Source organism: Pseudophryne corroboree, chromosome 1 (assembly GCF_028390025.1).
Source record: "Pseudophryne corroboree isolate aPseCor3 chromosome 1, aPseCor3.hap2, whole genome shotgun sequence".
Lineage (NCBI taxonomy): Eukaryota > Metazoa > Chordata > Amphibia > Anura > Myobatrachidae > Pseudophryne > Pseudophryne corroboree.
In genome coordinates, this window is record NC_086444.1 from 3,222,799 (window position 1) to 3,294,887 (window position 72,089).

At 47.5% G+C, this 72,089-nt stretch overlaps 1 non-coding gene across 1 annotated transcript; it reads right to left on the minus strand.

The window, feature by feature from the left end:
- Positions 1-11,164: 11,164 nt before the first annotated feature.
- LOC134960533 (U2 spliceosomal RNA) lies at positions 11,165-11,349 on the minus strand. The gene has a single exon (XR_010187775.1). It is a non-coding gene; the product is annotated as a U2 spliceosomal RNA (small nuclear RNA).
- Between the last annotated feature and the right edge of the window lie 60,740 nt (positions 11,350-72,089).

Here is a 72,089-nt window from a genome sequence, read left to right on the forward strand (position 1 = left end):
AGTGGGGGAAAGAAAGGCAGTATGGTGGTTGTAGACAAATGGCGTGATTAAAATGTGGTTAAAATGCAGGTGGAAGAGCATTTGTAATCCCATAGAAGCGGTGGGATAGGCGGCGGTGCCTGTGCGATTGGGGTGATCGAACAATAGAGGAATGTTAGTGGTCCAGTGAAACAGACGACCCAGAATGTTATCTTTCCTGTAATATACTGCATAGATTTGCCTTCCAAAAGTCCGGTGAGCTCCAGTAACACATTCTGGCTTAAACTACTTGCCTATGGGCCTAATTCAGACCTGATCGTTCTCTAGCTACTTTTTGCAGCGCTGTGAACAGATAGTCGCCGCCCACTGGGGAGTGTATTTTTGCTTTGCAAGTGTGCGATCGCATGTGCAGCCGAGCGGTACAAAAACATTTTGTGCAGTTTCTGAGTTGCCCAGAACTTACTCAGCCGCTGCGATCACTTCAGCCTGTCCAATCCCGGAATTGACGTCAGACACCCACCCTGCAAACGCTTGGACATGCCTGCGGTTTTCCAACCACTCCCAGAAAACGGTCAGTTGACACCCACAAACCTTCCTGTCAATCTCCTTGCGATTGGCTGTGCGAATGGATTCTTCGTTAAATCCATCGCTCAGCAATGATCCGCTTTGTACCCATACGACGCGACTGCGCATTGTGGTGCATACGCATGCGCAGTTCTGACCTCAGCGCCGTGAAAAAACCTAGCGTGCGATCAGGTCTGAATGACCCCCCTATGTGCGGACTACAAGTGCTTTAAAGAGAAGCTTTTTATGGAACTTTTTATCATTCATAAAATTTACTTTTTATTATATCTCTTGTTAACGAATGGTTATTGGGAGGATCCCTTACTGAAACTGGTTCTAGGTCTTTGTATTGGAATGGAAAAGAGACATCTTATGCCTAATAAGGATACTTGTGTTTTTCTAACATGTATACTGTAAGTGTGTGATTGGGACGGAGCTAATTGTCATTGGAGTCATTTCTGCGTCTTTGGACTTCCAATGTCTGAATATATTTTCTCAAGAGAATATCCACAAGCATAGTGCGGTGAGTGGAAAGATAAGGAGCAGGACAATCCCCCGTTACATATTGTGTTATGTGTTTCCAGAGTGGAATCTGAGGTATCAGCGCCGTTTAAACTCTCAGCTCACTTTACTATAAATCCCCTCAAGGAGTTATGAGACAAATGAGTGGATAAAGATGGGGCGAGAATGGGGGAGACAATAACATGCTTGAATGCAGAGGGGACAGTTTCCAATGAAAGGGAGAAATTAAAAAAAGATTGATAAGATGGGCAATGGCAATAGGAGAAAGGTAATGGAGGAGGCCAGTGCTCCTTGATGCTGGTATGGTATGGCTCCGCCAGCGCGAGGTACAGATGCAGGCTCCAAAAGGTGGTCAGAACCGCAGAGAAGATCATCGGGGCCGACCTTCCCCTCAGTCCAGGACCTGTACCTCTCCAGAGCTAAAAAGCGGGCAACGAAGATAGTAAAAGACCAGCTACACCCCGGCCACAGCATGTTTAACCTGCTTCCTTCAGGCAGGCGTTACAGGGCCGTCCCCGCCAGGTCCACCAGAAGCCTCAAAAGTTTCTGTCCCCAAGCAGTCCGCCTGCTGAACTCCTGAACATTGACTGACTAGACGTACATGTAACTTGTGTCCCTATGGTATACCTATCTGTATGACTTTAATTGCCCCCCTTCCCACCCACCTGCTTATCTCTTACCTACTTGGCTGTTGTATAGCAAACCGAAGACATATTCCTAGTATACGCAAGTATACCTGGCCAATTAAGCTGATTCTGAGAAAATGACTTGGTCAAAGGGGAGGACTGGATTAGGGCCATGACATCTACACATTCTGGGAAGAAAGACTATATGGATGGGGAGAGGCAGACTGGGAGAGATGGGTGCGGGGTGTTGAGGGCCTGGTGGGATATGTTATCCTGATGTATGGATTAAATTTAAGATGTGAAGTGGTTGGCAAAGCCAAGGCCACAGAGTGAGGGTGGGCAGATGAGGGAGAGATGATGGGGGCTAGAAGCCTGGGAGGAGAGAAGTGGTTACAAATAAGATTGTTTAAAACAGGAGAATGCAGCACTGTAGGTCGTCAGCATAAATGTGAAATTGTCACGCTTGGCTGGATTTGAGGATTCGACAGCTGAGTCTCGCCCAAGGAAGTAGTTGACTGCGGATGAAGAAGACGTGGAGGCTGGATATAGTTCCTTCTCATGGAACGAGGGATCAAAGGATAACGTAGGCGGAGCTATGAGTCAGTGAGTAGTAGTTCTTGAGAGCGAGGTTGAGGTTTTAAAAAGAGAAATATGAAATGCATTAGGATTCTTAAATGCGGAGGCAACTTCACCTTGTAAGCCACAGGATTTAATACTTTCTCGATTGGGTAGGGCCCAATAAACCTGGGAGCAAACTTTTTAGTAGGTACCTTCAGCCTCCGGTTACGTGTGGAGACCCAAACTTGATCTCCCATCTTAAGACTTGGTACAGCCTTCCGCTTTAAATCTGCATAGGTCTTATACCTTTTGGATGTCTTAAGCAAAGCCTCGTGAACTTGTCTCCAAGTTTTGGTGAATTGTCGAAGTGCTGACTCTGTGGCAGGAACCTCAAGCGTAGGTAGAAGTTGAAAGTCAGGAACTCTTGGATGAAAACCATAGTTTATGTAGAATGGAGAAGATTTTGTAGCAGAATGGTAGAGATTGTTATGGGCAAATTCTGCGAATGGGAGAAAGTCCAGCCAGTCGTTCTGAGAGGAAGACATAAATAAACGTAAAAATGTCTCCAGGTCCTGGTTCACTCTTTCTGTCTGACCATCTGTTTGGGGATGATACCCTGAGGAGAAATTCAGTTTTACACCAAGAGCAGAACATAGGGATCTCCAAAACTTGGCCACAAACTGAGGACCTCTATCTGATACAATATCCTGTGGCAGACCATGGAGTCGGAAGATTTCTGCTATGAACAATTTTGCCAACTGGGATGCTGATGGGAGACCAGACAGAGGAACAAAGTGTGCCATTTTAGAGAACCGGTCAACCACGACCCACACAGTATTTTGTCCGCCAGAAACAGGTAAATCGGTAATCAAGTCCATAGAGATATGCGTCCATGGTTTTTGCAGCACAGGTAATGGGTGGAGTAAACCAGATGGATGACCTTTCGGGCTTTTATGTTGGGCACACTTCGGACAAGCAGTTATAAACTCTTGAACATCTGTCCTGAGTCAAGGCCACCAGTAAGAACGCTGAATGAATTTGAACGTTTTTTGACCACCTGCATGGCCCATAAAGGAGGAGGAGTGAGCCCATGTAAGGAGTCTCTTACGAAGATTCGGGGTGACGAATATTCTCCCGGGAGGAGGAAGCGGAGAAGTATGAGTTGCTGAGAAACAGGTGGATTCCAAGATAAACTGCTCCTTTAAATGATCAGTGGGTTCTTCAGAACTTAGTGAACGAGATAGTGCGTCTGCTTTTCTATTGAGAGACCCTGGTCGGTAACTAAGTTTGCAGTCGAAACGGGTAACGAAGAGTGCCCATCTTGCTTGGGGTGGGTTCAGACATCGAGCAGATTGTAGATATAGGAGGTTCTTGTGATCCATGGTTACCAAGATTGGATGCTGAGCTCCCTCCAACAGATACCTCCACTCCTCAAAGGCTAATTTCATCACCAGTAATTCTTGTTCTCCAATAGCGTAGTTCTGTTCAGCGGGAGAGAATCTTCGCGAGAAGAACGCACAGGGATGGACCTTCTTGTCCTCAAAGAGTTGGGACAACACTACTCCTACAGTGGAGGCATCCACCTCAACCAGGAACGGACGGCTGAGATCGTGTTGTCAAAGGACAGAAGCGGTCATGAAGGCTTCTTTTAAAGATGAGAAAGCTTCTAAAGCCTCTGGAGGCCACTTGGCAGGATCTGCTCCTTTTATGGTTAATGTGGTAATGGGAGCTATGACAGAAGAATAGTTCTTAATGAATCTTCGGTAAAAGTTAACGAATCCCAGAAAACGTTGAACCCCCTTAAGGGTTGCGGGAAGCGACCAATCCTGGATCACCTGGACTTTAGCAGGATCCATTTGTAACTTCTGTCCCGAGAGGATGTAACCAAGGAATGGGATCGTGGGTACTTCGAAGGTACACTTCTCTAATTTGTAGAACAACCGATTCCTCCTTAATCGGGTTAGAACCTCTTTGACTTGTTCTCGATGGGTCTTCAGAGCCCTAGAAAAGATAAGGATGTCGTCCAAATATACCACCAAGCAGTCATAGAGGAGATCCCTGAAAATTTTGTTGACAAATTCCTGAAAGACAGCTAGGGCGTTACACAGGCCGAAAGGCATTACCAGGTATTCGTAATGCCCATCACGGGTAATAAACGCTGTTTTCCATCCATCACCTGGGCGAATACATATAAGATTGTAGGCCCCCCGTAAGTCAAATTTGGAAAACACAGTAGCTCCTTTAACTCGGTCGAATAGATCTGGAATCAGAAGCAACGGATATCTGTTCTTAATTGTTATCTCGTTGAGACCTCTATAGTCAATACAAGGTCGCAGACCCCCATCCTTCTTGACAAAAAAAAACTCTGCCCCGGCCGGAGAGGACCTGATGAACCCCTTGTTCAAATTCTCTCAGATATACTCCGACATTGCTTGTGTCTCAGGGAGTGAGAGAGGGTAAGTTCGACCCTGGGGAGGAGTTTTGCCTGGTACCAGATCAATGGGACAGTCCCAAGTGCGATGCAGAGGTAAGGTGTCCGTCCTGTGTTTACTGAAAACATCTTGGAAGGCCTGGTATTCCACAGGAAGGCTGGAGGAACAGAGAGGTCTTACTGAGGGCAACCAGTTCTGGAAGCAATTTTGTCCCCAAGAGAGAACATCCATGGTTTGCCAATCTATGTGGGGATTGTGTTTTATTAACCACGGGAACCCTAGGATCAGTTTGTGAGAGGCTTTTGGAATTAAAAGGAAAGAGATGTTTTCTGAATGAAGAAGTCTGACCTTCATCTTTAGAGGAATAGTATGAAAGGGTATAATTCCCTCAGGAATATAACTTCCATCCACTGCAGTAATTTAAATAGTATGATCCAAACGGACCGTTTGAATTCCAGATCGTTTAGCCAGAGCTGAAGAAATGAAGCTTTCGGCAGCTCCGGAATCAAGCAGTGCAAGGATGAGAAGGGTGGAAAAAGAGAGCTCCAGGTGGGTTAACAAAACAGACTCTTTCTTGGCAGAATTCCGGGGATTCTCCTAACTTAACCTCTCCAGCACAAGTTAGGAGCTGGCGTTTCCCGGACATTGACTACAGGATCTAACAAAGTGATCGGATGCACTGCAATACATGCATAAGTTCCCTTGTCGCCGTCTCTGACGTTCTTCGTTGGAGAAACGGAAACGATTGATCTGCATGGGTTCTTCAGTAGTCGGGATGGCTGTCTCGGTGGTGGAACAACTCAGGGCCTGGGTCGATCTGACCGTGATCTCTCCAGACAGCATTCTCTGTACCTCAGGTCTAATTTATTACACAAGGAAATTAACTTGTCTAATTTGTCCGGTACATCCTGTGTTGCTAGATCATCCTTGATCTTCTCGGAGAGGCCATTCCAGAAAGCCGCAATGAGGGCTTCTTCATTCCAGTTCAATTCTGAGGAGAGGGTCCGGAACTGGATTACGTACTGACTGACTGTACGTGTGCCCTGACGTAGGCGCATGATCTCCAAAGAAGCGGCAGATGTCCTGCCAGGTTCATCGAAGATTCTTCGAAAAGTGGCCATGAAGTCTGAATAGTTTGAAAGGATGGGATCTGTTCTCTCCCACAAAGGTGAAGCCCAGTCCAACGCTTGCCCAGAGAGCACAGAAATTATGTAGGCTATTTTGGTTCATGCTGAAGGGAAATTGGCCGACTGTAGTTCAAACTGAATTTCGCACTGGTTAAGAAAGCCGCGACATAGTTTTGGATTCCCATCGAACTTACTGGGTGATGGCAAATGCAAGCGTGGAAGTGGTACTGGCGCAGGAGGGAGTGGGGCCGGAGGCGCTATTGTGGGAGCAGCCGAAACAACTTGAGGAGCCGTCATGGCAACACAGAGAGAGTCGAGGTGGTCAGACATATTCTGCATAAACTGCACAATTTGAGATTGTGTAGCCTCCTGCTTACTCAAACGGGATAAAATATCTGCGGTAGAATCAGCTCCTGAGGCCTGATCACCCGTCTGATCCATGGGGCCAGTGCTTACTGTCACGCTTGGCTGGATTTGAGGATTCGACAGCTGAGTCTTGCCCAAGGAAGTAGTTGACTGCAGATGAAGAAGACGTGGAGGCTGGATATAGTTCCTTCTCATGGAACGAGGGATCAAAGGATAACGTAGGCGGAGCTATGAGTCAGTGATTAGTAGTTCTTGAGAGCGAGGTTGAGGGAAAAGAACTGTGGCTTGTGAATGATGACTTAAAGACGAAGTTTGAAGACAAAGAACTGCAGACTGTGGCTTGAAAAACGAGGCTGTAGATGATGAACTGTGGACTGTGAATGGTGGTTTAAAGACGTGGCTGTAGATAAGGAACTGCGGACTGTGGCTTGAAGAGCAAGGCTGTAGCCCGGTACCGTCCGTGCCCAAGGGCTCTTACTGAACCGGGGTTTCCAGGAGTGCTTCCACAGGCAGCAGTAGGTTAGAAGCGGCAGGACTGCAGCAGCAAATAAGAAACGGCTAAGCAAAGTCAGGAGTAACCAGGACCCGGCAAGAATCCTGGGAGCACAGGCTGAAGCACCTACAACTGGGTTGTAATTTGAAGCACTGGTGTCCCTGTCATAAACCAGCCCCCTTTTATAAGGAGAACTCTCCCTGGATTGGCTGGAAAAAACAGGAAGCCTGCACTATGCTTCAGAATCTGGTCTCCAACATGGCGGATCCCAGTAATCCAGACCTTTCCGTATACACCACACAGCTTCCTGCCCCTGGTCTCCTAGCAATCGCCTAAGTGAGAGAGACTGCTGCAGCGGCATCCCGCCACCATGAGCGGACCCCCCACCGCCGCACGCAGACCCTGTGCGGCAGCCCTCCTCCGCCGCTGCCCACAAGCCGCCTGCACAGCAAACCCCGCGGCCCCGACGTGCCGGTAAGACCTCGGACGCTGACAAAAATGGAGGCAGTCTCTACTGGAGCGCGCTTTCCTCCACTGTTGCTGGGCAGTACATGAGGGTACTTGGTGCTTTTGGAATAGGGTTTAGGTGTAGATCTGTGAGGGGGAGTAGTGACCGCTGGAGCAACAGTCAAGGGCAGAACTAAGGGAGACATTGTATAGGGAAATTACTTGGCTAGGGCAGGAGAGAGAGACAATGGGGGACAGATGTGGGTCCAGCAGGGAGAGTAAGGATACAGTGTCAATAGCTTCAAGGTTATGCTTAGTGATGGCAGGAGGAGGAGAAGGAGTGAGGGATAAAAGAGAGGAGATGGTGGTAAGAAAGAAGGACTTTAAATCCAAAACATCACAACATTGAGTAAAGACCAGATCGAGTGAGTGTCCACTTATATGGGAAGGTGTGGTGAGGAAGCCCATTGAGCAAGACCAAATGATGTAGTGATGGAACTGGGTGTAGAGGCAGAAGGGTCAGTGAGGGCATCAGTAGGGATATTGAAGTTACCTCAGATTAGGTAGGGAAGGTCTATAGAGAGGAAGTTGTTATGTCAGTGTTGAACTCATGTTGGTCTTGCAGATCCTGGGAGCTAGGCCAGTTATTATTATTATTATTATTATTATTATTATTATTATTCTTTATATGGTGCCCGAAGGGATCCACAGTGCCTAACAAAGTACACCAACAAATGTGCAAAACAAAAAAAAATAGGATTTTAAATACCTACTGGTAAATCCTTTTCTCGTAGTCCATAAGGGATATAGGGGACAGATTAGTACGATGGGGTATAGACAGGTCCAAAGCAGCCAGTGCACTTTAAATTTCTTCCACTGGGTGTGCTGGCTCCTCCCCTCTATGCCCCTCCCACAGCTCAGTTATAGGTAATACAGTGCCTGAAGGAGAATTACATACTTGAGAGAAGGAACATAACAATAAATGTGGTGAGATTTATACACCAGCACACCAAAACATAACCGGCCAGCAACAGCTGGCAACATTAACAGCAACAGCTGAACAGGAACACATAACAGAGAACCTGCAGAAAGTCACCGCACAGAGGCGGGCGCCCAATATCCCTTATGGACTACAAGAAAAGGATTTACCAGTAGGTATCAAAATCCTATTTTCTCTTATGTCCTAGAGGATGCTGGGGTTTCATTTAGTACCATGGAGTATAGGAGCCATGGAGTCCTCTAGGAGCCATGGGCACTTTAAGAGTTTAATAGTGTGGGCTGGCTCCTCCCTCTAAGCCCCTCCTACCAGACTCAGTTTAGAAAATGTCCCTGGAGAAGCCGGTCACAGCTAGAGGAGCTCCTAGGAGTTTTCTTAGTTTTTTTGTTTTCATGAGTTAGTTAGGTTACAGGGAGGCTACTGGCAACAGCCTCTCTGCTTCGTGGGACTTAGAGGGGAGTAGGAACCAACTTCCTGTAGAGTTAATGGTTCTCTACTCCGCTGACAGGACACTGAGCTCCTGAGGGTGCTGATCGCAAGCCCACGAGGTGACCGCCCACTCCCGCAGCACGGCCGCCACCCCCTAACAGAGCCAGAAGATAGAAGAATGGTGAGTACAGCGCCGGCATCCCGGTTAGCGGGTCGCCGGCGGGTATGGCAGCACAAGGGTTGGAGTGCAGCTCTGGCAGTCTGCTCTCCTGAAAGGCTCAGCTACATTGCACATGTAGACGCTGGAGGGGCGTCCTGCACCAGCACGTTAACCCTACACTGGTCACATCGTTAACAAGGGCTAATCCCTCTGTTAACACATAAAATCCTCAGGCCAGTATAAAGAATAAGTGTGCGAAGCCGCGCGCCATTACAGGGGGCGGGGCTTCCTCTCAGAGCAGATCCAGCACTCACTAGCGCCATTTTCTCCCTGCAGTTACGTAGGAAGAGACGCTGACAGGGATCGCTGCCCTCCACATAACTCCACCTATCCTCTGCGGTACCAGGGTGTTATAGACAGGGGGAGTGTGGTAACAGTACTAACTACCCTATTAAGGTTAGCTAGTTAGCGCCTTTCATCATAACAGCCTACAGAGGTGCAGCGTGGCTGGCTCCTTTTACTCTGTGTCTCTCTGAAGGTAGTCTGTGGGAAACTGTGTCTGACATTTTCCTGTGTGTGTATATCCCACATTACCATGTCTAAGGACTCTTGGACAGATGTATTAACCTGGAAAAGGCATAAGGAAGTGATAAACCAGTGATAAGTGCAAGGTGATAATGCACCAGCCAATCAGATCCTAACTGTTAATTTATATATGGGAGCTGATTGGCTGATGTGTTTATCACCTTGCACATATCACTGGTTTATCACTTCCTTATGCCTTCTCCAGGTTAATACATCTGTCCCTCTGTGCCCTGTGCTGCAGAGTGTGTATCTTCTCCTGAGGAGTCTATCCCATGTACTCAGGACTGCAATGTACTTTCCCAGCCTTCTGAATACGAACTCCCATGGGTGGATTCGTTAAGGAGAATGATATCCCAGATTTCCACAAGGGTGTCACATAATGAGAAAGAGACTCAGTTTTTGAGAAAATCTGTGGAGGGTTTGTCATACTCAGCCCCTACTACTTCATGTAAGACCCCACCTATGTACCCACAAAAGCGTAAACTTGCCCAGATAATGCAAGCTAACACTGATACCCACTCTGACACAGGGGATGGTGATGGGGATATGCAGGGGGGGGGGGGGGGGGATGCCTCCCTTGCTAAAGGAGTGCAACTAATGATTGAAGCCATTAGGGATGTTTTGCATATTACTGAGAAGGTACCTGAGCAGGAAGAGGAATCTTATTTTACCATAAATAAGAAATCCTCGCTTACCTTCCCGGCTTCTAAAGAGTTAAACTCCCTGTTTGAAAAATCCTGGGAAAACCCAGAGAAAAATTCCAGATCCCTAAAACCGTTCTCATTGCTTTCCCTTTCCCTGAAGAGGATAGAAAGAAGTGGAAAAAGCCACCTATAGTAGATGCTTCTGTATCTAGGTTGTCAAAAAAGGATCATCTTATACAATAATGGACAACTTGCATTATGCAATCTGCAACCGCTCTAAGATCCATGAATTAGCCAGGACAGGGCATAGGAGTATTCCTGTCAGAATGTATACAAATTTAATAACCGCCTCACTGTTGTCAAACCGCGATGATTTAAGATCACATACTGTACTTTAGGAAAGACAGTCATCTTAGGCCACCACATGATGGATGCGTCCACTAATTATTAGTGGAACCTCCATCAGGTCAGTGTCTTCATCAGCGAAAGGATAAAGAAACACTGTCTGTAAATGTGAGACATTGGATCTGAAGTGACAATATTGTGTACTAGAGGCAGACGCATTACCCCGGAAACATGAACCGCTACATCGTCCCAACGTGAGGGAAGAGGTGGAAACCAATTAACTCAGTAGTCTATTTCTTATTCCTATCCTGAAGCATCCTCCCTGACAGGATTTATTTTACTAATTTCCTGAATTAAAGCCTCAAAATGTGGATCAGAATCAGGAACGAAATAGAGGGATGCGCAGTACTCCTCCAATTGGCGGTACAGTCTGAGGACACAATCATCCTGCTTAAGGTAGCCATCTCAGACAGACACCAGGAAGTATAAAACTAAGACCTGCCTTAGAAGTGACCATGACTAGAGATCATAACAACTAGGACAAATGATTGTCCTTAGACATTATACTGTAGCTCAGTTACTTCAGTCAAGGACCTGGCTCACTGCACAGTATAAGCTGCGTAAGGAGCGTTTAGCTCTGTGCAGCCATTTTGGCAATTTATAGGTACATAGTGTACACAAAAAGAAAAAGTCTGTCTTGTGTCTTGACATAGAAAGAACGAAAGGAAAACAGACTACCAACAATCACTGCTTTAGGTGAAAGTATTGACCACAGAGTATTTTACATTAACTCAGCCATTAACATTTTACCAAGGTTTGTGGGCAAAGTAGTAAACAGAGTACCAGTCCCTTGTCATAGTGCAAGCAAAGGCAGACTCTGACAATAGCGCCATTTGTGTACTGGTCCTGGATGCACCACAATACCAGATCAATGTATAAAGTGGACAGAGCAAGCTCCTCTTCTATCTTACTAAAAATTCATGTAATATATGGTCCCTAAATAGGGAGTGTATCAGATATTAAACTGATAAAAACAGATATTACACCTGAACTTTGCTAAAAGGCTGATAATAAGCAACTATCACTTGCATATTGGTTGCAGTCGGTGGGCTATGTCACAGAGGCAGTAAAAGTCCCACTATACCTACTATTGAATAAAGCTATATACAGGTTGAGTATCCCATATCCAAATATTCTGAAATACGGAATTTTTGGAGTGAGAGCGAAATAGTGAAACCTTTGTTTTCTGTGGCTCAATGTATACAAACTTTGTTTAATACACAAAGCTATTAAAAATATTGTATTAAATGACCTTCAGGCTGTGTGTATAAAGTGTATATGATGTGTATAAAGTGTATATGATGTGTATAAGGTGTATATGATATGTATAGGGTGTATATGATGTGTATGAGGTGTATATGATGTGTATGAGGTGTATATGATGTGTATGATGTGTATATGATGTGTATAAGGTGTATATGATATGTATAGGGTGTATATGATGTGTATGAGGTGTATATGATGTGTATGAGGTGTATATGATGTGTATGAGGTGTATATGATGTGTATGAGGTGTATAAGGTGTATATGATGTGTATAAGGTGTATATGATGTGTATTAGGTGTATATGTAACATAAATGCATTCTGTGCTTAGACTTGGGTCCCATCACCATGATATCTCATTATGGTATGCAATTATTCCAAAATACGGAAAAATCCCATATCCAAAATACTTCTGGTCCCAAGCATTTTGGATAAGGGAGACTCAGCCTGTACCACCAATGTGGTGTACTAAATGCTGAACACAGTAATAACCACTATACAGTATTTCCTGCAGTGCCCGGAATTTGTGAGGAGAGGGGCGTTGTTTGTGCATGACAACACAGGTAGGATATTCTAACAAACAAATATTATGTGTATATTTGGCATAGTTGATGGGCTAAGTACAAAAACCTGCAATAGTCCCAGAATACTTGCTCTTGTGTATATTATACTATAAGAGATCACTTGTAAAGTTACCACCCTGTGGCTTGTTACTGATCAGCTGAGCCGCTGCCATGTGATCAGGAGCTTCCTGCAGCGCTGCTGCCATGTGATCAGGAGCTTCCTGCAGCGCTGCTGCCATGTGATCAGGAGCTTCCTGCAGCGCTGCTGCCATGTGATCAGGAGCTTCCTGCAGCGCTGCTGCCATGTGATCAGGAGCTTCCTGCAGCGCTGCTGCCATGTGATCAGGAGCTTCCTGCAGCGCTGCTGCCATGTGATCAGGAGCTTCCTGCAGCGCTGCTGCCATGTGATCAGGAGCTTCCTGCAGCGCTGCTGCCATGTGATCAGGAGCTTCCTGCAGCGCTGCTGCCATGTGATCAGGAGCTTCCTGCAGCACTGCTGCCATGTGATCAGGAGCTTCCTGCAGCGCTGCTGCCATGTGATCAGGAGCTTCCTGCAGCGCTGCTGCCATGTGATCAGGAGCTTCCTGCAGCGCTGCTGCCATGTGATCAGGAGCTTCCTGCAGCGCCGCTGCCATGTGATCAGGAGCTTCCTGCAGCGCCGCTGCCATGTGATCAGGAGCTTCCTGCAGCGCCGCTGCCATGTGATCAGGAGCTTCCTGCAGCGCCGCTGCCATGTGATCAGGAGCTTCCTGCAGCGCCGCTGCCATGTGATCAGGAGCTTCCTGCAGCGCTGCTGCCATGTGATCAGGAGCTTCCTGCAGCGCTGCTGCCATGTGATCAGGAGCTTCCTGCAGCGCTGCTGCCATGTGATCAGGAGCTTCCTGCAGCGCTGCTGCCATGTGATCAGGAGCTTCCTGCAGCGCTGCTGCCATGTGATCAGGAGCTTCCTGCAGCACTGCTGCCATGTGATCAGGAGCTTCCTGCAGCACTGCTGCCATGTGATCAGGAGCTTCCTGCAGCGCTGCTGCCATGTGATCAGTGGCTTCCTGCAGCGCTGCTGCCATGTGATCAGGAGCTTCCTGCAGCGCTGCTGCCATGTGATCAGGAGCTTCCTGCAGCGCTGCTGCCATGTGATCAGGAGCTTCCTGCAGCGCTGCTGCCATGTGATCAGGAGCTTCCTGCAGCGCTGCTGCCATGTGATCATCAGCTTCCTGCAGCGCTGCTGCCATGTGATCAGGAGCTTCCTGCAGCGCTGCTGCCATGTGATCAGGAGCTTCCTGCAGCGCTGCTGCCATGTGATCAGGAGCTTCCTGCAGCGCTGCTGCCATGTGATCAGGAGTTTCCTGCAGCGCTGCTGCCATGTGATCAGGAGCTTCCTGCAGCGCTGCTGCCATGTGATCAGGAGCTTCCTGCAGCGCTGCTGCCATGTGATCAGGAGCTTCCTGCAGCGCTGCTGCCATGTGATCAGGAGCTTCCTGCAGCGCTGCTGCCATGTGATCAGGAGCTTCCTGCAGCGCTGCTGCCATGTGATCAGGAGCTTCCTGCAGCGCTGCTGCCATGTGATCAGGAGCTTCCTGCAGCGCTGCTGCCATGTGATCAGGAGCTTCCTGCAGCGCTGCTGCCATGTGATCAGGAGCTTCCTGCAGCGCTGCTGCCATGTGATCAGAAGCTTCCTGCAGCACTGCTGCCATGTGATCAGGAGCTTCCTGCAGCGCTGCTGCCATGTGATCAGGAGCTTCCTGCAGCGCTGCTGCCATGTGATCAGGAGCTTCCTGCAGCGCTGCTGCCATGTGATCAGAAGCTTCCTGCAGCACTGCTGCCATGTGATCAGGAGCTTCCTGCAGCACTGCTGCCATGTGATCAGGAGCTTCCTGCAGCGCTGCTGCCATGTGATCAGGAGCTTCCTGCAGCGCTGCTGCCATGTGATCATCAGCTTCCTGCAGCGCTGCTGCCATGTGATCAGGAGCTTCCTGCAGCGCTGCTGCCATGTGATCAGGAGCTTCCTGCAGCGCTGCTGCCATGTGATCAGGAGCTTCCTGCAGCGCTGCTGCCATGTTATCAGGAGCTTCCTGCAGCGCTGCTGCCATGTGATCATCAGCTTCCTGCAGCGCTGCTGCCATGTGATCAGGAGCTTCCTGCAGCGCTGCTGCCATGTGATCAGGGGCTTCCTGCAGCGCTGCTGCCATGTGATCATCAGCTTCCTGCAGCGCTGCTGCCATGTGATCAGGAGCTTCCTGCAGCGCTGCTGCCATGTGATCAGGAGCTTCCTGCAGCGCTGCTGCCATGTGATCAGGAGCTTCCTGCAGCGCTGCTGCCATGTGATCAGGAGCTTCCTGCAGCGCTGCTGCCATGTGATCAGGGGCTTCCTGCAGCGCTGCTGCCATGTGATCAGGAGCTTCCTGCAGCGCTGCTGCCATGTGATCAGGAGCTTCCTGCAGCGCTGCTGCCATGTGATCAGGGGCTTCCTGCAGCGCTGGGGACAGGGCCTAATCGGGTGAAGCAGTTTAGACTGGTTTGAGGGCGCCAAAACACCCAGCCACTCCCTACAATAAAGATAATAACAATGTTTCTGTCCAGAGTTGGGCTAGAACTTAGATCTCTATACATATTGGACTCTTGCACTAGTGTGCTGAGCCACAGCCTCTCATGGCTGCAGAAATACAGAGAGAGGGACTTAGATGAGCGCCGGAAATTTTTCGGGTTTTGTGTTTTGGTTTTGGGTTCGGTTCCGCGGCCGTGTTTTGGGTTCGACCGCGTTTTGGCAAAACCTCACCGAATTTTTTTTGTCGGATTCGGGTGTGTTTTGGATTCGGGTGTTTTTTCAAAAAACACTAAAAAACAGCTTAAATCATAGAATTTGGGGGTCATTTTGATCCCAAAGTATTATTAACCTCAAAAACCATAATTTACACTCATTTTCAGTCTATTCTGAATACCTCACACCTCACAATATTATTTTTAGTCCTAAAATTTGCACCTAGGTTGCTGGATGACTAAGCTAAGCGACCCTAGTGGCCGACACAAACACCGGGCCCATCTAGGAGTGGCACTGCAGTGTCACGCAGGATGTCCCTTCCAAAAAACCCTCCCCAAACAGCACATGACGCAAAGAAAAAAAGAGGCGCAATGAGGTAGCTGTGTGAGTAAGATAAGCGACCCTAGTGGCCGACACAAACACCGGGCCCATCTAGGAGTGTCACTGCAGTGTCACGCAGGATGTCCCTTCCAAAAAACCCTCCCCAAACAGCACATGACGCAAAGAAAAAAAGAGGCGCAATGAGGTAGCTGTGTGAGTAAGATAAGCGACCCTAGTGGCCGACACAAACACCGGGCCCATCTAGGAGTGTCACTGCAGTGTCACGCAGGATGTCCCTTCCAAAAAACCCTCCCCAAACAGCACATGACGCAAAGAAAAAAAGAGGCGCAATGAGGTAGCTGTGTGAGTAAGATAAGCGACCCTAGTGGCCGACACAAACACCGGGCCCATCTAGGAGTGGCACTGCAGTGTCACGCAGGATGTCCCTTCCAAAAAACCCTCCCCAAACAGCACATGACGCAAAGAAAAAAAGAGGCGCAATGAGGTAGCTGTGTGAGTAAGATAAGCGACCCTAGTGGCCGACACAAACACCGGGCCCATCTAGGAGTGTCACTGCAGTGTCACGCAGGATGTCCCTTCCAAAAAACCCTCCCCAAACAGCACATGACGCAAAGAAAAAAAGAGGCGCAATGAGGTAGCTGTGTGAGTAAGATAAGCGACCCTAGTGGCCGACACAAACACCGGGCCCATCTAGGAGTGGCACTGCAGTGTCACGCAGGATGTCCCTTCCAAAAAACCCTCCCCAAACAGCACATGACGCAAAGAAAAATTAAAGAAAAAAGAGGTGCAAGATGGAATTATCCTTGGGCCCTCCCCACCCACCCTTATGTTGTATAAACAGGACATGCACACTTTAACCAACCCATCATTTCAGTGACAGGGTCTGCCACACGACTGTGACTGAAATGACGGGTTGGTTTGGACCCCCACCAAAAAAGAAGCAATTAATCTCTCCTTGCACAAACTGGCTCTACAGAGGCAAGATGTCCACCTCATCATCATCCTCCGATATATCACCGTGTACATCCCCCTCCTCACAGATTATCAATTCGTCCCCACTGGAATCCACCATCTCACCTCCCTGTGTACTTTGTGGAGGCAATTGCTGCTGGTCAATGTCTCCACGGAGGAATTGATTATAATTAATTTTAATGAACATCATCTTCTCCACATTTTCTGGAAGTAACCTCGTACGCCGATTGCTGACAAGGTGAGCGGCGGCACTAAACACTCTTTCGGAGTACACACTTGTGGGAGGGCAACTTAGGTAGAATAAAGCCAGTTTGTGCAAGGGCCTCCAAATTGCCTCTTTTTCCTGCCAGTATAAGTACGGACTGTGTGACGTGCCTACTTGGATGCGGTCACTCATATAATCCTCCACCATTCTTTCAATGGTGAGAGAATCATATGCAGTGACAGTAGACGACATGCCCGTAATCGTTGTCAGGTCCTTCAGTCCGGACCAGATGTCAGCATCAGCAGTCGCTCCAGACTGCCCTGCATCACCGCCAGCGGGTGGGCTCGGAATTCTGAGCCTTTTCCTCGCACCCCCAGTTGCGGGAGAATGTGAAGGAGGAGATGTTGACAGGTCGCGTTCCGCTTGACTTGACAATTTTCTCACCAGCAGGTCTTTCAACTAGAGATGAGCGCCTGAAATTTTTCGGGTTTTGTGTTTTGGTTTTGGGTTCGGTTCCGCGGCCGTGTTTTGGGTTCGAACGCGTTTTGGCAAAACCTCACCGAATTTTTTTTGTCGGATTCGGGTGTGTTTTGGATTCGGGTGTTTTTTTCAAAAAACACTAAAAAACAGCTTAAATCATAGAATTTGGGGGTCATTTTGATCCCAAAGTATTATTAACCTCAAAAACCATAATTTACACTCATTTTCAGTCTATTCTGAATACCTCACACCTCACAATATTATTTTTAGTCCTAAAATTTGCACCTAGGTTGCTGGATGACTAAGCTAAGCGACCCTAGTGGCCGACACAAACACCGGGCCCATCTAGGAGTGGCACTGCAGTGTCACGCAGGATGTCCCTTCCAAAAAACCCTCCCCAAACAGCACATGACGCAAAGAAAAAAAGAGGCGCAATGAGGTAGCTGTGTGAGTAAGATAAGCGACCCTAGTGGCCGACACAAACACCGGGCCCATCTAGGAGTGTCACTGCAGTGTCACGCAGGATGTCCCTTCCAAAAAACCCTCCCCAAACAGCACATGACGCAAAGAAAAAAAGAGGCGCAATGAGGTAGCTGTGTGAGTAAGATAAGCGACCCTAGTGGCCGACACAAACACCGGGCCCATCTAGGAGTGTCACTGCAGTGTCACGCAGGATGTCCCTTCCAAAAAACCCTCCCCAAACAGCACATGACGCAAAGAAAAAAAGAGGCGCAATGAGGTAGCTGTGTGAGTAAGATAAGCGACCCTAGTGGCCGACACAAACACCGGGCCCATCTAGGAGTGGCACTGCAGTGTCACGCAGGATGTCCCTTCCAAAAAACCCTCCCCAAACAGCACATGACGCAAAGAAAAAAAGAGGCGCAATGAGGTAGCTGTGTGAGTAAGATAAGCGACCCTAGTGGCCGACACAAACACCGGGCCCATCTAGGAGTGTCACTGCAGTGTCACGCAGGATGTCCCTTCCAAAAAACCCTCCCCAAACAGCACATGACGCAAAGAAAAAAAGAGGCGCAATGAGGTAGCTGTGTGAGTAAGATAAGCGACCCTAGTGGCCGACACAAACACCGGGCCCATCTAGGAGTGGCACTGCAGTGTCACGCAGGATGTCCCTTCCAAAAAACCCTCCCCAAACAGCACATGACGCAAAGAAAAATTAAAGAAAAAAGAGGTGCAAGATGGAATTATCCTTGGGCCCTCCCCACCCACCCTTATGTTGTATAAACAGGACATGCACACTTTAACCAACCCATCATTTCAGTGACAGGGTCTGCCACACGACTGTGACTGAAATGACGGGTTGGTTTGGACCCCCACCAAAAAAGAAGCAATTAATCTCTCCTTGCACAAACTGGCTCTACAGAGGCAAGATGTCCACCTCATCATCATCCTCCGATATATCACCGTGTACATCCCCCTCCTCACAGATTATCAATTCGTCCCCACTGGAATCCACCATCTCACCTCCCTGTGTACTTTGTGGAGGCAATTGCTGCTGGTCAATGTCTCCACGGAGGAATTGATTATAATTAATTTTAATGAACATCATCTTCTCCACATTTTCTGGAAGTAACCTCGTACGCCGATTGCTGACAAGGTGAGCGGCGGCACTAAACACTCTTTCGGAGTACACACTTGTGGGAGGGCAACTTAGGTAGAATAAAGCCAGTTTGTGCAAGGGCCTCCAAATTGCCTCTTTTTCCTGCCAGTATAAGTACGGACTGTGTGACGTGCCTACTTGGATGCGGTCACTCATATAATCCTCCACCATTCTTTCAATGGTGAGAGAATCATATGCAGTGACAGTAGACGACATGCCCGTAATCGTTGTCAGGTCCTTCAGTCCGGACCAGATGTCAGCATCAGCAGTCGCTCCAGACTGCCCTGCATCACCGCCAGCGGGTGGGCTCGGAATTCTGAGCCTTTTCCTCGCACCCCCAGTTGCGGGAGAATGTGAAGGAGGAGATGTTGACAGGTCGCGTTCCGCTTGACTTGACAATTTTCTCACCAGCAGGTCTTTCAACTAGAGATGAGCGCCTGAAATTTTTCGGGTTTTGTGTTTTGGTTTTGGGTTCGGTTCCGCGGCCGTGTTTTGGGTTCGAACGCGTTTTGGCAAAACCTCACCGAATTTTTTTTGTCGGATTCGGGTGTGTTTTGGATTCGGGTGTTTTTTTCAAAAAACACTAAAAAACAGCTTAAATCATAGAATTTGGGGGTCATTTTGATCCCAAAGTATTATTAACCTCAAAAACCATAATTTACACTCATTTTCAGTCTATTCTGAATACCTCACACCTCACAATATTATTTTTAGTCCTAAAATTTGCACCTAGGTTGCTGGATGACTAAGCTAAGCGACCCTAGTGGCCGACACAAACACCGGGCCCATCTAGGAGTGGCACTGCAGTGTCACGCAGGATGTCCCTTCCAAAAAACCCTCCCCAAACAGCACATGACGCAAAGAAAAAAAGAGGCGCAATGAGGTAGCTGTGTGAGTAAGATTAGCGACCCTAGTGGCCGACACAAACACCGGGCCCATCTAGGAGTGGCACTGCAGTGTCACGCAGGATGGCCCTTCCAAAAAACCCTCCCCAAACAGCACATGACGCAAAGAAAAAAAGAGGCGCAATGAGGTAGCTGTGTGAGTAAGATTAGCGACCCTAGTGGCCGACACAAACACCGGGCCCATCTAGGAGTGGCACTGCAGTGTCACGCAGGATGTCCCTTCCAAAAAACCCTCCCCAAACAGCACATGACGCAAAGAAAAAAAGAGGCGCAATGAGGTAGCTGTGTGAGTAAGATTAGCGACCCTAGTGGCCGACACAAACACCGGGCCCATCTAGGAGTGGCACTGCAGTGTCACGCAGGATGTCCCTTCCAAAAAACCCTCCCCAAACAGCACATGACGCAAAGAAAAAAAGAGGCGCAATGAGGTAGCTGACTGTGTGAGTAAGATTAGCGACCCTAGTGGCCGACACAAACACCGGGCCCATCTAGGAGTGGCACTGCAGTGTCACGCAGGATGTCCCTTCCAAAAAACCCTCCCCAATCAGCACATGATGCAAAGAAAAAGAAAAGAAAAAAGAGGTGCAAGATGGAATTGTCCTTGGGCCCTCCCACCCACCCTTATGTTGTATAAACAAAACAGGACATGCACACTTTAACCAACCCATCATTTCAGTGACAGGGTCTGCCACACGACTGTGACTGATATGACGGGTTGGTTTGGACCCCCCCCCAAAAAAGAAGCAATTAATCTCTCCTTGCACAAACTGGCTCTACAGAGGCAAGATGTCCACCTCATCTTCACCCTCCGATATATCACCGTGTACATCCCCCTCCTCACAGATTATCAATTCGTCCCCACTGGAATCCACCATCTCAGCTCCCTGTGTACTTTGTGGAGGCAATTGCTGCTGGTCAATGTCTCCGCGGAGGAATTGATTATAATTCATTTTAATGAACATCATCTTCTCCACATTTTCTGGATGTAACCTCGTACGCCGATTGCTGACAAGGTGAGCGGCGGCACTAAACACTCTTTCGGAGTACACACTTGTGGGAGGGCAACTTAGGTAGAATAAAGCCAGTTTGTGCAAGGGCCTCCAAATTGCCTCTTTTTCCTGCCAGTATAAGTACGGACTGTGTGACGTGCCTACTTGGATGCGGTCACTCATATAATCCTCCACCATTCTATCAATGTTGAGAGAATCATATGCAGTGACAGTAGACGACATGTCCGTAATCGTTGTCAGGTCCTTCAGTCCGGACCAGATGTCAGCATCAGCAGTCGCTCCAGACTGCCCTGCATCACCGCCAGCGGGTGGGCTCGGAATTCTGAGCCTTTTCCTCGCACCCCCAGTTGCGGGAGAATGTGAAGGAGGAGATGTTGACAGGTCGCGTTCCGCTTGACTTGACAATTTTGTCACCAGCAGGTCTTTCAACCCCAGCAGACCTGTGTCTGCCGGAAAGAGAGATCCAAGGTAGGCTTTAAATCTAGGATCGAGCACGGTGGCCAAAATGTAGTGCTCTGATTTCAACAGATTGACCACCCGTGAATCCTTGTTAAGCGAATTAAGGGCTGCATCCACAAGTCCCACATGCCTAGCGGAATCGCTCCCTTTTAGCTCCTTCTTCAATGCCTCCAGCTTCTTCTGCAAAAGCCTGATGAGGGGAATGACCTGACTCAGGCTGGCAGTGTCTGAACTGACTTCACGTGTGGCAAGTTCAAAGGGCATCAGAACCTTGCACAACGTTGAAATCATTCTCCACTGCGCCTGAGACAGGTGCATTCCACCTACTATATCGTGCTCAATTGTATAGGCTTGAATGGCCTTTTGCTGCTCCTCCAACCTCTGAAGCATATAGAGGGTTGAATTCCACCTCGTTACCACTTCTTGCTTCAGATGATGGCAGGGCAGGTTCAGTAGTTTTTGGTGGTGCTCCAGTCTTCTGTACGTGGTGCCTGTACGCCGAAAGTGTCCCGCAATTCTTCTGGCCACCGACAGCATCTCTTGCACGCCCCTGTCGTTTTTTAAAAAATTCTGCACCACCAAATTCAAGGTATGTGCAAAACATGGGACGTGCTGGAATTTGCCCATATTTAATGCACACACAATATTGCTGGCGTTGTCCGATGCCACAAATCCACAGGAGAGTCCAATTGGGGTAAGCCATTCCGCGATGATCTTCCTCAGTTGCCGTAAGAGGTTTTCAGCTGTGTGCGTATTCTGGAAAGCGGTGATACAAAGCGTAGCCTGCCTAGGAAAGAGTTGGCGTTTGCGAGATGCTGCTACTGGTGCCGCCGCTGCTGTTCTTGCGGCGGGAGTCCATACATCTACCCAGTGGGCTGTCACAGTCATATAGTCCTGACCCTGCCCTGCTCCACTTGTCCACATGTCCGTGGTTAAGTGGACATTGGGTACAACTGCATTTTTTAGGACACTGGTGAGTCTTTTTCTGACGTCCGTGTACATTCTCGGTATCGCCTGCCTAGAGAAGTGGAACCTAGATGGTATTTGGTAACGGGGGCACACTGCCTCAATAAATTGTCTAGTTCCCTGTGAACTAACGGCGGATACCGGACGCACGTCTAACACCAACATAGTTGTCAAGGACTCAGTTATCCGCTTTGCAGTAGGATGACTGCTGTGATATTTCATCTTCCTCGCAAAGGACTGTTGAACAGTCAATTGCTTACTGGAAGTAGTACAAGTGGGCTTACGACTTCCCCTCTGGGATGACCATCGACTCCCAGCGGCAACAACAGCAGCGCCAGCAGCAGTAGGCGTTACACGCAAGGATGCATCGGAGGAATCCCAGGCAGGAGAGGACTCGTCAGAATTGCCAGTGACATGGCCTGCAGGACTATTGGCATTCCTGGGGAAGGAGGAAATTGACACTGAGGGAGTTGGTGGGGTGGTTTGCGTGAGCTTGGTTACAAGAGGAAGGGATTTACTGGTCAGTGGACTGCTTCCGCTGTCACCCAAAGTTTTTGAACTTGTCACTGACTTATTATGAATGCCCTGCAGGTGACGTATAAGGGAGGATGTTCCGAGGTGGTTAACGTCCTTACCCCTACTTATTACAGCTTGACAAAGGGAACACACGGCTTGACACCTGTTGTCCGCATTTCTGGTGAAATACCTCCACACCGAAGAGCTGATTTTTTTGGTATTTTCACCTGGCATGTCAACGGCCATATTCCTCCCACGGACAACAGGTGTCTCCCCGGGTGCCTGACTTAAACAAACCACCTCACCATCAGAATCCTCCTGGTCAATTTCCTCCCCAGCGCCAGCAACACCCATATCCTCCTCATCCTGGTGTACTTCAACACTGACATCTTCAATCTGACTATCAGGAACTGGACTGCGGGTGCTCCTTCCAGCACTTGCAGGGGGCGTGCAAATGGTGGAAGGCGCATGCTCTTCACGTCCAGTGTTGGGAAGGTCAGGCATCGCAACCGACACAATTGGACTCTCCTTGTGGATTTGGGATTTCGAAGAATGCACAGTTCTTTGCTGTGCTGCTTTTGCCAGCTTGAGTCTTTTCATTTTTCTAGCGAGAGGCTGAGTGCTTCCATCCTCATGTGAAGCTGAACCACTAGCCATGAACATAGGCCAGGGCCTCAGCCGTTCCTTGCCACTCCGTGTGGTAAATGGCATATTGGCAAGTTTACGCTTCTCCTCCGACAATTTTATTTTAGGTTTTGGAGTCCTTTTTTTACTGATATTTGGTGTTTTGGATTTGACATGCTCTGTACTATGACATTGGGCATCGGCCTTGGCAGACGACGTTGCTGGCATTTCATCGTCTCGGCCATGACTAGTGGCAGCAGCTTCAGCACGAGGTGGAAGTGGATCTTGATCTTTCCCTAATTTTGGAACCTCAACATTTTTGTTCTCCATATTTTAATAGGCACAACTAAAAGGCACCTCAGGTAAACAATGGAGATGGATGGATTGGATGCTAGTATACAATTATGGACGGGCTGCCGAGTGCCGACACAGAGGTAGCCACAGCCGTGAACTACCGCACTGTACTGTGTCTGCTGCTAATATATAGACTGGTTGATAAAGAGATAGTATACTCGTAACTAGTATGTATGTATAAAGAAAGAAAAAAAAACCACGGTTAGGTGGTATATACAATTATGGACGGGCTGCCGAGTGCCGACACAGAGGTAGCCACAGCCGTGAACTACCGCACTGTACTGTGTCTGCTGCTAATATATAGACTGGTTGATAAAGAGATAGTATACTCGTAACTAGTATGTATGTATAAAGAAAGAAAAAAAAACCACGGTTAGGTGGTATATACAATTATGGACGGGCTGCCGAGTGCCGACACAGAGGTAGCCACAGCCGTGAACTACCGCACTGTACTGTGTCTGCTGCTAATATATAGACTGGTTGATAAAGAGATAGTATACTCGTAACTAGTATGTATGTATAAAGAAAGAAAAAAAAACCACGGTTAGGTGGTATATACAATTATGGACGGGCTGCCGAGTGCCGACACAGAGGTAGCCCCAGCCGTGAACTACCGCACTGTACTGTGTCTGCTGCTAATATAGACTGGTTGATAAAGAGATAGTATACTCGTAACTAGTATGTATGTATAAAGAAAGAAAAAAAAACCACGGTTAGGTGGTATATACAATTATGGACGGGCTGCCGAGTGCCGACACAGAGGTAGCCACAGCCGTGAACTACCGCACTGTACTGTGTCTGCTGCTAATATATAGACTGGTTGATAAAGAGATAGTATACTCGTAACTAGTATGTATGTATAAAGAAAGAAAAAAAAAACACGGTTAGGTGGTATATACAATTATGGACGGGCTGCCGAGTGCCGACACAGAGGTAGCCACAGCCGTGAACTACCGCACTGTACTGTGTCTGCTGCTAATATATAGACTGGTTGATAAAGAGATAGTATACTCGTAACTAGTATGTATGTATAAAGAAAGAAAAAAAAACCACGGTTAGGTGGTATATACAATTATGGACGGGCTGCCGAGTGCCGACACAGAGGTAGCCACAGCCGTGAACTACCGCACTGTACTGTGTCTGCTGCTAATATAGACTGGTTGATAAAGAGATAGTATACTCGTAACTAGTATGTATGTATAAAGAAAGAAAAAAAAACCACGGTTAGGTGGTATATACAATTATGGACGGGCTGCCGAGTGCCGACACAGAGGTAGCCACAGCCGTGAACTACCGCACTGTACTGTGTCTGCTGCTAATATATAGACTGGTTGATAAAGAGATAGTATACTACTAATATTATATATACTGGTGGTCAGGTCACTGGTCACTAGTCACACTGGCAGTGGCACTCCTGCAGCAAAAGTGTGCACTGTTTAATTTTAATATAATATTATGTACTCCTGGCTCCTGCTATAACCTATAACTGGCACTGCAGTAGTGCTCCCCAGTCTCCCCCACAATTATAAGCTGTGTGAGCTGAGCAGTCAGACAGATATATAATATATATAGATGATGCAGCACACTGGCCTGAGCCTGAGCAGTGCACACAGATATGGTATGTGACTGACTGAGTCACTGTGTGTATCGCTTTTTTCAGGCAGAGAACGGATATATTAAATAAACTGCACTGTGTGTCTGGTGGTCACTCACTATATAATATATTATGTACTCCTGGCTCCTGCTATAACCTATAACTGGCACTGCAGTAGTGCTCCCCAGTCTCCCCCACAATTATAAGCTGTGTGAGCTGAGCAGTCAGACAGATATATATAATATTATATATAGATAATAGATGATGCAGCACACTGGCCTGAGCCTGAGCAGTGCACACAGATATGGTATGTGACTGAGTCACTGTGTGCTGTGTATCGCTTTTTTCAGGCAGAGAACGGATTATAAATAAAACTGGTGGTCACTGGTCACTATCAGCAAAACTCTGCACTGTACTGAGTACTCCTAATGCTCCCCAAAATTAGTAAATCAAGTGTCTCTCTAATCTATTCTAAACGGAGAGGACGCCAGCCACGTCCTCTCCCTATCAATCTCAATGCACGCGTGAAAATGGCGGCGACGCGCGGCTCCTTATATAGAATCCGAGTCTCGCGATAGAATCCGAGCCTCGCGAGAATCCGACAGCGTCATGATGACGTTCGGGCGCGCTCGGGTTAACCGAGCAAGGCGGGAAGATCCGAGTCGCTCGGACCCGTGAAAAAAACCATGAAGTTCTGGCGGGTTCGGATTCAGAGAAACCGAACCCGCTCATCTCTACTTTCAACCCCAGCAGACTTGTGTCTGCCGGAAAGAGAGATCCAAGGTAGGCTTTAAATCTAGGATCGAGCACGGTGGCCAAAATGTAGTGCTCTGATTTCAACAGATTGACCACCCGTGAATCCTTGTTAAGCGAATTAAGGGCTCCATCCACAAGTCCCACATGCCTAGCGGAATCGCTCCGTGTTAGCTCCTCCTTCAATGTCTCCAGCTTCTTCTGCAAAAGCCTGATGAGGGGAATGACCTGACTCAGGCTGGCAGTGTCTGAACTGACTTCACGTGTGGCAAGTTCAAAGGGCATCAGAACCTTGCACAACGTTGAAATCATTCTCCACTGCGCTTGAGACAGGTGCATTCCACCTCCTATATCGTGCTCAATTGTATAGGCTTGAATGGCCTTTTGCTGCTCCTCCAACCTCTGAAGCATATAGAGGGTTGAATTCCACCTCGTTACCACTTCTTGCTTCAGATGATGGCAGGGCAGGTTCAGTAGTTTTTGGTGGTGCTCCTGTCTTCTGTACGTGGTGCCTGTACGCCGAAAGTGTCCCGCAATTCTTCTGGCCACCGACAGCATCTCTTGCACGCCCCTGTCGTTTTAAAAAATTCTGCACCACCAAATTCAAGGTATGTGCAAAACATGGGACGTGCTGGAATTTGCCCATATTTAATGCACACACAATATTGCTGGCGTTGTCCGATGCCACAAATCCACAGGAGAGTCCAATTGGGGTAAGCCATTCCGCGATGATCTTCCTCAGTTGCCGTAAGAGGTTTTCAGCTGTGTGCGTATTCTGGAAAGCGGTGATACAAAGCGTAGCCTGCCTAGGAAAGAGTTGGCGTTTGCGAGATGCTGCTACTGGTGGTGCCGCCGCTGCTGTTCTTGCGGCGGGAGTCCATACATCTACCCAGTGGGCTGTCACAGTCATATAGTCCTGACCCTGCCCTGCTCCACTTGTCCACATGTCCGTGGTTAAGTGGACATTGGGTACAACTGCATTTTTTAGGACACTGGTGAGTCTTTTTCTGACGTCCGTGTACATTCTCGGTATCGCCTGCCTAGAGAAGTGGAACCTAGATGGTATTTGGTAACGGGGGCACACTGCCTCAATAAATTGTCTAGTTCCCTGTGAACTAACGGCGGATACCGGACGCACGTCTAACACCAACATAGTTGTCAAGGCCTCAGTTATCCGCTTTGCAGCAGGATGACTGCTGTGATATTTCATCTTCCTCGCAAAGGACTGTTGGACAGTCAATTGCTTACTGGAAGTAGTACAAGTGGGCTTACGACTTCCCCTCTGGGATGACCATCAACTCCCAGCAGCAACAACAGCAGCGCCAGCAGCAGTAGGCGTTACACGCAAGGATGCATCGGAGGAATCCCAGGCAGGAGAGGACTCGTCAGAATTGCCGGTGACATGGCCTGCAGGACTATTGGCATTCCTGGGGAAGGAGGAAATTGACACTGAGGGAGTTGGTGGGGTGGTTTGCGTGAGCTTGGTTACAAGAGGAAGGGATTTACTGGTCAGTGGACTGCTTCCGCTGTCGCCCAAAGTTTTTGAACTTGTCACTGACTTATTATGAATGCGCTGCAGGTGACGTATAAGGGAGGATGTTCCGAGGTGGTTAACGTCCTTACCCCTACTTATTACAGCTTGACAAAGGCAACACACGGCTTGACACCTGTTGTCCGCTTTTCTGTTGAAATACCTCCACACTGAAGAGCTGATTTTTTTGATATTTTCACCAGGCATGTCAACGGCCATATTCCTCCCACGGACAACAGGTGTCTCCCCAGGTGCCTGACTTAAACAAACCACCTCACCATCAGAATCCTTCTGGTCAATTTCCTCCCCAGCGCCAGCAACACCCATATCCTCCTCATCCTGGTGTACTTCAACACTGACATCTTCAATCTGACTATCAGGAACTGGACTGCGGGTGCTCCTTCCAGCACTTGCAGGGGGCGTGCAAATGGTGGAAGGCGCATGTTCTTCACGTCCAGTGTTGGGAAGGTCAGGCATCGCAACCGACACAACTGGACTCTCCTTGTGGATTTGGGATTTCGAAGAACGCACAGTTCTTTGCGGTGCTTTTGCCAGCTTGAGTCTTTTCAGTTTTCTAGCGAGAGGCTGAGTGCTTCCATCCTCATGTGAAGCTGAACCACTAGCCATGAACATAGGCCAGGGCCTCAGCCGTTCCTTGCCACTCCGTGTGGTAAATGGCATATTGGCAAGTTTACGCTTCTCCTCCGACAATTTTATTTTAGGTTTTGGAGTCCTTTTTTTACTGATATTTGGTGTTTTGGATTTGACATGCTCTGTACTATGACATTGGGCATCGGCCTTGGCAGACGACGTTGCTGGCATTTCATCGTCTCGGCCATGACTAGTGGCAGCAGCTTCAGCACGAGGTGGAAGTGGATCTTGATCTTTCCCTAATTTTGGAACCTCAACATTTTTGTTCTCCATATTTTAATAGGCACAACTAAAAGGCACCTCAGGTAAACAATGGAGATGGATGGATACTAGTATACTTATGGATGGACTGCCGAGTGCCGACACAGAGGTAGCTACAGCCGTGGACTAACGTACTGTGTCTGCTGCCAATATAGACTGGATGATTGATAATGAGATGAAATCAATATATATATGTATGTATATATAATATCACTAGTACTGCAGCCGGACAGGTAGATAATATATTTATTAGGTAATGATGACTGATGACGGACCTGCTGGACACTGTCAGCTCAGCTGCACCGCAGACTGCTACAGTAAGCTACTATACTATAGTAGTATGTACAAAGAAGAAAGAAAAAAAAAAAACCACGGGTAGGTGGTATACAATTATGGATGGACTGCCGAGTGCCGACACAGAGGTAGCTACAGCCGTGGACTAACGTACTGTGTCTGCTGCTAATATAGACTGGATGATTGATAATGAGATGAAATCAATATATATATGTATGTATATATAATATCACTAGTACTGCAGCCGGACAGGTAGATAATATATTTATTAGGTAATGATGACTGATGACGGACCTGCTGGACACTGTCAGCTCAGCAGCACCGCAGACTGCTACAGTAAGCTACTATACTATAGTAGTATGTACAAAGAAGAAAGAAAAAAAAAAACCACGGGTAGGTGGTATACAATTATGGATGGACTGCCGAGTGCCGACACAGAGGTAGCTACAGCCGTGGACTAACGTACTGTGTCTGCTGCTAATATAGACTGGATGATTGATAATGAGATGAAATCAATATATATATGTATGTATATATAATATCACTAGTACTGCAGCCGGACAGGTAGATAATATATTTATTAGGTAATGATGACTGATGACGGACCTGCTGGACACTGTCAGCTCAGCAGCACCGCAGACTGCTACAGTAAGCTACTATACTATAGTAGTATGTACAAAGAAGAAAGAAAAAAAAAAAACCACGGGTAGGTGGTATACAATTATGGATGGACTGCCGAGTGCCGACACAGAGGTAGCTACAGCCGTGGACTAATGTACTGTGTCTGCTGCTAATATAGACTGGATGATTGATAATGAGATGAAATCAATATATATATGTATGTATATATAATATCACTAGTACTGCAGCCGGACAGGTAGATAATATATTTATTAGGTAATGATGACTGATGACGGACCTGCTGGACACTGTCAGCTCAGCAGCACCGCAGACTGCTACAGTAAGCTACTATACTCTATAGTAGTATGTACAAAGAAGAAAGAAAAAAAAAAACCACGGGTAGGTGGTATACAATTATGGATGGACTGCCGAGTGCCGACACAGAGGTAGCTACAGCCGTGGACTAACGTACTGTGTCTGCTGCTAATATAGAGTCTAGACTGGATGATAAATTATTGATAATGAGATGAAATCAATATAATATCACTAGTACTGCAGCCGGACAGGTACTATATATATTTATTATGTAATGACTGATGACGGACCTGCTGGACACTGTCAGGTCAGCACAGCACCGCAGACTGCTACAGTAAGCTACTATAGTAGTATGTATAAAGAAGAATGAAAAAAAAAAAAAAACCACGGGTAGGTGGTATACAATATTATATATATATATATATTATATACAATTATATATATATATATATATATATATATATATATTAAACTGGTGGTGATTGATTATTAAACTGGTGGTCACTTCAGGACAGGTCACGTTGCAACTAGTACTCCGAGGCCTAAGCAGACAATCACAAAATATATTATTATACTGGTGGTCAGTGTGGTCACAACAATGGCAGTGTGGCACTGACTCTGGCAGCAAAAGTGTGCACTGTACGTTATATGTACTCCTGAGTCCTGCTCTCAGACTCTAACTGCTCCCCACTGTCAGTGTCTCCCCCACAAGTCAGATAATACACTTACAGTCACACTATCTAATCTATAAATATCACTTCAGCAAGTAGTATAGTAGTATACAGTAGTACTCCTCCTAATAATGCTCCCCGAAAATACTGTGTCTCTCTCTTCTCTAAACGGAGAGGACGCCAGCCACGTCCTCTCCCTATGACTCTCAATGCACGTGTGAAAATGGCGGCGACGCGCGGCTCCTTATATAGAATCCGAGTCTCGCGATAGAATCCGAGCCTCGCGAGAATCCGACAGCGTGATGATGACGTTCGGGCGCGCTCGGGTTAGCCGAGCAAGGCGGGAAGATCCGAGCCTGCTCGGACCCGTGTAAAAAACCTGAAGTTCGGGCGGGTTCGGATTCAGAGGAACCGAACCCGCTCATCTCTACTTAGAATGCAGCAAGAAGCTGCACAAAATGTCTCCTTCCCGGGACCTGAGGCACTTTATAATACTGCCCTCAGTGTCCCCTGGCCACCGCTGGCCCCAGGAGTCAGCGCAGCTAAATACAGTCCTTCATACAGCCATTACAGTGACCCAGCCAGGGCACAGCAGACATACAACCAGCAGACACACAGCATGGGGGACTCTCTCTCAGGGACTGTCATATGCTAGTATGAGAAGGGTCACAGTCCAGCACTACCTCAGTATGCTGAGGCTGTTCCTACCTGACCCAGTGCCTCCTCGAATTCTGTGAGCCGGAAGGGAGAGACCCAGGGACCTCAGCGGTGTAGTGACTCCCCAGAGGCAGCGCAGAGTGAGAAATAGAGCTCACAGAAGCTCTCTAACCTAACTATTGTCACTCTGGATGTGTTTGTCGCCAACATTAAGGGACTAAACACCAAACAAGAAAACAATTAGAAATAAAACCTAACTAAAAGCTAGGAGCAAAAGAAAAGTGTGCCTTCACTCCAAAGCACAAAACTAAAACTGAGGCGTACGTCCTGTGAACAGGGGGTTGATGGGAAGGGTTAGAGGGGGAGGAATTAGTTCTTTTCATAGCTTGTGCCAAACTCCATACTCACACACTCTAACCCAAGTGTAAGTGTGCAACGTCCCCCAGATGGATGATAGAGAAAGGTGGTTTTACCTGTCCCTGGTTCAACTGCCGCAAAATGAAGACAACGCTCCAATCACTATACACTGCTACAGGCGTGGCTTTAAGGCCCACTCTTGCGTGTGCATGGATTTCTAAAGCTATAGTAAAGTGGCCAGGAACATTACTAGAGGACTTAGATACTATGGATAGAAGTGACATTGAATTGTTTTTGGGACACATACAGGATTCTGCAGATTTCATGGTGGAAGCCATGAAGGACATTGACCTGCTTAATGCAAGGGCTACTTCCATGGCAGTCTCGGCATGCAGAGGACTCTGGCTACGCCAATGGACTGCGGATGCAGAATCCAGGTCAGGCCCTGTTTAGGGACGCATTGGATGCATGGATTTCCACGGCGACTGCGGGTAAGTCAACCTTTCTTCCCTCAGCTCAGCTTTCCCACCGGCTCGGAAATCTTATCCTGAGCCTACACTGCAGTCCTTTCGGACCGCAAAATTAAATAAATCAAAAACCCCTTCCACCTTCTTTAGAGGAGGTTGGGGAAAGTCCAGAAAACCTGCACCAACAGGTTCCCAGGAACAGAAACCAGAATCTGCTTCCTCAAAATCTTTAGCATGATGGTGGACCACCCAGCCTGGAGTTCGGGCAGGTGGCGGCGAGACTGAAGGTTTTCAGTCACGTCTGGGCGTCTTCATGCCTAGACCCCTGGGTAAAAGATAGTTATCCAGGGCTACAGACTGGAATTTCAAGAACTCCCACCTCACAGATTCTTCAAATCAGGCTTACCAGCTTCGCTGACAGAAAGTGCTATCCTACAGGAAGCCATTAAAAAATGGTACAAACCAATGTCATTGTTCCAGTTCTACCTCACCTAAAACACAAGTATTATTACTCAAACCTGTTTGTGGTACCGAAACTGAACGATTTGGTAAGGCCGATATTGAACCTAAAGTCATTGAACCCATTGAGCGGTGATCTCAGGTCTGGAGGAGGGGGAATTCCTGGTATCCCTGGATATCAAAGATGCGTACCTTCACATTCCGATCAGGCCGCCTCACTAGGCTTATCTAAGATTTGCACTGCAGGACTGTCACTATCAGTTCCAGACAATGCCATCTGACCTCTCCACAGCACCGAGGGTGTTCACCAAGGTCCTGGCAGAGATGATGCTCCTCCTCCGCAAGCAGGGGGTGAACATAATTTCATATTTGGACGATCTGCTGATAAAAGCATCTCCCAGGGAGAGGCTCTCTCAACTCAAATACTCCAGGATCATGGATGGATCCTGAACCTTCCAAAGTCACATTTGGAGCCGACAAGGAGACTGCCCTTCCTGGGGATGATACTCGACACGGAGGTGCAGAGGGTGTTTCTAATGGTGGAGAAAGCATTGGTGATCTAATCAATGGTCTGGGATGTCCTGAAGCCAGCTCAGGTGGAAAATTCCATGCAAGGCCCTTCCAGCTGGCTCTCCTGGAAAAGTGGTCGGGATCGCATCTTCACATGCACCAGCGGATACGCTTGTCTCCGAAAGCCAGGATTTCACTCCTCTGGTGACTGCAAACTTCTCACCTACTTGAGAGCTGCAGGTTCAGGATTCAGAATTGGATCCTTCTAACCACGGATGCAAGTCTCAGACGTTGGGGAACAGTCACCCAAGGGGAAAACTTCCAAGGAAAGTGGTCAAGTCAGGAATCTCTCCTTCCGATAAACATTCTGGAACTAAGGGCCATATACAATGCCCTTCTACAAGCGGCACATCTTCTGCGAGATGAAGCCATTCAGGTTCAGTCGGACAATGTTACAGCAGTGTCCTACATAAACAGGCAGGGCCGAACGAAGAGCAGAGCTGCAATGTCAGAGGTAACAAGAATCCTCCTCTGGGCAGAAAGACACACGGTGGTGCTGTCGGCAATCTTCATTCCGGGAGTGGACAACTGGGAAGCGGACTTCCTCAGCAGACACGATCTCCATCCAGGAAAATGGGGCCTCCTCCCGGAGGTATTCGCAGAGGTAACAAGCCGATGGGGTGTACCTCAGATCGACATGATGGCCTCTTGCCTCAACAAGAAGCTTCGGAGGTACTGTTCCAGGTCGAGGGATCCACAAGCGGTGGCGGGGGATGCCCTGGTAACTCCGTGGGTGTTCCAGTCTGTATATTTGTTCCCTCCACTTCCACTCATCCCAAAGATTCTCAAGCTAATGAAAAGAGCAAGAGTTCAGGCGATCCTCATTGCTCCGGACTGGCCAAGAAGGGCTTGGTACGCAGATCTTCTGGAATTACTGATGGTGGCTCTGAGGCCTCTTCCTCTTCGCGGGGACCTTCTACAACAGGGGCCGTTCGCTTATCAAGACTTACCACGTCTATGTTTGACGGCATGGAGGTTTAACGCCAGATCTTAGCTCGGAAGGGCATTCCGAACAAGGTCATTCCTACTCTGATCCAAGCTAGGAAGGGAGTAACGTCTAAGCCTTACCATCGGATTTGGAAAAAGTATGTGTCTTGGTGTGAATCCAAGAAATTTCCTACGGTGGAGTTTCAACTGGGACGGTTTATCCTCTTTCTGCAAGCAGGTGTGGATGTGGGCCTACGTTTGGGCTCCATAAAGGTCCAGTTTTCGGCCTTGTCCATTTTCTTCCAAAAGCAATGGGCTGTCCTCCCAGAGGGTCAGACATTCTTGAAAGGGGTTCTGCACATCCAACCACCCTTTGTGCCTCCTACGGCACCTTGGGATCTTAATGTGGTGCTGCAGTTCCTGCAATCGGATTGGTTCGAACCTTTGCAGGAGATGGACGGACCTAAAGTTTCTTACTTGGAAGGCTGTCACACTGTTAGCATTGGCATCTGCAAGGCGTGTGTCAGAATTGGGGGCATTGTCGCACAAGAGCCCCTACTTGATTTTCCATGAGGATAGAGCTGAGCTCAAAACACGTCAGCACTTTCTTCCAAAGATTGTGTCGGCTTTTCATATCAACCAACCTATTGTGGTGCCAGTGGCTACTGACACCTTGATTACCTCAACTTGTAGAACTTCACAAAGGTGTTCTTCCCCGACCAGGTAGCAGCTCGTCACAGTTGTAGGGCCAAGACTCCATGGGCAGCCGCCCAGGAAGAGCCCACCGATCTGGTAGAGTGGGCATTCAGAGACTGTGGAACAGGTAAGGCTGCCGACACATAGGCCTGTTGGATAGTAAGCCTAATCCAACGAGCAATAGACTGCTTTGAAGCAGGGTAACCCTTTTTCTGCGCATCATAGAGCACGAACAAGAAATCCGTCTTTCTGATCCGAGCTGTACGCTTGACATAGATCTTCAAGGCACGCACAGCATCCAATGCCTCTGGAGGAGCAGAAGCGTCAAAACCAGACGGAATCACTATAGGTTGATTCAAGTGAAACGCGGAGACCACCTTCGGGAGGAACTGCTGTCGAGTCCTGAGATCCACTCTGTTCTCGTAAAAGACCAAGTAGGGACTTTTGCATGACAAGGCCCCCAATTCTGAGACACGTCTAGCAGAAGCCAGGACCAGTAACATCACCGTTTTCCACGTGAGGTACTTATCTTCTACCATCGTGAGAGGTTCAAACCAAGAGGACTGTAGAAAGCGCAACACTACATCCAGATCCCGAGGCACGAATGGGGGTTGTATGTGAAGCACCCCTTGCAAGAAGGTCTGAACTTCCAGCAAGAGAGCCAACTTCTTCTGGAAGAAAATGGAAAGAGCTAAAATCTGGACCTTAATGGATCCCAGACATAAGCTTTTATCCACTCCAGCCTGCAGGAACCATAGAAACCTTCCCAAGTGGAATTCTGCAGGGGGATATGTGTGTTCCTCGCACCAATAGCCATAGCTCCGCCAGATATAAGGATAGTGTTTTGATGTCACATGTTTTCTGGCTTGCACCATAGTGGCAATGACCTTATTGGAAAGCCCTTTGTGAGCTAGGATGTTCCGCTCAACTTCCATGCCATCAAACGAAGCCGCTGTAAGTCCGGGTAGATGAACGGTCCTTGTTGAAGAAGATCCCTTCTTAGCGGTAGAGGCCAAGGGTCCTCTACGGACATGTCCAGAATAACTGCGCACCACGCTCTTCGGGGCCAATCCGAGGCAATCAAGATTGCTTCCACTCTTTGATGTCTGATCCGCTTGAGCACCCTCGGGATCAGCGGAATCAGAGTAAACAGGTAGACCAGCTGGTAAGGCCAAGGCGATGTCAGCGCATCCACTGCACTCGCCTGAGGGTCCCTGGTTCATGAGCAATAGCAGCGAAGCTTCTTGTTGAGGAGAGAGGCCAACAAGTCAATCTGTGGGCATCCTCACCTGTTGATGATCTGTTGAAACTCCTGAGGGTGTAGTCCCCATTCCTCCGGGTGGAGGTCATGGCGACTTAGGAAGTCCGCTTCCCAGTTGTCCACTCCCGGAATGAAGAAGTGCTCTTGCATTTCTTTCCTCCCAGAGGAGTATTCTGGACACTTCTCGCATGCAGGCCTTGCTTTTTGTCCCTCCTTGTCGGTTGATGTATGCCACGGCCGTGGCATTGTCCAACTGCACCTGGATCGCCTGATCTCGGAGTAGAGGGGATGCCTGATCAGAGCATTGTGTATAGCCCGAAGCTCCAGAATGTTAATCGGAAGTAGGGCCTCTTGGGCAGACCACCTGCCCTGGAACTGCTCCCCCTTGATGACAGCTCCCCATTCTCTCAGACTGGCATACGTCGTGAAGAGGATCCAATCCTGAATACCAAAGCATCGACCTTCCAGCAAGTTGGAAGACTGTAGCCACCACAGGAGAGAAATTCTGGCCTGGGGTGACAGCCAAATCATCCGGTGCATCTGAAGATGGGAACTGGACCACTTGTTCAAGATGTCCAATTGGAACAGTCTGGCATGAAACCGTTGGAATTGACCGCCTCGTACAGGGCCACCATCTTTCCCAATAATTTTATGCAAAGATGAATGGAGACTCGAGCAGGTCGGAGTACCATGCGAACCATTTCTTGAAGTGTTCTCACTTTTTTCTCTGGGAGGAACACTTTTTGTGCTTCAGTATCCAGTAGCATTCCCAGAAACAGGAGCCGCTGAGACGGTTCCAGGTGGGACTTCTTCAGATTGAGGATCCACCTGTGGTGAGACAGAAGTTGGATAGTGTGATCTATATGGAGCAATAGAAGGTCCCTGGAACACACTTTTATCAGGAGATCATCCAGGAATGGAATTACATTGACCCCCTGGACCCTGAGCTGAAACATCACCTTTGCGAACACCTGAAACTGGTAGTGATCGTTCAGTAGGGCAAACCTCAGATAGGCCTGATGAGGAGGCCAAGTTGGGATATGTAGGTAAGTGTCCTTGATATCCAGGGACACTAGGAATTCCTGCTGTTTCAGGCCGATCACCGCTCTCAAAGATTCCATGTTGAATTTGAATACCTTCAGGTAAGGATTCAAGGACTTCAGATTCAGAATGGGTCTCACAGACCCATCTGATTTTGGTACTACAAACAGACTGGAGTAGTAACCCTGTCCTTGTTGTAGTAGGGGTACTATAACAATGACCTGGGGCTGGACCAACTTGTTTATGGCCAGTAGTAGCGTACCACGTATACTAACCTTGAGAGATAAGATCCCTTACCCAAGCATCTTGGCAGGAACCTTCCCAGATGTGGCTGAAGTGACGTAACCGAGTGCCCACCACGAGATCCCCTTAGGGTGGGCAGGCACCGTCATGCTGAAGTCTTTGAGGAAGCAGAACTAGTGTTCTGGTCCTGATATCCAGCAACGGCTGGTTTCTTAGGTTTTCCTGTGGAGCCTCTAGCTGCATTGGAGGCCCTAGATTGAAATCTAGCGGACCGAAAGGACTGAGTAGACGGTCTCGGGAAGGTACATCTAGCAGGTGGATTTTCCAGCAGTAGCTGAAATGTGGATTTTCCAGCAGTAGCTTTTGAAATCCATGCGTCCAATTCACCTCCAAAGAGCCATTCACCTGTAAAGGGAAGAGATTCCACATTACATTTGGAGTCAGCATCAGCAATCCACTGACGTAACCATATGGCTCTGCGCGCAGACACAGCCATAGCCGTGGTCCTAGCATTAATATTGCCAATCTCTTTAAGGGAGTCACAGAGAACTCTAGCCGTGTCCTGAATGTGAGTCAGGAAAGTAAAAGTAGTAACTAAGGTCATATCACCCGAGAGACCTTCCTTAATTTGATTAGCCCAGGAATGAATTGCATGTGTCATCCAGCAACCTGCAATGACCGGTCTTTGAGCTACACCTGCAGCAGTGTAGATAGATTTCAGAGCGGTCTCAATTATCCTATTGGCCGGGTCCTTTACCGTAAAGGAGCCCGGAGCAGGGAGTACCGTCTTTTTAGAAAGGCGAGAGACTGAGACGTCTACTGCTGGAGACTCTTCCCAGAATTTCCTGCCCTCAGAGGCTAAGGGGAATGTATGTAACAACTGTTTTGACACCTGATATTTTTTATCTGGATTCTTCCAGGCTATTTTAGATAAGTCATCCAATTCCTTGGAATCAGGAAATGTGACTTACGTGGTCCACATCATCCTGTATGTCATCATCAGTATCTGATAGGAGTGCAGGGAGAGCATGTTTTTATGCACCTTTAACAGACGGGGGGGATGTTTGGCAGTTAGACTTGCCACTGCTTGTTGCAGTTCCTGAGTCTTATTGGCATTTGCAGTGAGCTGAGATGACATATCAAGCACCATAGTTTTGATAGCCCCCTACAAGGAGGGCTCTGGACTCTCCCCCACATTCAGAGGTGACTGTTTGTAATAACTCCAAATAAAAGGGTTATTATCCAAATCATTTTTACAGGGTTTGCCCTGTGTGGTGTAGGGTACGCTCACCTGTGCCTCATATTGTTATATAACTCCATCCAAATAAAAGGGTTATTATCCAAATCATTTTTACAGGGTTTGCCCTGTGTGGTTTAGGGGTACGCTGTCCTGTGCCACCAATATTGTGCGTGTATTACATCTTGGCAAATTCCAGCACATCCCATGTTTTGCACATACAAGTAATTTGGTGGTGCAGAATTTTTTGAGAAATGACAGGGGCGTGCAGGAGATGCTGTCGGTGTGCCGAAAAATTGTGGTCCAAATTCGACATTTAGTCACTGCAGTGCCACTCCTAGATGGGCCAGGTGTTTGTGCCGCACACTTGTGTCGCTTACCTTGGTCATACAGCTACCTCAGTGCAACTTTTAGGCCTAAAAACAATATTGTGAGGTGTGAGGTGTTCAGAATAGACTGGGAATGAGTGGAAATTAATGTTACTGAGGTTAATAATACCGTAGGATCAAAATTACCCCCAAATTCTGTGATTTTAGCTGTTTTTGTTTTTTTCACAAATCATCCAGATCCAAAACCCGAAAGGGTGGTTTTGGCAAAACCAATCCAGATCCAAAACATGAGCGGGGAATTAGAACCAAAACCAAAACATGAAAAGTACCCGCCGCACATCTCTAGTAATATCTGCAATGTATATGCTGTATGCATATACTGCTAGGGGTATATTTACTAAAGAGTGAAGTGGAGATGTTGCCCATAGCAACCAGATAATAGCTAGGATCTGATTGGTCTCCACTTGTAAAACCCTGCACTTTGAGTAAACACAAAACATGAAACGTGCCCGCCGCACATCTCTACTCTTGTTATGTAGCCTCAACCCCTGCACCGGCGGTGACTCGGTCACTTGGAATTCCCATCTCCTGTCCCTTCTATTAGTGCAGATTGTAAATCTAAATTGCCGGCTCAGTGTGTAACTGGAAGGGCTGAGAGGGTCTGGTGCCAGCTTCCCGGTCATGCCTCTTCCAGGTGTCACATCAGAGCATTTCCCGTGGTAGACAAGCCCTGGGGGACATGGAATTCCTGTCTGGTGACACTGCTTTTACAGGGCCCCAAAGCCTCCAGCGCACAACCTCTGTGCAGAAGCATCATGGGGAGTGGCAGCGCCTGCCAAATGTCATTCTAACCGTATGAGGATGCTACTCAAAGAGCAGGGTTTTTCCACTCTATTCTGAGCACCTCACACCTCACAATATTGTTTTTAGGCCTAAAAGTTGCACAGAGGTAGCTGGATGGATAAGCTAGGCGACACAAGTGTGCGGCACAAACACCTGGCCCATCTAGGAGTGGCACGCAGTGGCTGAATGTCGAAGGTGGCCCGCAATTTTTCGGCCCACCAACAGCATCTCCTGCACGCCCCTGTCATTTCTCAAAAAATTCTGCACCGCCAAATTAATTGTATGTGCAAAACATGGGACGTGCTGGAATTAGCCCAGATGTAATACATGCACAATATTGGTGGCACAGACGGCAAAGCCTATAAAAATTATTTGGATAATAATAACCCATTTATTTGGACGGAGTTATATAACAATATGCGGCACAGGCGAGCGTACCCCTACCCCACACAGGGCACACCCTGTAAAAATAATTTGGATAATAATATAAGTAATGTATATAAGCCTTTTATTTGGAGTAAATAATATACAGCACAGGACACCACCACTGGACTGATGCAGCACAAGACACCACCACTGGACTGATGCAGCACAAGACACCACCACTGGACTGATGCAGCACAAGACACCACCACTGGACTGATGCAGCACAGGACACCACCACTGGACTGATGCAGCACAAGACACCACCACTGGACTGATGCAGCACAGGACACCACCACTGGACTGATGCAGCACAGGACACCACCACTGGACTGATGCAGCACAAGACACCACCACTGGACTGATGCAGCACAGGACACCACCACTGGACTGATGCAGCACAAGACACCACCACTGGACTGATGCAGCACAGGACACCACCACTGGACTGATGCAGCACAGGACACCACCACTGGACTGATGCAGCACAAGACACCACCACTGGACTGATGCAGCACAGGACACCACCACTGGACTGATGCAGCACAGGACACCACCACTGGACTGATGCAGCACAGGACACCACCACTGGACTGATGCAGCACAGGACACCACCACTGGACTGATGCAGCACAGGACACCACCACTGGACTGATGCAGCACAGGACACCACCACTGCACTGATGCAGCACAGGACACCACCACTGGACTGATGCAGCACAGGACACCACCACTGGACTGATGCAGCACAGGACACCACCACTGGACTGATGCAGCACAAGACACCACCACTGGACTGATGCAGCACAAGACACCACCACTGGACTGATGCAGCACAGGACACCACCACTGGACTGATGCAGCACAAGACACCACCACTGGACTGATGCAGCACAAGACACCACCACTGGACTGATGCAGCACAAGACACCACCACTGGACTGATGCAGCACAGGACACCACCACTGGACTGATGCAGCACAAGACACCACCACTGGACTGATGCAGCACAAGACAGCACCACTGGACTGATGCAGCACAAGACAGCACCACTGCACTGATGCAGCACAAGACAGCACCACTGGACTGATGCAGCACAGGACAGCACCACTGGACTGATGCAGCACAGGACACCACCACTGGACTGATGCAGCACAAGACAGCACCACTGGACTGATGCAGCACAGGACACCACCACCGGACTGATGCAGCACAGGACACCACCACCGGACTGATGCAGCACAAGACACCACCACCGGACTGATGCAGCACAAGACACCACCACCGGACTGATGCAGCACAAGACAGCACCACCGGACTGATGCATCACAGGACACCACCACTGGACTGATGCAGCACAAGACAGCACTGGAATGACACATAAGAGCAGGTCGCCACCCCACACCGCTTTCCCGCACAGACACTGAGGAAGGAGACACATCCTCTCGCTACACTCTCCAGGACTGGAGTGAAAATGGCGGCGACGCGCGGCTCCTTATATGGTATCCAAAACCTGTGAGAATTTGACAGCAGGATGATGACGTTTTGCCTCGTTCTGGTTTCCGAGTCTGGCGGGAAAACCCGAGCCGGGCTCGGGACGTGAAGTTCGCGGGGGTTCAGTTCTCAGGGAACCAAACCCACTCATCCCTAGATATGACATATACATTCTGCCCTGTAATAGGAATCCATGTACATATCTGAGCAGAGATGTATATTATATTGCTTATTACTGGTTAGGGAGGACTACAGGAACCGGTATGTACTGTACTTACCCATTTCTGCCATTGTCTATCTCCTGCTTTCCAATACACAGTGATTTACTCCACTATAGGTGGCAGGAATGTACAGACGAGCCATCGCTTCCTGCTAATAATGGAGGAGAAAAAGCTGGAACCATTCATTTATTGACAAACAGTGGCAGTTGCTCAATCATTCCTGGAGATAATTATATATTAGGTGCTAGAAAGGGGGAGGGGTCACAAACATACAGCAGACAGAGAGGGGGTGGTCCTTCCCCCCCCCCCTTCCCTGGTATTCCCCAGCACACTTAAAAAATACCTGTAACCATACCTGAACCTATCTGGTAATATAATTTCAGATAAATTGGTCACATGCGTTTGCAAAGACATGTTTGCTGCTGAGCCACATCAAGGCTTCTCCGATATCAGCAGTCCTGACACTACATAATGGCAGTGCCCACATAGGGCCATGTGATTTGTCTACAGTAGGCCTCATGATAAAGGCTCATACTAAAACGCATCCAGACAGAGGGTCAGCTTACCTGGGAGCCACCCCCAGGATCTCCCATTATCACAGCAGGAACAGCATGCCTTCCAAATGCTGCTCACATTCAATGCCTTCTCACACATGCAGACAAACAGTGGCAGCTGCTCAATCATTCCTGGAGATAATTATATATCAGGCGCTAGAAAGGGGGAGGGATCACAGACCAACAGCAGACAGAGGGGGGGGGGGTGCACCTACCAGTCCTGGCTACTGAGCACCTACCAGTCCTGGCTACTGAGGCATTCATAGTGTTGTGTTTGGGGGAGGTGGAGTTGGATTTTGAGGGTGCAGACTCAGGCAGAGATCAATAAGTCCTGATGGCTTCTATAAAGCCACATGGTGGATTACCTGAGGGAACAGTGGAAGTGGCTTTTGAGGGGGAAGAGTTGAGAGGTAAATTGTCAGACCTTACTACTTCTCTGCAGCCTGAGTTCAATTTGTCTTTGCCACTAGGGCAGGAGACCCAACATGTTACTGCCTTTAGGTGGATTTTGGGAATGCAATCTGGGGTGGTGGCAGGAGAGGCTCACCCTGCATCAGGAGCCATGCCCGAGTGCCAGCATGTGCCATCCTTAAGCAACTGACAGATTTATGTTAGGGACAGATGGAGAAAACACCCACTCCTGAAGTTCCAGAGGAGAGGGCTGTAATACACCAGGATGGAAAGTGGTCCCAGTCTGCATCCCAGTATTTGCTTGTTCTCAGGTGAGAGCCCACAGTACGAGTGGGAGAAAGGATGGCCATGTACAAGTGTCATTATTTTCTACCAGGGACGTGTAATTGGACATTTGGTGAACTGCAAATCATAATTGCACCAGACCCAACGGGACATGTACTATACAATGTATGTAACACAGCCCTCTGTCCTTTTCTGGTGCGGTTATAGCACTAGTTAGTTTGTATTGCCATGAAACCGGACTAAAAAGTGGGGGAGGAATTGGTGATTACCCTCTTAATGGACCCAGGGAAAGACTTACTGGATTTCACAGCAGCCTGGCAGGACAATGAGGACTGTAACTACAACTTGCCAGGACATTGGGTCCAGAGAGTGGGAGAAGAATATGAGGAAATATTACATTTACCCACACTCTGAGGTAAATGTATGAAGCAGTGATAAGAGCGGAGAAGTGAGCCAGTGGAGAAGTTGCCCATGACAACTGATCAGCATTAAAGTAACATTTATAATTTGCATATTGGTTGCCATGAGCAACTTCTCCACTGGCTCACTTCTCCACTCTTATCACTGCTTCATACATTCACCCCTCTATGCCTAATAATCACATAGTAAAAGCAATTCAGTATATGATACATTTTCATTAAAACACATCAAATTCATAGAATGGTGAATCTGGCAGCCAGGGGTCAGGGAGCCAAGAACGTGGCTGAATAAGCAACGTTGTTCTGGCCCAGATTGGAATGACTGGTGCCCTTTTATCTCCTGAGGTGCAGTAGGATTGGTGGAAAGAATCACATGATACAAGGCTGGACTATGGAGAGAATCATATAAGGCAAAGCTGGAATGTTATTGGAGTTTCAGTGATCAGCTGACCAGATCCAAGAGGGTAGCAGCCATTGCATTGGACAGTGGAGATGCTCCAAGGAACCCCTGAACCCCCACATAGCAGACACACTGGAGACACCTCTGTGACAATTATTATTATTGTTACATTTTATTTATAGGGCGCCATAAGTGATTCACAGCGCCGTACATACGGCAGACATTAGAACAATACAGGCTACACAGAACTTAATATTAGAGATGAGCGCCTGAAATTTTTCGGGTTTTGTGTTTTGGTTTTGGGTTCGGTTCCGCGGCCGTGTTTTGGGTTCGAACGCGTTTTGGCAAAACCTCACCGAATTTTTTTTGTCGGATTCGGGTGTGTTTTGGATTCGGGTGTTTTTTTCAAAAAACCCTAAAAAACAGCTTAAATCATAGAATTTGGGGGTCATTTTGATCCCAAAGTATTATTAACCTCAAAAACCATAATTTACACTCATTTTCAGTCTATTCTGAATACCTCACACCTCACAATATTATTTTTAGTCCTAAAATTTGCACCGAGGTCGCTGTGTGAGTAAGATAAGCGACCCTAGTGGCCGACACAAACACCGGGCCCATCTAGGAGTGGCACTGCAGTGTCACGCAGGATGTCCCTTCCAAAAAACCCTCCCCAAACAGCACATGACGCAAAGAAAAAAAGAGGCGCAATGAGGTAGCTGTGTGAGTAAGATTAGCGACCCTAGTGGCCGACACAAACACCGGGCCCATCTAGGAGTGGCACTGCAGTGTCACGCAGGATGGCCCTTCCAAAAAACCCTCCCCAAACAGCACATGACGCAAAGAAAAAAAGAGGCGCAATGAGGTAGCTGTGTGAGTAAGATTAGCGACCCTAGTGGCCGACACAAACACCGGGCCCATCTAGGAGTGGCACTGCAGTGTCACGCAGGATGTCCCTTCCAAAAAACCCTCCCCAAACAGCACATGACGCAAAGAAAAAAAGAGGCGCAATGAGGTAGCTGTGTGAGTAAGATTAGCGACCCTAGTGGCCGACACAAACACCGGGCCCATCTAGGAGTGGCACTGCAGTGTCACGCAGGATGTCCCTTCCAAAAAACCCTCCCCAAACAGCACATGACGCAAAGAAAAAAAGAGGCGCAATGAGGTAGCTGACTGTGTGAGTAAGATTAGCGACCCTAGTGGCCGACACAAACACCGGGCCCATCTAGGAGTGGCACTGCAGTGTCACGCAGGATGTCCCTTCCAAAAAACCCTCCCCAATCAGCACATGATGCAAAGAAAAAGAAAAGAAAAAAGAGGTGCAAGATGGAATTGTCCTTGGGCCCTCCCACCCACCCTTATGTTGTATAAACAAAACAGGACATGCACACTTTAACCAACCCATCATTTCAGTGACAGGGTCTGCCACACGACTGTGACTGATATGACGGGTTGGTTTGGACCCCCCCCAAAAAAGAAGCAATTAATCTCTCCTTGCACAAACTGGCTCTACAGAGGCAAGATGTCCACCTCATCTTCACCCTCCGATATATCACCGTGTACATCCCCCTCCTCACAGATTATCAATTCGTCCCCACTGGAATCCACCATCTCAGCTCCCTGTGTACTTTGTGGAGGCAATTGCTGCTGGTCAATGTCTCCGCGGAGGAATTGATTATAATTCATTTTAATGAACATCATCTTCTCCACATTTTCTGGATGTAACCTCGTACGCCGATTGCTGACAAGGTGAGCGGCGGCACTAAACACTCTTTCGGAGTACACACTTGTGGGAGGGCAACTTAGGTAGAATAAAGCCAGTTTGTGCAAGGGCCTCCAAATTGCCTCTTTTTCCTGCCAGTATAAGTACGGACTGTGTGACGTGCCTACTTGGATGCGGTCACTCATATAATCCTCCACCATTCTATCAATGTTGAGAGAATCATATGCAGTGACAGTAGACGACATGTCCGTAATCGTTGTCAGGTCCTTCAGTCCGGACCAGATGTCAGCATCAGCAGTCGCTCCAGACTGCCCTGCATCACCGCCAGCGGGTGGGCTCGGAATTCTGAGCCTTTTCCTCGCACCCCCAGTTGCGGGAGAATGTGAAGGAGGAGATGTTGACAGGTCGCGTTCCGCTTGACTTGACAATTTTGTCACCAGCAGGTCTTTCAACCCCAGCAGACCTGTGTCTGCCGGAAAGAGAGATCCAAGGTAGGCTTTAAATCTAGGATCGAGCACGGTGGCCAAAATGTAGTGCTCTGATTTCAACAGATTGACCACCCGTGAATCCTTGTTAAGCGAATTAAGGGCTGCATCCACAAGTCCCACATGCCTAGCGGAATCGCTCCCTTTTAGCTCCTTCTTCAATGCCTCCAGCTTCTTCTGCAAAAGCCTGATGAGGGGAATGACCTGACTCAGGCTGGCAGTGTCTGAACTGACTTCACGTGTGGCAAGTTCAAAGGGCATCAGAACCTTGCACAACGTTGAAATCATTCTCCACTGCGCCTGAGACAGGTGCATTCCACCTACTATATCGTGCTCAATTGTATAGGCTTGAATGGCCTTTTGCTGCTCCTCCAACCTCTGAAGCATATAGAGGGTTGAATTCCACCTCGTTACCACTTCTTGCTTCAGATGATGGCAGGGCAGGTTCAGTAGTTTTTGGTGGTGCTCCAGTCTTCTGTACGTGGTGCCTGTACGCCGAAAGTGTCCCGCAATTCTTCTGGCCACCGACAGCATCTCTTGCACGCCCCTGTCGTTTTTTAAAAAATTCTGCACCACCAAATTCAAGGTATGTGCAAAACATGGGACGTGCTGGAATTTGCCCATATTTAATGCACACACAATATTGCTGGCGTTGTCCGATGCCACAAATCCACAGGAGAGTCCAATTGGGGTAAGCCATTCCGCGATGATCTTCCTCAGTTGCCGTAAGAGGTTTTCAGCTGTGTGCGTATTCTGGAAACCGGTGATACAAAGCGTAGCCTGCCTAGGAAAGAGTTGGCGTTTGCGAGATGCTGCTACTGGTGCCGCCGCTGCTGTTCTTGCGGCGGGAGTCCATACATCTACCCAGTGGGCTGTCACAGTCATATAGTCCTGACCCTGCCCTGCTCCACTTGTCCACATGTCCGTGGTTAAGTGGACATTGGGTACAGCTGCATTTTTTAGGACACTGGTGACTCTTTTTCTGAGGTCTGTGTACATTTTCGGTATCGCCTGCCTAGAGAAATGGAACCTAGATGGTATTTGGTACCGGGGACACAGTACCTCCAACAAGTCTCTAGTTGGCTCTGCAGTAATGATGGATACCGGAACCACGTTTCTCACCACCCAGGATGCCAAGGCCTCAGTTATCCGCTTTGCAGTAGGATGACTGCTGTGATATTTCATCTTCCTCGCAAAGGACTGTTGAACAGTCAATTGCTTACTGGAAGTAGTACAAGTGGGCTTACGACTTCCCCTCTGGGATGACCATCGACTCCCAGCGGCAACAACAGCAGCGCCAGCAGCAGTAGGCGTTACACGCAAGGATGCATCGGAGGAATCCCAGGCAGGAGAGGACTCGTCAGAATTGCCAGTGACATGGCCTGCAGGACTATTGGCATTCCTGGGGAAGGAGGAAATTGACACTGAGGGAGTTGGTGGGGTGGTTTGCGTGAGCTTGGTTACAAGAGGAAGGGATTTACTGGTCAGTGGACTGCTTCCGCTGTCACCCAAAGTTTTTGAACTTGTCACTGACTTATTATGAATGCGCTGCAGGTGACGTATAAGGGAGGATGTTCCGAGGTGGTTAACGTCCTTACCCCTACTTTTTACAGCTTGACAAAGGGAACACACGGCTTGACACCTGTTGTCCGCATTTCTGGTGAAATACCTCCACACCGAAGAGCTGATTTTTTGGGTATTTTCACCTGGCATGTCAACGGCCATATTCCTCCCACGGACAACAGGTGTCTCCCCGGGTGCCTGACTTAAACAAACCACCTCACCATCAGAATCCTCCTGGTCAATTTCCTCCCCAGCGCCAGCAACACCCATATCCTCCTCATCCTGGTGTACTTCAACACTGACATCTTCAATCTGACTATCAGGAACTGGACTGCGGGTGCTCCTTCCAGCACTTGCAGGGGGCGTGCAAATGGTGGAAGGCGCATGCTCTTCACGTCCAGTGTTGGGAAGGTCAGGCATCGCAACCGACACAATTGGACTCTCCTTGTGGATTTGGGATTTCGAAGAATGCACAGTTCTTTGCTGTGCTGCTTTTGCCAGCTTGAGTCTTTTCATTTTTCTAGCGAGAGGCTGAGTGCTTCCATCCTCATGTGAAGCTGAACCACTAGCCATGAACATAGGCCAGGGCCTCAGCCGTTCTTTGCCACTCCGTGTCGTAAATGGCATATTGGCAAGTTTACGCTTCTCCTCCGACAATTTTATTTTAGGTTTTGGAGTCCTTTTTTTTCTGATATTTGGTGTTTTGGATTTGACATGCTCTGTACTATGACATTGGGCATCGGCCTTGGCAGACGACGTTGCTGGCATTTCATCGTCTCGGCCATGACTAGTGGCAGCAGCTTCAGCACGAGGTGGAAGTAGATCTTGATCTTTCCCTAATTTTGGAACCTCAACATTTTTGTTCTCCATATTTTAATAGGCACAACTAAAAGGCACCTCAGGTAAACAATGGAGATGGATGGATTGGATACTAGTATACAATTATGGACGGGCTGCCGAGTGCCGACACAGAGGTAGCCACAGCCGTGAACTACCGCACTGTACTGTGTCTGCTGCTAATATATAGACTGGTTGATAAAGAGATAGTATACTCGTAACTAGTATGTATGTATAAAGAAAGAAAAAAAAACCACGGTTAGGTGGTATATACAATTATGGACGGGCTGCCGAGTGCCGACACAGAGGTAGCCACAGCCGTGAACTACCGCACTGTACTGTGTCTGCTGCTAATATAGACTGGTTGATAAAGAGATAGTATACTCGTAACTAGTATGTATGTATAAAGAAAGAAAAAAAACCCACGGTTAGGTGGTATATACAATTATGGACGGGCTGCCGAGTGCCGACACAGAGGTAGCCACAGCCGTGAACTACCGCACTGTACTGTGTCTGCTGCTAATATAGACTGGTTGATAAAGAGATAGTATACTCGTAACTAGTATGTATGTATAAAGAAAGAAAAAAAAACCACGGTTAGGTGGTATATACAATTATGGACGGGCTGCCGAGTGCCGACACAGAGGTAGCCACAGCCGTGAACTACCGCACTGTACTGTGTCTGCTGCTAATATATAGACTGGTTGATAAAGAGATAGTATACTCGTAACTAGTATGTATGTATAAAGAAAGAAAAAAAACCCACGGTTAGGTGGTATATACAATTATGGACGGGCTGCCGAGTGCCGACACAGAGGTAGCCACAGCCGTGAACTACCGCACTGTACTGTGTCTGCTGCTAATATAGACTGGTTGATAAAGAGATAGTATACTCGTAACTAGTATGTATGTATAAAGAAAGAAAAAAAAACCACGGTTAGGTGGTATATACAATTATGGACGGGCTGCCGAGTGCCGACACAGAGGTAGCCACAGCCGTGAACTACCGCACTGTACTGTGTCTGCTGCTAATATATAGACTGGTTGATAAAGAGATAGTATACTCGTAACTAGTATGTATGTATAAAGAAAGAAAAAAAAACCACGGTTAGGTGGTATATACAATTATGGACGGGCTGCCGAGTGCCGACACAGAGGTAGCCACAGCCGTGAACTACCGCACTGTACTGTGTCTGCTGCTAATATAGACTGGTTGATAAAGAGATAGTATACTCGTAACTAGTATGTATGTATAAAGAAAGAAAAAAAAACCACGGTTAGGTGGTATATACAATTATGGACGGGCTGCCGAGTGCCGACACAGAGGTAGCCACAGCCGTGAACTACCGCACTGTACTGTGTCTGCTGCTAATATATAGACTGGTTGATAAAGAGATAGTATACTACTAATATTATATATACTGGTGGTCAGGTCACTGGTCACTAGTCACACTGGCAGTGGCACTCCTGCAGCAAAAGTGTGCACTGTTTAATTTTAATATAATATTATGTACTCCTGGCTCCTGCTATAACCTATAACTGGCACTGCAGTAGTGCTCCCCAGTCTCCCCCACAATTATAAGCTGTGTGAGCTGAGCAGTCAGACAGATATATAATATATATAGATGATGCAGCACACTGGCCTGAGCCTGAGCAGTGCACACAGATATGGTATGTGACTGACTGAGTCACTGTGTGTATCGCTTTTTTCAGGCAGAGAACGGATATATTAAATAAACTGCACTGTGTGTCTGGTGGTCACTCACTATATAATATATTATGTACTCCTGGCTCCTGCTATAACCTATAACTGGCACTGCAGTAGTGCTCCCCAGTCTCCCCCACAATTATAAGCTGTGTGAGCTGAGCAGTCAGACAGATATATATAATATTATATATAGATAATAGATGATGCAGCACACTGGCCTGAGCCTGAGCAGTGCACACAGATATGGTATGTGACTGAGTCACTGTGTGCTGTGTATCGCTTTTTTCAGGCAGAGAACGGATTATAAATAAAACTGGTGGTCACTATCAGCAAAACTCTGCACTGTACTGAGTACTCCTAATGCTCCCCAAAATTAGTAAATCAAGTGTCTCTCTAATCTATTCTAAACGGAGAGGACGCCAGCCACGTCCTCTCCCTATCAATCTCAATGCACGTGTGAAAATGGCGGCGACGCGCGGCTCCTTATATAGAATCCGAGTCTCGCGATAGAATCCGAGCCTCGCGAGAATCCGACAGCGTCATGATGACGTTCGGGCGCGCTCGGGTTAACCGAGCAAGGCGGGAAGATCCGAGTCGCTCGGACCCGTGAAAAAAAACATGAAGTTCTGGCGGGTTCGGATTCAGAGAAACCGAACCCGCTCATCTCTACCTAATATTACAGAAAAACTAAACCAGAGCACAGGTAACAATTAGCACAACCGTTTTCAGTCCACACAGAACATACTACAGCCAAGATGAAAGGAAGCAAAGGAGTAATCACAGAAGAGATAGACGGTAACGAGCAAAAGGAGATGAGGGTATAGAAAGTCACTGAGTAGGGGAGAGCGGTAATTGACGTGTGATAGAAGAGGACTGTGAGAACAGCAGGAAAGAGGGCCCTGCTCCAAGGAGCTCACAATCTACGGGGCAGGGTCGGTGGCTGGTGAGACACTGCAGCCATAATGTCCGCCAAATCCTGCCGATGACCAATACCGCCACTGCCGCCAATGCCCGCTGCCTGCCTCCTCATTATACTTCTGATATATTGTACACTTTCATAGAAAAAATAAATAAACATTAGTGTTTGGGACTCGGGAGGGAGTGGGAGGAGGACATGAATGCAATTGTGTTGTCCAAGGCTTCCATTTGCTTAATAGCAGCGTGGATGCGGCACTATTACGTTAATGGAAGTCCTGGACAACAAAATAGCCAGCAGTGGGTAGCCGGGAGTGGGTGACGCCAGAGAGAGGGTGACAGGAAAAGCATGACGCCAGGGAGAGGGTCGCCAGGGAGAGGGTGACAGCAGTGGGTGATGCCAGGGAGAGGGTGGCAGCAGTGGGTGATGCCAGGGAGAGGGTGATGCCAGAGAGAGGGTAACAGGAAAACGTGACGCCAGGGAGAGGGTCGCCAGGGAGAGGGTCGCCAGGGAGAGGGTGACAGCAGTGGGTGATGCCAGAGAGAGGGTGACAGGAAAAGTGTGACGCCAGGGAGAGGGTCGCCAGGGAGAGGGTGACAGCAGTGGGTGATGCCAGAGAGAGGGTGACAGCAGTGGGTGATGCCAAAGAGAGGGTGACATCAGTGGGTGATGCCAGAGAGGGGGTGACAGCAGTGAGAGGGTGACGCCAGAGAGAGGGTGACAGGAAAAGCGTGACGCCAGGGAGAGGGTCGCCAGGGAGAGGGTGACAGCAGTGGGTGATGCCAGAGAGAGGGTGACAGGAAAAGTGTGACGCCAGGGAGAGGGTCGCCAGGGAGAGGGTGACAGCAGTGGGTGACACCAGGGAGAGGGTGACAGCAGTGGGTGACGCCGGGGAAAGGGTGGCAGCAGTGGGTGACAGGGAGAGGGTGATACCAGGGAGAGGGTAACAGCAGTAGCAGCGGGTGAGAATGTAAAAGAGAGAAGTAAAGGGTGATGGGAACAGACAGTGAATGACAATTATATTGGTATTTACTTCCATGGACCTGGGCCTAGAACTGCGGGGATCGCCGGTATCTCGGGAATTTACTAAACACAAATCTTGGCAGTGTTGGGGCTATTTGTATTGAGATACACTGCCAGCCACACAAATACAAATAAATAGACCATCGGTCAAACACGGCTGTTATTTAATAGAACTCGGTAATTTACTAAGAATTTGTATTCTCAATCATTGCCAACAATAGCCAAACACTGCCGAGAAAGCAGAGAATTTGCAAAAAAATGGAGCTTTCAAATAGACCGGCTTTTTGCTGGCGTGTTGTGATAGTCATGCACGGATCAATGAGATCTGTGCATATTTATCTGTGGAAAAGGGTGTGAACGGGTAAAAAGTTAAAAAAAGAAATGCGTGGGGTCCCCCCTCCTATGTATAACCAGCCTCGGCTCTTTGAGCCGGTCCTGGATGTTTAAATACTGGGGGAAAAATTGGACAGGGGTGCCCCTTATTTAGACAACCAGCACTGGGCTCTTATTCTGGTCCTGGTTCCAAAAATACGGGGGAGAAAAGATGTAGAGGTCCCCCGTATTTTCAAAACTAGCACCGGGCTCCACTAGCCAGGGAGATAATGCCACAGCTGGGGGACACTTTTATATTGGTCCCTGCGGCCCTGGCATTACCCCCCCCCCCCAACTAGTCACCCCTGGCCGGGGTTCCCTGGAGGAGTGGTGACCCCTTAAATCAAGGGGTTTCCCCCTCCAGCCACCCAATGGCCAGGGGTAAAGCCCGAGGCTGTCCCCAGCACCGCTGCGCGGTGGGTGCCGGGCTGATAGCCATAAGTGAGTTTTAAAAAAAGATATTGGCTTTTGTTGTGGAACTACAAGGCACAGCAAGCCTCCCCCACTTGCTGGTTCTTGGAGAACCACAAGTATCAGCATGCGGGGAAATAATGGGCCTGCTGGTACCTGTAGTCCTACAACAACAAAAATACCCAAATAAAAACACAACACACACATCTTGAAAGTAAAAATTTATTAAAACACACTTACACACTCACACATACTTACCTACATCCCACGCTGAGAATCACGTCCACTTGTCCAGTAGAATCCAATAGGGGTACCTGTAGAGGAGAGAGAGAGAGGCAGCACACACCTTGCTCTATAAAAGACTTCCCTCCCTATGCGCTCAGGCCTCCTCTTATATTATATATAGAATGTATACATTTCTATAGCAGTAGGGCCTTGCTAATATAAGAGGAGACCTGAGTGCAGAGGGAGGGAAGTTGTTGGATGTTCTATTTCTTAAAATGATGAGACTTCGGGAAGAGAGAGAAAGAGAGAGAGAGACTACCTTGCCTTCCGGTTTCCAGCTGCATCGGGCCGGCGCGGGGACAGAGCGACACAGCGGGAAGGGGAGGCGGAAGGCATCGTAAATACAGCGGAGGGTGAGGATGAAACGACCGCCTCATATCCCAACGGAGTGACATAGGAGGAGGTTACCACGCCGGGGGACAGAGCGTCACAGGAGAGGGAGGCAGAAGTCTCCGCACATGCAGGTGGATACTGCCGGGGTAACGGAGGACATGGAGGAGAGGGAGGTGCGCACTTGGGGAGTCCTCCAGGACATCGCAGAACGCTACATACAGTAGGTAAGTGTGGGCTTACTGTACGTAGATTCCTGACACTATGAATTTGATGTGTTTTATGACATCTATCATATACTGTACTGATTTGCTTTTATTAGTTGAGTATTAGGTATCTTTATGCTAAATTAATGGGAATTAATTAGACCAATGAATTCCAATTTTATTTTTGAAATCAAAAGCTGTTATGTTATTTCGTTATTGATGACATCCGTGGTTGACACTAAAAAAGACATTTCTTTGCATAATGAGATCCTAGCCTTGGACCATAGCTGGACTATGCTCTTGTTCTTTCCCTTCTTGTCTGTTGTCTCTTTCCTCTCTGCTGTTTCCTGTGGGATATTGTGCTATGAGTCGCTGCTGCTGCGGCTCATTCCTCTTTGTATTTTTGGCTGTCTCCTAGCAACTAGGATGCTGGCTGCTGCGTGTAGCAGCACACCTGTTTGGAATGCCTCGTTACCTGACTGCAGCCTGATGACTCCTAGAATTGGTCTCTCTCCCTTTCATTAGAGATTCTGCCCAGTTCCTGCTGCTGGTGATATTCCCTAGTTCCTGCACCTGGTGAGCACATCACATGGTCACTGTACCCTGCACAGTTCCCAGTCTGTCTGTTTCTGAGTCCTGGTTCCCTGCCTCTGTGTACCTGGGTTCCTGATTCCTACCTCAGTCCTCTGTGTGTTGTCCCTGCTAGTCCTGCACCCATGCCCTGTTGGATCCTGCCCAGTACCTGCTATTGTGTTCATTCCTGCTCTGTGTCCTAGCCTTGCCGTGGCCCTCTAGTTATTCTTATTTATGGTCCTGATCTAAATTCAAACTCCTATCAAGTCTCTATGAATATTGCCACTCTGCTTTCAATCAGCAAACCCCCAGCACCTGGTCATTCCCAGCAGTTAACCACCTCATTATTTCAGTTACCACTGTTCAGTTACCAGTGCAGCAGTCTTTAGTCATCATATCTTGTCACGCCTGTCTACAGTTACCATTTCAGTATCCTGTCTGTCTACTGTTAACTCTTGCCTTGCCAGCTGCTACACTCCAGGTTTATTATCTTGTGGTCTCCAGCCTATTGTGTGATCCCTTACTGCTGAAGGTTTTAAGTCCAGGGGGACCCCTAAGTACCAGTGTGCATATCGAGCACTAAGAGAAATGGCGGGAGATTGCTATTATCAGAAGAGCCGCTTGAGGGCTCTAGGGGTCTCACACCAACAGTGCTGGAGTTCCCTAACAGTTTGTTAAACTTTATTAAAGTGCTTCTGGCAGGAGTGGGGGTAAAAGGGGAGGGAGCAGAAACTCATCATTAAGGTGTCTGCACGCCTCAGTGGCCAATAGTACTCCAATGCTTTTACACTGTCACCCAATGAACTCAAAGTAAAGGATTCACATAAGTCTAAAATCCTAGTTATAGATGAATGTATTATCTGATCTGAACAGAATAAGCAGCTTTACAGGGGCACAACATTAGTAATAACTTCATTTTGTTCAATGTATTATCTGTGATATTACTGTATGTGCTGTGATATTACTGTATGTGCTGTGATATTGCTGTATGTGCTGTGATATTGCTGTATGTGCTGTGATATTGCTGTATGCGCTGTGATATTGCTGTGATATTACGGTATGCGCTGTGATATTACGGTATGTGCTGTGATATTACTGTATGTGCTGTGATATTGCTGTATGCGCTGTGATATTGCTGTGATATTACGGTATGCGCTGTGATATTGCTGTATGCGCTGTGATATTGCTGTATGTGCTGTGATATTACTGTATGTGCTGTGATATTGCTGTGATATTACTGTATGTGCTGTAAAATTGCTGTATGTGCTGTGATATTGCTGTATGTGCTGTGATATTACTGTATGTGCTGTGATATTGCTGTATGTGCTGTGATATTGCTGTATGTGCTGTGATATTGCTGCATGTGCTGTGATATTACTGTATGTGCTGTGATATTGCTGTGATAGTACTGTATGTGCTGTAAAATTGCTGTATGTGCTGTGATATTGCTGTATGTGCTGTGATATTGCTGCATGTGCTGTGATATTGCTGCATGTGCTGTGATATTGCTGCATGTGCTGTGATATTGCTGCATGTGCTGTGATATTACTGTATGTGCTGTGATATTGCTGTGATATTGCTGCATGTGCTGTGATATTGCTGCATGTGCTGTGATATTGCTGTATGTGCTGTGATATTGCTGCATGTGCTGTGATATTGCTGTATGTGCTGTATGCGATGTGATAGTGCTGTAAGTGCTGTGATGTTGCTGTGATGTGGCTGTATGTGCTGTGACGTTGCTGTATGTGCTGTGATATTGCTGTGATATTACTGTATGTGCTGTAAAATTGCTGTATGTGCTGTGATATTGCAGTATGTGCTGTGATATTGCTGCATGTGCTGTGATATTGCTGCATGTGCTGTGATATTGCTGCATGTGCTGTGATATTACTGTATGTGCTGTGATATTGCTGTGATATTGCTGCATGTGCTGTGATATTGCTGCATGTGCTGTGATATTGCTGCATGTGCTGTGATATTGCTGCATGTGCTGTGATATTGCTGCATGTGCTGTGATATTGCTGCATGTGCTGTGATATTGCTGTATGTGCTGTGATATTGCTGCATGTGCTGTGATATTGCTGTATGTGCTGTATGCGATGTGATAGTGCTGTAAGTGCTGTGATGTTGCTGTGATGTGGCTGTATGTGCTGTGACGTTGCTGTATGTGCTGTGATATTGCTGCATGTGCTGTAATATTGCTGTATGCACTGTGATATTGCTGTGATGTTGCTGTATGTGCTCTGATATTACTGTATGTGCTGTGATATTGTATGTGCTGTGATATTGCTGTATGTGCTGTGATATTGCTGTGATGTTGCTGTATGTGCTCTGATATTACTGCATGTGCTGTGATATTGCTGCATGTGCTGTGATATTGCTGTATGTGCTGTGATATTATTGTATGTGCTGTGATATTGCTGTATGTGCTGTGATATTGCTGTGATGTTGCTGTATGTGCTCTGATATTACTGTATGTGCTGTGATATTGCGGCATGTGCTGTGATATTGCTGTATGTGCTGTGATATTAGTGTATGTGCTGTGATATTGCTGCATGTGCTGTGATATTGCTGTATGTGCTGTGATAGTACTGTATGTGCTGTGATATTGCTGTATGTGCTGTGATATTATTGTATGTGCTGTGATATTGCTGTATGTGCTGTGATATTGCTGTGATGTTGCTGTATGTGCTCTGATATTACTGTATGTGCTGTGATATTGCTGCATGTGCTGTAATATTGCTGTATGTGCTGTGATATTATTGTATGTGCTGTGATATTGCTGTATGTGCTGTGATATTGCTGTGATGTTGCTGTATGTGCTCTGATATTACTGTATGTGCTGTGATATTGCTGCATGTGCTGTGATATTGCTGTATGTGCTGTGATATTACTGCATGTGCTGTGATATTGCTGTATGTGCTGTGATAGTACTGTATGTGCTGTGATATTGCTCTATCTGCTGTGATATTACTGTACGAGCAGTGATACTGCTGTATGTGCTGTGATGTTGCTGTATGCACTGTGATATTGCTGTGATGTTGCTGCATGTGCTCTGATATTAGTGTATGTGCTGTGATATTGCTGTATGTGCTGTGATATTGCTGCATGTTCTGTGATATTGCTGTATGTGCTGTGATATTGCTGTATGTGCTGTGCTATTGTTGTATTTGCTGTGATATTGTTGTATGTGCTGTGATATTGCTGTATCTGCTGTGATATTACTGTATGTGCTGTGATATTGCTGTACGTGCAGTGATATTACTGTATGTGCTGTGATATTGCTCTATCTGCTGTGATATTACTGTATGTGCTGTGATATTGTTGTATGTGCTGTGATATTGCTGTATCTGCTATGATATTGCTGTATGTGCTGTGATGTTGCTGTATGTGCTGTGATGTTGCTGTATGTGCTGTGATGTTGCTGTATGTGCTGTGATGTTGCTGTATGTGCTGTGATATTACGGTATGTGCTGTGATATTGCTGTATGTGCTTTGATGTTGCTGTATGTGCTGTGATATTGTATGTGCTGTGATATTACTGTATGTGCTGTGATATTACTGTATGTGCTGTAATATTACTGTATGTACTGTGATGTTACTGTTTGTGCTTTGATATTGCTGTATGTGCTGTGATATTGTTGTATGTGCTGTGATATTGTTGTATGTGCTGTGATATTGCTGTATCTGCTGTGATATTACTGTATGTGCTGTGATATTGCTGTATGTGCTGTGATATTACTGTATGTGCTGTGATATTGCTCTATCTGCTGTGATATTACTGTACGAGCAGTGATACTGCTGTATGTGCTGTGATGTTGCTGTATGTGCTGTGATATTACTGTATGTGCTGTGATATTGCTGTGATAGTACTGTATGTGCTGTAAAATTGCTGTATGTGCTGTGATATTGCTGTATGCGCTGTGATATTGCTGTGATATTACTGTATGTGCTGTAAAATTGCTGTATGTGCTGTGATATTGCTGTATGTGCTGTGATATTGCTGTATGTGCTGTTATATTGCTGCATGTGCTGTGATATTGCTGCATGTGCTGTGATATTGCTGCATGTGCTGTGATATTGCTGTATGTGCTGTGATATTGCTGTATGTGCTGTGATATTGCTGCATGTGCTGTAATATTGCTGTATGTGCTGTAATATTGCTGTATGCGATGTGATAGTGCTGTAAGTGCTGTGATGTTGCTGTGACGTGGCTGTATGTGCTGTGACGTTGCTGTATGTGCTGTGATATTGCTGCATGTGCTGTAATATTGCTGTATGCACTGTGATATTGCTGTGATGTTGCTGTATGTGCTCTGATATTACTGTATGTGCTGTGATATTGTATGTGCTGTGATGTTGCTGTATGTGCTGTGTTATTACTGTTTGTGCTTTGATGTTGGTGTATGTGCTGTGATAGTACTGTATGTGCTGTGATAGTACTGTATGTGCTGTGATATTGCTGTATGTGCTGTGATATTATTGTATGTGCTGTGATATTGCTGTATGTGCTGTGATATTGCTGTGATGTTGCTGTATGTGCTGTGATATTGCTGCATGTGCTGTGATATTGCTGCATGTGCTGTGATATTGCTGCATGTGCTGTAATATTGCTGTATGTGCTGTGATATTATTGTATGTGCTGTGATATTGCTGTATCTGCTGTGATATTGCTGTGATGTTGCTGTATGTGCTCTGATATTACTGTATGTGCTGTGATATTGGTGCATGTGCTGTGATATTGCTGTATGTGCTGTGATATTACTGTATGTGCTGTGATATTGCTGCATGTGCTGTGATATTGCTGCATGTGCTGTGATAGTACTGTATGTGCTGTGATATTGCTGTATGTGCTGTGATATTATTGTATGTGCTGTGATATTGCTGTATGTGCTGTGATATTGCTGTGATGTTGCTGTATGTGCTCTGATATTACTGTATGTGCTGTGATATTGCTGCATGTGCTGTAATATTGCTGTATGTGCTGTGATATTATTGTATGTGCTGTGATATTGCTGTATGTGCTGTGATATTGCTGTGATGTTGCTGTATGTGCTCTGATATTACTGTATGTGCTGTGATATTGCTGCATGTGCTGTGATATTGCTGTATGTGCTGTGATATTACTGTATGTGCTGTGATATTGCTGCATGTGCTGTGATATTGCTGTATGTGCTGTGATAGTACTGTATGTGCTGTGATATTGCTCTATCTGCTGTGATATTACTGTACGAGCAGTGATACTGCTGTATGTGCTGTGATGTTGCTGTATGCACTGTGATATTGCTGTGATGTTGCTGCATGTGCTCTGATATTACTGTATGTGCTGTGATATTGCTGTATGTGCTGTGATATTGCTGCATGTTCTGTGATATTGCTGTATGTGCTGTGATATTGCTGTATGTGCTGTGCTATTGTTGTATTTGCTGTGATATTGTTGTATGTGCTGTGATATTGCTGTATCTGCTGTGATATTACTGTATGTGCTGTGATATTGCTGTACGTGCAGTGATATTACTGTATGTGCTGTGATATTGCTCTATCTGCTGTGATATTACTGTATGTGCTGTGATATTGTTGTATGTGCTGTGATATTGTTGTATGTGATGTGATATTGCTGTATCTGCTATGATATTGCTGTATGTGCTGTGATGTTGCTGTATGTGCTGTGATGTTGCTGTATGTGCTGTGATGTTGCTGTATGTGCTGTGATATTGCTGTATGTGCTGTGATATTACGGTATGTGCTGTAATATTACTGTATGTACTGTGATGTTACTGTTTGTGCTTTGATGTTGCTGTATGTGCTGTGATATTAAATGTGCTGTGATATTACTGTATGTGCTGTGATATTACTGTATGTGCTGTAATATTACTGTATGTACTGTGATGTTACTGTTTGTGCTTTGATATTGCTGTATGTGCTGTGATATTGTTGTATGTGCTGTGATATTGTTGTATGTGCTGTGATATTGCTGTATCTGCTGTGATATTACTGTATGTGCTGTGATATTGCTGTATGTGCTGTGATATTACTGTATGTGCTGTGATATTGCTCTATCTGCTGTGATATTACTGTACGAGCAGTGATACTGCTGTATGTGCTGTGATGTTGCTGTATGTGCTGTGATATTGCTGTATGTGCTGTGATATTACGGTATGTGCTGTGATATTACGGTATGTGCTGTGATGTTACTGTATGTACTGTGATGTTACTGTTTGTGCTGTGATATTGCTGTACGAGCAGTGATACTGCTGTATGTGCTGTGATGTTGGTGTATGTGCTGTGATATTGCTGTATGTGCTGTGATATTACGGTATGTGCTGTGATATTACGGTATGTGCTGTGATGTTACTGTATGTACTGTGATGTTACTGTTTGTGCTGTGATATTGCTGTATGTGCTGTGATATTGCTGTATGTGCTGTGATATTATTGTATGTGCTGTGATATTGCTGTATGTGCTGTGATATTGCTGTGATGTTGCTATATGTGCTCTGATATTACTGTATGTGCTGTGATATTGCTGCATGTGCTGTAATATTGCTGTATGTGCTGTGATATTATTGTATGTGCTGTGATATTGCTGTATGTGCTGTGATATTGCTGTATGTGCTCTGATATTACTGTATGTGCTGTGATATTGCTGCATGTGCTGTGATATTGCTGTATGTGCTGTGATATTACTGTATGTGCTGTGATATTGCTGCATGTGCTGTGATATTGCTGTATGTGCTGTGATAGTACTGTATGTGCTGTGATATTGCTCTATCTGCTGTGATATTACTGTACGAGCAGTGATACTGCTGTATGTGCTGTGATGTTGCTGTATGCACTGTGATATTGCTGTGATGTTGCTGCATGTGCTCTGATATTACTGTATGTGCTGTGATATTGCTGTATGTGCTGTGATATTGCTGCATGTTCTGTGATATTGCTGTATGTGCTGTGATATTGCTGTATGTGCTGTGCTATTGTTGTATTTGCTGTGATATTGTTGTATGTGCTGTGATATTGCTGTATCTGCTGTGATATTACTGTATGTGCTGTGATATTGCTGTACGTGCAGTGATATTAATGTATGTGCTGTGATATTGCTCTATCTGCTGTGATATTACTGTATGTGCTGTGATATTGTTGTATGTGCTGTGATATTATTGTATGTGCTGTGATATTGCTGTATCTGCTATGATACTGCTGTATGTGCTGTGATGTTGCTGTATGTGCTGTGATGTTGCTGTATGTGCTGTGATATTGCTGTATGTGCTGTGATATTACGGTATGTGCTGTAATATTACTGTATGTACTGTGATGTTACTGTTTGTGCTTTGATGTTGCTGTATGTGCTGTGATATTAAATGTGCTGTGATATTACTGTATGTGCTGTGATATTACTGTATGTGCTGTAATATTACTGTATGTACTGTGATGTTACTGTTTGTGCTTTGATATTGCTGTATGTGCTGTGATATTGTTGTATGTGCTGTGATATTGTTGTATGTGCTGTGATATTGCTGTATCTGCTGTGATATTACTGTATGTGCTGTGATATTGCTGTATGTGCTGTGATATTACTGTATGTGCTGTGATATTGCTCTGTCTGCTGTGATATTACTGTACGAGCAGTGATACTGCTGTATGTGCTGTGATGTTGCTGTATGTGCTGTGATATTGCTGTATGTGCTGTGATATTACGGTATGTGCTGTGATATTACGGTATGTGCTGTGATGTTACTGTATGTACTGTGATGTTACTGTTTGTGCTGTGATATTGCTGTATGTGCTGTGATATTGTTGTATGTGCTGTGATATTGTTGTATGTGCTGTGATATTACGGTATGTGCTGTGATATTACGGTATGTGCTGTGATATTACTGTATGTACTGTGATGTTACTGTTTGTGCTTTGATATTGATGTATGTGCTATGATATTGATGTATGTGCTGTGATATTATTGTATGTGCTGTGATATTACTGTATGTTCTTTGATATTGCTGTGTGTTGTGATATTGCTGTATGTGCTGTAATATTACTGTATGTGCTGTAATATTATTGTATGTGCTGTGATATTGCTGTATGTGCTGTGATATTGCTGTATGTGCTGTAATATTACTGTATGTGCTGTAATATTACTGTATGTGCTGTAATATTATTGTATGTGCTGTGATATTGCTGTATCTGCTGTGATATTACTGTATGTGCTGTGATATTGCTGTATGTGCTGTGATATTACTGTATGTGCTGTGATATTGCTGTATGTGCTGTGATATTACTGTATGTGCTGTGATATTGCTGTATGTGCTGTGATATTACTGTATGTGCTGTGATATTACTGTATGTGCTGTGATATTGCTGTATGTGCTGTGATATTACTGTAAGTGCTGTGATATTGCTGTATGTGCTGTGATGTTGCTGTATGTGCTGTGATGTTGCTGTATGTGCTGTGATGTTGCTGTATGTGCTGTGATATTGCTGTATGTGCTGTGATATTACTGTAAGTGCTGTGATATTTCTGTACGAGCAGTGATACTGCTGTATGTGCTGTAATGTTACTGTATGTGCTGTAATATTATTGTATGTGCTGTGATATTATTGTATGTGCTGTGATATTACTGTATGTTCTTTGATATTGCTGTATGTGCTGTAATATTACTGTATGTGCTGTAATATTATTGTATGTGCTGTGATATTACTGTATGTGCTGTGATATTACTGTATGTGTTTGATATTGCTGTATGTGCTGTGATATTGCTGTAAGTGCTGCAATATTGCTGTATGTGCTGCGATATTGCTGTAAGTGCTGCAATATTGCTGTATGTGCTGTGATATTGCTGTATATGCTGTGATATTACTGTATGTGCTGTAATATTGCTGTATGTGCTGTGATATTGCTGTATGTGCTGTGATATTCATGTATCTGCTATGATATTACTGTATGTACTGTGAAATTGCTTTATGTGCTGTGAAATTGCCGTAAATGCTGTGATATTGCTGTATGTGCTGTGATATTGCTATATGTGCTGTGATATTGGTGCATCTGCTGTGATATTGCTGTATGTGCTGTGATATTATTGTATGTGCTGTGATATTGCTGTATGTGCTGTGATATTGCTGTATGTGCTGTGATATTATTGTATGTGCTGTGATATTATTGTATGTGCTGTGATATTGCTGTATGTGCTGTGATGTTGCTGTATGTGCTGTGATATTGCTGTATGTGCTGTGATATTATTGTATGTGCTGTGATATTGCTGTATGTGCTGTGATATTATTGTATGTGCTGTGATATTGCTGTATGAGCTGTGATATTATTGTATGTGCTGTGATGTTGCTGTATGTGCTGTGATATTGCTGTATGTGCTGTGATATTGCTGTATGTGCCGTGATTTTATTGTATATGCTGTGATATTGCTGTATGTGCTGTGATATTATTGTATGGGCTGTGATATTGCTGTATGTGCTGTGATGTTGCTGTATGTGCTGTGATGTTATTGTATGTGCTGTGATTTTGCTGTATGTGCTGTGATATTATTGTATGTGCTGTGATATTGCTGTATGTGCTGTGATATTGCTGTAATTGCCGTGATTTTATTGTATATGCTGTGATATTGCTGTATGTGCTGTGATATTATTGTATGTGCTGTGATATTGCTGTATGTGCTGTGATATTGCTGTATGTGCTGTGATATTGCTGTATGGGCTGTGATGTTATTGTATGTGCTGTGATATTGCTGTATGTGCTGTGATATTATTGTATGTGCTGTGATATTGCTGTATGTGCTGTGATATTGCTGTATGTGCTGTGATGTTATTGTATGTGCTGTGATATTGCTGTATGTGCTGTGATATTATTGTATGTGCTGTGATATTGCTGTATGTGCTGTGATATTGCTGTATGTGCTGTGATATTATTGTATGTGCTGTGATATTATTGTATGTGCTGTGATATTGCTGTATGTGCTGTGATATTGCTGTATATGTTGTGATATTGTATGTGCTGTGATATTATTGTATGTGCTGTGATATTGATGTATGTGCTGTGATATTGATGTATGTGCTGTGATATTGATGTATGTGCTGTGATATTGATGTATGTGCTGTGATATTGATGTATGTGCTGTGATATTGATGTATCTGCTGTGATATTGATGTATGTGCTCTATAGGAGAAATGTGAAGGAACTGCGGGACATAGGTCAAAAATAATTCCCATCTAGAGTCGGTTATTAATAGAAGACAATCAGGACTCGGTTATACTGGGGAGATGTGCATTAGTATCTGGACGCGAGCTGACGCTAAATCCAGCAGATCTTCGGACAGTTTCATCCATGGATCTATCTGGGAATCTCCCGCAGCTTGTGGAATGCAATCTGCGAATATTCCTTCCACATAGTCATGTGTGTTACAGCTCGCCGGGGTTCAGCCATTGCTCAGCAGGGAGCAGAATGGAAAGCCTCCATTTTATCCAATAATCGCAATGTTCACTCAATGGGGCCAACCATGAATATAGATCCTGGAGAGAGATACAGTAGGTCCTCGTTATAGAGCAGCCCGCCAGCTGTGCTCCGTTGTACCCCATTCAATGCATAATACATTATGTTTGTACTGTACCCAGCGTTCAGCGCTGGACTCCCCTAGCCCTAATGCTGACTGCTAGGGTTCTCCCAGTGCTGGAGGTATGGGGAGCTGGCTTCCCCCGTCCGAGGGTGTGCCTCCACACAGCCTGACACTGGGGTTCAGGGAGCTGGCGCTCCTTGTGAGGCGGGTGCTGCCTCCTTCACCCGCCGCACAAGGAGCCGGCCCGTCCGATCCCCCTGTGAGCAGTACAGCAGCTCCCCCGGAACACCAGGGGTTAACATTTACCGCTGCGGGTGCCGCAAGGAGCACTGTAGCAGTAGCAGCTCCCCCTTCTTCCCCGGTGCAGCGCATCAGGGGGGTTTACACTTTGCTGCCGCGGCTGCCGGAGAGGGTCAAGCCGCGGCAGTGTAAAACATTTAAAATAACATTTTAAAACATATCTTAAATACCCGGCGCCTAGCACCCCCAATACATTTCAAATATGGTGCTTAGGCCAGTGTCTGTTTTAAAAGTGGCGCCAAGCGCCCATTGTCTCTCAAAATGGTGACGGGCTTGGAGGGAAACCCCTTCAGTGCCGCAGCCGCCATTATCCATGTGTCTGACGGGGTCTTCAGCCACACTATGGCCCTCATTCCGAGTTGATCGCTAGCTGCTTTCGTTCGCAGCGCAGCGATCAGATCAAAAAACGTCAATTCTGCGCATGCGTATGTGGCGCACTGCGCACGCGCGTCGTACTTTCACAAAAGCCAATGCAGTTTTACACAAGCTCTAGCGACGCTTTTCAGTCGCACTGCTGATCGTTTAGTGATGGACAGGAAGTGGGTGTTTCTGGGTGGTAACTGAACGTTTTCGGGGAGTGTGTGTAAAAACGCAGGAGTGGCTGATAAAAAAGCAGGAGTGGCTGGGGTAACGGGGGAGTGGCTGGCCGAACGCAGGGCTTGTTTGTGACGTCAAAACAGGAACTAAACAGTCTGAAGTGATCACTAGCTAGGAGTAGGTCTGGAGCTACTCAGAAACTGCATGAAAAAATGTATTTGCCGTCCTGCGATCCTTTTGTTCGCTATTCTGCTAAGCTAAGATACACTCCCAGAGGGCGGCGGCTTAGCGTTTGCACAGCTGCTAAAAGCAGCTAGCGAGCGAGCAACTTGGAATGAGGGCCTATATGTGTTCATGTCATGTCTATGCATGTTATATGTGTGTATATGTAATTTTATGTTCTGTGTATGCCTGTTATAGGTGTGTTTATGTTATGTGTGTGCATGTTACATGTGTGTGCATGCTACATGTGTGTGCATGCTACATGTGTGTGCATGTTACATGTGTGTGCATGTTACGTGTGTGTGCATGTTATGTGTGTGCATGTTACATGTGTGTGTGTGTATGTTATGTGTGTACATGTTACATGTGTGTGTATGTTATGTGTGTGCATATTATATGTAATTTAGAGCTGTCAGAACATTTCTCATGTTTTTAATGAGTTTATTTTCACAAATGACTTACTGACCAGACATAAATTTACTGACGTTTGGCAGCACAGCGTAAGATTATGACTTTAGTACCTTCCAATAAGTAAACTTCCTGCGTTCTGTTTTGCAAGTTACAGTAATTAGCGATCACAGAGAAGGAGGAAACCTGGCAAATAATAAAACTATTTAAGCTGGTTTTACCCTTCGGGTGGGTGTCCGTGTCCGCAGCTTCAGTGCTGTCCTTACATATATGTACATATCTAGCACACGCTGTGCAGCTGCTTGTATAGCACATGTTGCTCTGGTTTATGTGGAGTTTCTTCTCCCGCTATAGAAATAAAGTCCATGTTTTATGTGTTTGCCCTGGACTCAGGTTTTATTGGTTTGTCTTGGCTCTTACTTATCATTGGCCTCCAGAGCTGGCGGCTCCAGCGGGTGATTCAGGTCTGACATATCCACAACATTTCCAAATGATAATGCCTGTAAAAAGAGGGCAGAGAACATGGTGCAAAGTGCCCCAATCCTAGGAGCGGAGAGCGTGGTGCAAAGTGCCCCAATCCTAGGAGCGGAGAGCGGGGTGCAAAGTGCCCCAATCCTAGAAGCGGAGAGCGGGGTGCAAAGTCCCCCTATCCTAGGAGCGGAGAGCGTGGTGCAAAGTGCCCCAATCCTAGGAGCGGAGAGCATGGTGCAAAATGCCCCAATCCTAGGAGCGGAGAGCATGGTGCAAAGTGCCCCAATCCTAGGAGCGGAGAGCGTGGTGCAAAGTGCCCCAATCCTAGGTGAGGAGAGCGTGGTGCAAAGTGCCCCAATCCTAGGAGCGGAGAGCGTGGTGCAAAGTGCCCCAATCCTAGAAGCGGAGAGCGTGGTGCAAAATGCCCCAATCCTAGGAGCGGAGAGCGTGGTGCAAAGTGCCCCAATCCTAGGAGCGGAGAGCATGGTGCAAAATGCCCCAATCCTAGGAGCGGAGAGCATGGTGCAAAGTGCCCCAATCCTAGGAGCGGAGAGCGTGGTGCAAAGTGCCCCAATCCTAGGTGAGGAGAGCGTGGTGCAAAGTGCCCCAATCCTAGGTGAGGAGAGCGTGGTGCAAAGTGCCCCAATCCTAGAAGCGGAGAGCGTGGTGCAAAATGCCCCAATCCTAGGAGCGGAGAGCGTGGTGCAAAGTGCCCCAATCCTAGGTAAGGAGAGCGTGGTGCAAAGTGCCCCAATCCTAGGAGTGGAGAGCGTGGTGCAAAGTGCCCCAATCCTAGGAGCGGAGAGCGTGGTGCAAAGTGCCCCAATCCTAGGAGCGGAGAGCGTGGTGCAAAGTGCCCCAATCCTAGGAGCGGAGAACATGGTGCAAAGTGCCTTAATCCTAGGAGAGGAGAGCGTGGTGCAAAGTGCCCCAATCCTAGGAGCGGAGAGCGTGGTGCAAAGTGCCTCAATCCTAGGAGAGGAGAGCGTGGTGCAGAGTGCCCCAATCCTAGGAGAGGAGAGCGTGGTGCAAAGTGCCCCAATCCTAGGAGCGGAGAACGTGGTGCAAAATGCCCCAATCCTAGGAGCGGAGAGCGGGGTGCAAAGTGCCCCAATCCTAGGAGCGGAGAGCGGGGTGCAAAGTGCCCCAATCCTAGGAGCGGAGAGCATGGTGCAAAGTGCCCCAATCCTAGGAGCGGAGAACGTGGTGCAAAGTTCCCCAGTCCTAGGAGCAGAGAGCATGGTGCAAAATGCCCCAATCCTAGGAGTGGAGAGCATGGTGCAAAGTGCCCCAATCCTAGGAGCGGAGAACGTGGTGCAAAATGCCCCAATCCTAGGAGTGGAGAGCGGGGTGCAAAGTGCCCCAATCCTAGGAGCGGAGAGCATGGTGCAAAGTGCCCCAATCCTAGGAGCGGAGAACGTGGTGCAAAATTCCCCAATCCTAGAAGCGGAGAGCGTGGTGCAAAGTGCCCCAATCCTAGAAGCGGAGAGCGTGGTGCAAAGTGCCCCATTCCTAGGAGCGGAGAGCGTGGTGCAAAGTGCCCCAATCCTAGGAGAGGAGAATGTGGTGCAAAGTGCCCCAATCATAGGAAAGGAGAACGTGGTGCAAAGTGCCCCAATCCTAGGAGCGGAGAGCATGGTGCAAACTGCCCCAATCCTAGGAGCGAAGAACGTGGTGCAAAGTGCCCAAATCCTAGGAGCGGAGAGCATGGTGCAAAGTGCCCCAATCCTAGGAGCGGAGAGCGTGGTGCAAAATGCCCCAATCCTAGGAGCGAAGAACGTGGTGCAAAGTGCCCCAATCCTAGGAGCGGAGAGCATGGTGCAAAGTGCCCCAATCCTAGGAGCGGAGAGCGTGGTGCAAAGTGCCCCAATCCTAGGAGCGGAGAGCGTGGTGCAAAGTGCCCCAATCCTAGGAGCGGAGAGCATGATGCAAAGTGCCTTAATCCTAGGAGCGAAGAGCGTGGTGCAAAATGCCCCAATCCTAGGAGCGGAGAGCGTGGTGCAAAATTCCCCAATCCTAGGAGCGGAGAGCATGATGCAAAGTGCCCCAATCCTAGGAGCGAAGAGCGTGGTGCAAAGTGCCCCAATCCTAGGAGCGAAGAGCGGGGTGCAAAGTGCCCCAATCCTAGGAGCGGAGAGCGTGGTGCAAAGTGCCCCAATCCTAGGAGCGGAGAGCGTGGTGCAAAGTGCCCCAATCCTAGGAGCGAAGAGCAAAGTGCCCCAATCCTAGGAGCGGAGAGCGTGGTGCAAAATGCCCCAATCCTAGGAGCGGAGAGCGTGGTGCAAAGTGCCCCAATCCTAGGAGCGGAGAGCGTGGTGCAAAATGCCCCAATCCTAGGAGCGGAGAGCATGGTGCAAAGTGCCCCAGTCCTAGGAGCGGAGAGCATGGTGCAAAGTGCCCCAAACCCAGGAGCGGAGAGCATGGTGCAGAGTGCCCCAGTCCTAAGAGCGGAGAACGTGGTGCAGAGTGCCCCAGTCCTAGGAGCGGAGAACGTGGTGCAAAGTGCCCCAATCCTAGGTGCGGAGAGCGTGGTGCAAAGTGCCCCAATCCTAGGTGCGGAGAACGTGGTGCAAAGTGCCCCAATCCTAGGTGCGGAGAACGTGGTGCAAAGTGCCCCAATCATAGGAAAGGAGAATGTGGTGCAAAGTGCCCCAATCCCAGGAGCGGAGAGCGTGGTGCAAAGTGCCCCAATCCTAGGAGCAGAGAGCATGGTGCAGAGTGCCCCAGTCCTAGGAGCGGAGAGCGTGGTGCAAAGTGCCCCAATCCTAGGAGCAGAGAGCATGGTGCAGAGTGCCCCAGTCCTAGGAGCGGAGAACGTGGTGCAAAGTGCCCCAATCCTAGGTGCGGAGAGCGTGGTGCAAAGTTCCCCAATCCTAGGAGCGGAGACAATGGTGCAAAGTGCCCGATTCCTAGGAGTGGAGAGCATTGTGCAGAGTCCCCCAATCCTAGGAGCGGAGAGCGTGGTGCAAAGTGCCCCAATCCTAGGAGCAGAGAGCATGGTGCAGAGTGCCCCAGTCCTAGGAGCGGAGAGCGTGGTGCAAAGTGCCCCAATCCTAGGAGCAGAGAGCATGGTGCAGAGTGCCCCAGTCCTAGGAGCGGAGAACGTGGTGCAAAGTGCCCCAATCCTAGGTGCGGAGAGCGTGGTGCAAAGTTCCCCAATCCTAGGAGCGGAGACAATGGTGCAAAGTGCCCGATTCCTAGGAGTGGAGAGCATTGTGCAGAGTCCCCCAATCCTAGGAGCGGAGAGCGTGGTGCAAAGTGCCCCAATCCTAGGAGCGGAGAACATGGTGCAAAGTGCCCCAATCCTAGCAGAGGAGAGCGTGGTGCAAAGTGCCCCAATCCTAGGAGCGGAGAGCGTGGTGCAAAGTGCCCCAATCCTAGGAGCGGAGAGCGTGGTGCAAAGTGCCCCAATCCTAGGAGCGGAGAGCGTGGTGTAAAGTGCCTGTCATGACTGAGGTTTAGTGAACCCGGTGTTAGTGAAGTCTGTGCGGGCGACTGGAGGATTATATGAATACTACCACTGACCTGGTTTGGGAGTGTTGTGGACTCGGGGTTTCTTCCGGTGACTGGGAAGAGGAACCGCAGCAGAGATGGCCGAATCTAGGTTCTCCTTATGCAGGATTAGGTCGGCAGACAGGAGACACGTGTGGACGCTGAAGGTCTCCTGAAAGACAGAACTGGAAAGGCGCTGATGAATCAGTGAAGATACCAGGTACAACTGTGCTAAAGTGCACTGGGTGCTTGGAGACACTGAGATGCTTGGAGACACTGAGGTGCTAGGAGGCGCGGAGGCGCTTGGAGACACTGAAGTACTAGGAGGCACGGAAGTGCTTGGACACACTGAGGTGCTTGAAGGCACTGGGGTGCGTAGAGACACTGGGGTGCGTAGAGACACTGGGGTGCTGGAAGCACGGAGATGCTGGAGGCATGAGGTGCTGAGACACGGGGGTGCTGAGGCACGAGGTGCTGGAAGCACGGAGGCGCTGAGGCACGGAGGTACTGGAGGCACGAGGTGCTGAGACACGGAGATGCTGGAAGCACTGAGGTGCTGAGGCACGGAGGTGCTGAGACACGGAGGTACAGAGGTGCTGAGGCACGGAGGTGCTGAGGCACGGAGGTACTGGGAGGTGCTGAGGCATGGAGTTGCTGAGGCACTGCGGTACTGAGGCACTGCGGTACTGAGGCACGGAGGTGCTGAGGCACGGAGGTGCTGAGGCTCGGAGATGCTGAGGCTCGGAGATGCTGAGGCTCGGAGATGCTGAGGCACGGAGATGCTGCAGGGATACGGGAGCTCTGGAGATCACAACTACAACAGCAGTAAAGATGAACCACGGCAGCTGTGGTTTTCAGTTGAGACTATGGAATATAATACTGTGCCTTTAAGATGAACCACTGCAGCTGTGCCTTTACTTTGAGACTCGTGGAAATAGTGATAATCAGTGGCAACACAAAAGTAAACCAAACAGGGTAACAAGGAACAGAGTTTTCACAGGAACTAGAGTATAAAGGTTACCTTTAGGGAGCTCAGCATGAAGACTCACACATAGCTGTGAGTGTGACACAAGGAACTGGCCCAGTTTCTAACTCAGGCCCTCATTCCGAGTTGATCGGTCGCAAGGCGAATTTAGCAGAGTTACACACGCTAAGCCGCCGCCTACTGGGAGTGAATCTTAGCTTCTTAAAATTGCGACCGATGTATTCGCAATATTGCGATTACTAACTACTTAGCAGTTTCAGAGTAGCTCCAGACTTACTCTGCCTGTGCGATCAGTTCAGTGCTTGTCGTTCCTGGTTGACGTCACAAACACACCCAGCGTTCGCCCAGGCACTCCCACCGTTTCTCCGGCCACTCCTGCGTTTTTCCGGAAACGGTAGCGTTTTCAGCCACACGCCCCTGAAACGCCGTGTTTCCGCCCAGTAACACCCATTTCCTGTCAATCACATTACGATCGCCGGAGCGAAGAAAAAGCCGTGAGTAAAAATACTTTCTTCATAGTAAAGTTACTTGGCGCAGTCGCAGTGCGAACTTTGCGCATGCGTACTAAGCGGATTTTCACTGCGATGCGATGAAAAAGAACGAGCGAACAACTCGGAATGAGGGCCTCAGTCTCCCAACTTATACTTCCTGGTCCTTGGTGATTGGAGAGCAGGATTAGGTGATGCAGAGAGTCTCAGACTGGCAGAGAATTGGACAACTCTGGTTCAGGTGTACAGTCACTGTCATGTGACTACTCTAGACTAGGCTGTGATGTAGAATGAGGCCTAGTAGGCCGAGAGAACACTGAAGCCTGAACTTCAGATTACTGAATTCAGCCTCACACAGGAGATCACCACAGGTGGAGCTAATTAACTATTACCTTTCAGGCAGAGAACACAGGAAAACTCATAGTGCTGACAAGCTGTTTAACTCAGTGAGTAAAAGACACAGGATCCGGGACAGATGGCAGGGGTAAGTCACCAAATATGAAACCTACAGTCAGGATTGTGACAGTATCCCCCTCTTCAAGGGTGGACTCTGGACACCCATCTTGAATCTTAGAGGAACTTGAGAAATTCATACAGAAGAATTTAGGACCTTCGTTGATGCCTCTTCTTCTTACGGGAACATTTGGTTTTAACCAAGGACAGCAGAATCTCCTGTAAAGAAAAACCTTCCTTAGAAGACATGGGGCCTCCCATAAAAGGAGTAGCATCATGAACTGGATCAAATTCAGAGTCTGAGTCCAAGTCTAATGGAAGATATGAATCTCCCTTAGATACACAGTTTGCAGATGAAAAGGAGGTGCACTGGAGTTTTAAATTCTCTGGGCTA